Source organism: Patiria miniata, unplaced genomic scaffold, assembly GCF_015706575.1.
Source record: "Patiria miniata isolate m_02_andy unplaced genomic scaffold, ASM1570657v1 HiC_scaffold_18, whole genome shotgun sequence".
NCBI classification, from domain to species: Eukaryota; Metazoa; Echinodermata; class Asteroidea; order Valvatida; family Asterinidae; genus Patiria; species Patiria miniata.
This window is the reverse complement of record NW_024037056.1, coordinates 759047-825340: the sequence shown is the minus strand read 5'-3', so window position 1 is coordinate 825340 and position 66294 is coordinate 759047. Positions and strand designations below refer to the sequence as shown.

General features: G+C 38.7%; 1 long non-coding RNA gene across 1 annotated transcript; it reads left to right on the top strand.

Moving 5' to 3' along the window:
• Positions 1-51990: 51990 nt before the first annotated feature.
• Positions 51991-60521, top strand: LOC119724120. The gene is made up of 3 exons (XR_005270612.1): positions 51991-52336; positions 53078-53232; positions 60462-60521. It is a non-coding gene; the product is annotated as an uncharacterized LOC119724120 (long non-coding RNA).
• Positions 60522-66294: the final 5773 nt, after the last annotated feature.

The window sequence follows — 66294 nt, the reverse complement described above, 5'->3', positions numbered from 1 at the left end:
ACTTCCTACAAATTCCAACATCTTCCTACAAATTCCTGCACATTCCTACAACTTCCTTCAACTTCCATTCAACTTCCATTCAACTTCCTACAACTTCCTACAACTTCCATTCAACTTCCTACAACTTCCATTCAACTTCCATTCAACTTCCTACAACTTCCTACAACTTCCATTCAACTTCCATTCAACTTCCTACAACTTCCTACAACTTCCTTCAACTTCCCACAACTTCCCACAACTTCATCCAACTTCCTACAACTTCCTACAAATTCCTTCAACCTCCTACAACTTCCTACAACTTCCTACAAATTCCAACATCTTCCTACAACTTCCTACAACTTCCTACAACTTCATTCAACTTCCCACAACTTCCCACTACTTCATTCAACTTCCTTCAACTTCCTACAAATTCCTTCAAATTCCTACAAATTCCTACAAATTCCAACAACTTCCTACAACTTCCTACAAATTCCTACAACTTCCTTCAACTTCCCACAACTTCCCACAATTTCCTACAAATTCCTACAAATTCCTACAAATTCCAACAACTTCCTACAACTTCCTACAACTTCCATTCAACTTCCATTCAACTTCCTACAACTTCCTACAACTTCCTTCAACTTCCCACAACTTCCCACAACTTCATCCAACTTCCTACATTTTCCTACAAATTCCTTCAACCTCCTACAACTTCCTACAACTTCCTACAAATTCCAACATCTTCCTACAACTTCCTACAAATTCCTACAACTTCCTACAACTTCCATTCAACTTCCATTCAACTTCCCACAACTTCCTACAACTTCCATTCAACTTCAATTCAACTTCCTACAACTTCCTACAACTTCATTCAACTTCCCACAACTTCCCACAACTTCATTCAACTTCCTTCAACTTCCTACAAATTCCTTCAAATTCCTACCAATTCCTACAAATTCCAACAACTTCCTACAACTTCCTACAAATTCCTACAAATTCCAACAACTTCCTACAACTTCCTACAACTTCCATTCAACTTCCATTCAACTTCCTACAACTTCCTACAACTTCCTTCAACTTCCCACAACTTCCCACAACTTCATCCAGCTTCCTACAACTTCCTACAAATTCCTACAACTTCCAATCAACTGCCTACAAATTCCAACAACTTCCTACAACTTCCTACAAATTCCAACAACTTCCTACAACTTCCTACAAATTCCTACAACTTCCATTCAACTTCCATTCAACTTCCGACAACTTCCTACAACTTCCATTCAACTTCCATTCAACTTCCGACAACTTCCCTCAACTTCCTTCAACTTCCCACAACTTCCCACAATTTCCTACAAATTCCTACAAATTCCTACAAATTCCAACAACTTCCTACAACTTCCTACAAATTCCTACAACTTCCATTCAACTTCCTACAACTTCCTACAAATTCCTACAACTTCCATTCAACTTCCTACAAATTCCTACAAATTCCATTCAACTTCTATTCAACTTCCTACAACTTCCTTCAAATTCCTACAAATTCCATTCAACTTCCGACAACTTCCTTCAACTTCCTTCAACTTCCCACAACTTCCCACGATTTCCTACAAATTCCTACAAATTCCTACAAATTCCAACAACTTCCTACAATTTCCTACAAATTCCTACAAATTCCTACAAATTCCAACAACTTCCTACAACTTCCTACAAATTCCTACAACTTCCATTCAACTTCCTACAAATTCCTACAACTTCCATTCAACTTCTATTCAACTTCCTACAACTTCCTTCAAATTCCCACAACTTCCCACAACTTCATTCAACTTCCTACAACTTCCTACAAATTCCTTCAACTTCCTACAACTTCCTTCAACTTCCTACAAATTCCAACATCTTCCTACAACTTCCTACAAATTCCTACAACTTCCTACAACTTCCATTCAACTTCCATTCAACTTCCTACAACTTCCATTCAACTTCCATTCAACTTCTTACAACTTCCTACAACTTCCATTCAACTTCTATTCAACTTCCTACAACTTCCTACAACTTCCATTCAACTTCCTACAACTTCCTACAACTTCCTTCAAATTCCCACAACTTCCATTCAACTTCCTACAAATTCCTACAACTTCCATTCAACTTCTATTCAACTTCCTACAACTTCCTTCAAATTCCTACAAATTCCTACAAATTCCAACAACTTCCTACAACTTCCTACAAATTCCTACAAATTCCTACAACTTCCTACAACTTCCTACCAATTCCTACAACTTCCATTCAACTTCTATTCAACTTCCTACAACTTCCTACAAATTCCTACAAATTCCTACAACTTCCTACAACTTCCTACAAATTCCAACATCTTCCTACAAATTCCTGCACATTCCTACAACTTCCTTCAACTTCCATTCAACTTCCATTCAACTTCCTACAACTTCCTACAACTTCCATTCAACTTCCTACAACTTCCATTCAACTTCCATTCAACTTCCTACAACTTCCTACAACTTCCATTCAACTTCCATTCAACTTCCTACAACTTCCTACAACTTCCTTCAACTTCCCACAACTTCCCACAACTTCATCCAACTTCCTACAACTTCCTACAAATTCCTTCAACCTCCTACAACTTCCTACAACTTCCTACAAATTCCAACATCTTCCTACAACTTCCTACAAATTCCTACAACTTCCTACAACTTCCATTCAACTTCCATTCAACTTCCCACAACTTCCTACAACTTCCATTCAACTTCCATTCAACTTCCTACAACTTCCTACAACTTCATTCAACTTCCCACAACTTCCCACAACTTCATTCAACTTCCTTCAACTTCCTACAAATTCCTTCAAATTCCTACAAATTCCTACAAATTCCAACAACTTCCTACAACTTCCTACAAATTCCAACATCTTCCTACAAATTCCTGCACATTCCTACAACTTCCTTCAACTTCCATTCAACTTCCATTCAACTTCCTACAACTTCCTACAACTTCCATTCAACTTCCTACAACTTCCTACAACTTCCATTCAACTTCCATTCAACTTCCTACAACTTCATTCAACTTCCCACAACTTCCCACAACTTCCCACTTCATTCAACTTCCTTCAACTTCCTACAAATTCATTCAACTTCCTACAACTTCCTACAACTTCCTACAAATTCCAACATCTTCCTACAACTTCCTACAAATTCCTACAATTTCCTACAACTTCCATTCAACTTCCATTCAACTTCCTACAACTTCCTACAACTTCCATTCAACTTCCATTCAACTTCCATTCAACTTCCTACAACTTCCCACAACTTCCCACAACTTCCTACAACTTCCTACAACTTCCTACAACTTCCTACAGCTCCCTACAACTTTTTACAACTTCCTACAAATTCCTACAAGTCCCTACAACTCCCTACAACTTCCTACAACTTCCTACAACTTCCTACAACTCCCTACAACTTCCTACAACTTCCTACAAATTCCTACAACTTCCATTCAACTTCCATTCAACTTCCTACAACTTCCTACAACTTCCTACAACTTCCTACAACTTCCAACAACTTCATACAACTTTCTACAACTTTTAACAAAAAGCTAACAACTAACAACTTCCTACAACTTCCAACTTCCTACAAATTCCAACAAATTACAACAAATTCCGACAACTTCCTGCAACTTCCAACAACTTCCATTAAATTCAAACAACTCCCTACAACTTCCAAAAATTTTCTACAACTTTTAACAAATTCCAACAACGTTTAACAAATTCCAACAACTTCCTACAACTTCCAACAACTTCCTACAAATTCCTACAACTTCCTACAACTTCCTAAAACTTCCTACACCTTCCAACAACTTCCTACAACTTCCAAAAGCTTCCAATCAATTCAAACAACTTCCTACAACTTCCTACAACTTCCAACAACTTCCTACAACTTCCAACAACTTCCTACAAATTCCCACAACTTCCCACTACTTCATTCAACTTCCTTCAACTTCCTACAAATTCCTTCAAATTCCTACAAATTCCTACAAATTCCAACAACTTCCTACAACTTCCTACAAATTCCTACAACTTCCATTCAACTTCTATTCAACTTCCTACAACTTCCTACAACTTCCATTCAACTGCCTACAACTTCCTACAACTTCCTTCAAATTCCCACAACTTCCATTCAACTTCCTACAAATTCCTACAACTTCCATTCAACTTCTATTCAACTTCCTACAACTTCCTTCAAATTCCTACAAATTCCTACAAATTCCAACAACTTCCTACAACTTCCTACAAATTCCTACAAATTCCTACAACTTCCTACAACTTCCTACAAATTCCTACAACTTCCATTCAACTTCTATTCAACTTCCTACAACTTCCTTCAAATTCCTACACATTCCTACAACTTCCTACAACTTCCTACAAATTCCTACAAATTCCTACAACTTCCATTCAACTTCTATTCAACTTCCTACAACTTCCTACAACTTCCATTCAACTGCCTACAACTTCCTACAACTTCCTTCAAATTCCCACAACTTCCATTCAACTTCCTACAAATTCCTACAACTTCCATTCAACTTCTATTCAACTTCCTACAACTTCCTTCAAATTCCTACAAATTCCTACAAATTCCAACAACTTCCTACAACTTCCTACAAATTCCTACAAATTCCTACAACTTCCTACAACTTCCTACAAATTCCTACAACTTCCATTCAACTTCTATTCAACTTCCTACAACTTCCTTCAAATTCCTACACATTCCTACAACTTCCTACAACTTCCTACAAATTCCTACAAATTCCTACAACTTCCTACAACTTCCTACAAATTCCAACATCTTCCTACAAATTCCTGCACATTCCTACAACTTCCTTCAACTTCCATTCAACTTCCATTCAACTTCCTACAACTTCCTACAACTTCCATTCAACTTCCTACAACTTCCATTCAACTTCCATTCAACTTCCTACAACTTCCTACAACTTCCATTCAACTTCCATTCAACTTCCTACAACTTCCTACAACTTCCTTCAACTTCCCACAACTTCCCACAACTTCATCCAACTTCCTACAACTTCCTACAAATTCCTTCAACCTCCTACAACTTCCTACAACTTCCTACAAATTCCAACATCTTCCTACAACTTCCTACAACTTCCTACAACTTCATTCAACTTCCCACAACTTCCCACTACTTCATTCAACTTCCTTCAACTTCCTACAAATTCCTTCAAATTCCTACAAATTCCTACAAATTCCAACAACTTCCTACAACTTCCTACAAATTCCTACAACTTCCTTCAACTTCCCACAACTTCCCACAATTTCCTACAAATTCCTACAAATTCCTACAAATTCCAACAACTTCCTACAACTTCCTACAACTTCCATTCAACTTCCATTCAACTTCCTACAACTTCCTACAACTTCCTTCAACTTCCCACAACTTCCCACAACTTCATCCAACTTCCTACATTTTCCTACAAATTCCTTCAACCTCCTACAACTTCCTACAACTTCCTACAAATTCCAACATCTTCCTACAACTTCCTACAAATTCCTACAACTTCCTACAACTTCCATTCAACTTCCATTCAACTTCCCACAACTTCCTACAACTTCCATTCAACTTCAATTCAACTTCCTACAACTTCCTACAACTTCATTCAACTTCCCACAACTTCCCACAACTTCATTCAACTTCCTTCAACTTCCTACAAATTCCTTCAAATTCCTACCAATTCCTACAAATTCCAACAACTTCCTACAACTTCCTACAAATTCCTACAAATTCCAACAACTTCCTACAACTTCCTACAACTTCCATTCAACTTCCATTCAACTTCCTACAACTTCCTACAACTTCCTTCAACTTCCCACAACTTCCCACAACTTCATCCAGCTTCCTACAACTTCCTACAAATTCCTACAACTTCCAATCAACTGCCTACAAATTCCAACAACTTCCTACAACTTCCTACAAATTCCAACAACTTCCTACAACTTCCTACAAATTCCTACAACTTCCATTCAACTTCCATTCAACTTCCGACAACTTCCTACAACTTCCATTCAACTTCCATTCAACTTCCGACAACTTCCCTCAACTTCCTTCAACTTCCCACAACTTCCCACAATTTCCTACAAATTCCTACAAATTCCTACAAATTCCAACAACTTCCTACAACTTCCTACAAATTCCTACAACTTCCATTCAACTTCCTACAACTTCCTACAAATTCCTACAACTTCCATTCAACTTCCTACAAATTCCTACAAATTCCATTCAACTTCTATTCAACTTCCTACAACTTCCTTCAAATTCCTACAAATTCCATTCAACTTCCGACAACTTCCTTCAACTTCCTTCAACTTCCCACAACTTCCCACGATTTCCTACAAATTCCTACAAATTCCTACAAATTCCAACAACTTCCTACAATTTCCTACAAATTCCTACAAATTCCTACAAATTCCAACAACTTCCTACAACTTCCTACAAATTCCTACAACTTCCATTCAACTTCCTACAAATTCCTACAACTTCCATTCAACTTCTATTCAACTTCCTACAACTTCCTTCAAATTCCCACAACTTCCCACAACTTCATTCAACTTCCTACAACTTCCTACAAATTCCTTCAACTTCCTACAACTTCCTTCAACTTCCTACAAATTCCAACATCTTCCTACAACTTCCTACAAATTCCTACAACTTCCTACAACTTCCATTCAACTTCCATTCAACTTCCTACAACTTCCATTCAACTTCCATTCAACTTCTTACAACTTCCTACAACTTCCATTCAACTTCTATTCAACTTCCTACAACTTCCTACAACTTCCATTCAACTTCCTACAACTTCCTACAACTTCCTTCAAATTCCCACAACTTCCATTCAACTTCCTACAAATTCCTACAACTTCCATTCAACTTCTATTCAACTTCCTACAACTTCCTTCAAATTCCTACAAATTCCTACAAATTCCAACAACTTCCTACAACTTCCTACAAATTCCTACAAATTCCTACAACTTCCTACAACTTCCTACCAATTCCTACAACTTCCATTCAACTTCTATTCAACTTCCTACAACTTCCTACAAATTCCTACAAATTCCTACAACTTCCTACAACTTCCTACAAATTCCAACATCTTCCTACAAATTCCTGCACATTCCTACAACTTCCTTCAACTTCCATTCAACTTCCATTCAACTTCCTACAACTTCCTACAACTTCCATTCAACTTCCTACAACTTCCATTCAACTTCCATTCAACTTCCTACAACTTCCTACAACTTCCATTCAACTTCCATTCAACTTCCTACAACTTCCTACAACTTCCTTCAACTTCCCACAACTTCCCACAACTTCATCCAACTTCCTACAACTTCCTACAAATTCCTTCAACCTCCTACAACTTCCTACAACTTCCTACAAATTCCAACATCTTCCTACAACTTCCTACAAATTCCTACAACTTCCTACAACTTCCATTCAACTTCCATTCAACTTCCCACAACTTCCTACAACTTCCATTCAACTTCCATTCAACTTCCTACAACTTCCTACAACTTCATTCAACTTCCCACAACTTCCCACAACTTCATTCAACTTCCTTCAACTTCCTACAAATTCCTTCAAATTCCTACAAATTCCTACAAATTCCAACAACTTCCTACAACTTCCTACAAATTCCTACAAATTCCTACAACTTCCTACAACTTCCTACAAATTCCAACATCTTCCTACAAATTCCTGCACATTCCTACAACTTCCTTCAACTTCCATTCAACTTCCATTCAACTTCCTACAACTTCCTACAACTTCCATTCAACTTCCTACAACTTCCTACAACTTCCATTCAACTTCCATTCAACTTCCTACAACTTCATTCAACTTCCCACAACTTCCCACAACTTCCCACTTCATTCAACTTCCTTCAACTTCCTACAAATTCATTCAACTTCCTACAACTTCCTACAACTTCCTACAAATTCCAACATCTTCCTACAACTTCCTACAAATTCCTACAATTTCCTACAACTTCCATTCAACTTCCATTCAACTTCCTACAACTTCCTACAACTTCCATTCAACTTCCATTCAACTTCCATTCAACTTCCTACAACTTCCCACAACTTCCCACAACTTCCTACAACTTCCTACAACTTCCTACAACTTCCTACAGCTCCCTACAACTTTTTACAACTTCCTACAAATTCCTACAAGTCCCTACAACTCCCTACAACTTCCTACAACTTCCTACAACTTCCTACAACTCCCTACAACTTCCTACAACTTCCTACAAATTCCTACAACTTCCATTCAACTTCCATTCAACTTCCTACAACTTCCTACAACTTCCTACAACTTCCTACAACTTCCAACAACTTCATACAACTTTCTACAACTTTTAACAAAAAGCTAACAACTAACAACTTCCTACAACTTCCAACTTCCTACAAATTCCAACAAATTACAACAAATTCCGACAACTTCCTGCAACTTCCAACAACTTCCATTAAATTCAAACAACTCCCTACAACTTCCAAAAATTTTCTACAACTTTTAACAAATTCCAACAACGTTTAACAAATTCCAACAACTTCCTACAACTTCCAACAACTTCCTACAAATTCCTACAACTTCCTACAACTTCCTAAAACTTCCTACACCTTCCAACAACTTCCTACAACTTCCAAAAGCTTCCAATCAATTCAAACAACTTCCTACAACTTCCTACAACTTCCAACAACTTCCTACAACTTCCAACAACTTCCTACAAATTCCCACAACTTCCCACTACTTCATTCAACTTCCTTCAACTTCCTACAAATTCCTTCAAATTCCTACAAATTCCTACAAATTCCAACAACTTCCTACAACTTCCTACAAATTCCTACAACTTCCTTCAACTTCCCACAACTTCCCACAATTTCCTACAAATTCCAACAACTTCCTACAACTTCCTACAACTTCCATTCAACTTCCATTCAACTTCCTACAACTTCCTACAACTTCCTTCAACTTCCCACAACTTCCCACAACTTCATCCAACTTCCTACATTTTCCTACAAATTCCTTCAACCTCCTACAACTTCCTACAACTTCCTACAAATTCCAACATCTTCGTACAACTTCCTACAAATTCCTACAACTTCCTACAACTTCCATTCAACTTCCATTCAACTTCCCACAACTTCCTACAACTTCCATTCAACTTCCATTCAACTTCCTACAACTTCCTACAACTTCATTCAACTTCCCACAACTTCCCACAACTTCATTCAACTTCCTTCAACTTCCTACAAATTCCTTCAAATTCCTACAAATTCCTACAAATTCCAACAACTTCCTACAACTTCCTACAAATTCCTACAAATTCCTACAACTTCCTACAACTTCCTACAAATTCCAACATCTTCCTACAAATTCCTGCACATTCCTACAACTTCCTTCAACTTCCATTCAACTTCCATTCAACTTCCTACAACTTCCTACAACTTCCATTCAACTTCCTACAACTTCCATTCAACTTCCATTCAACTTCCTACAACTTCCTACAACTTCCATTCAACTTCCATTCAACTTCCTACAACTTCCTACAACTTCCTTCAACTTCCCACAACTTCCCACAACTTCATCCAGCTTCCTACAACTTCCTACAAATTCCTACAACTTCCATTCAACTGCCTACGAATTCCAACAACTTCCTACAACTTCCTACAAATTCCAACAACTTCCTACAACTTCCTACAAATTCCTACAACTTCCATTCAACTTCCATTCAACTTCCGACAACTTCCTACAACTTCCATTCAACTTCCATTCAACTTCCGACAACTTCCCTCAACTTCCTTCAACTTCCCACAACTTCCCACAATTTCCTACAAATTCCTACAAATTCCTACAAATTCCAACAACTTCCTACAACTTCCTACAGATTCCTACAACTTTTATTCAACTTCCTACAAATTCCTACAACTTCCATTCAACTTCTATTCAACTTCCTACAACTTCCTACAAATTCCTACAACTTCCATTCAACTTCCGACAACTTCCTACAACTTCCATTCAACTTCCATTCAACTTCCGACAACTTCCCTCAACTTCCTTCAACTTCCCACAACTTCCCACAATTTCCTACAAATTCCTACAAATTCCTACAAATTTTAACAACTTCCTACAACTTCCTACAAATTCCTACAACTTCCATTCAACTTCCTACAACTTCCTACAAATTCCTACAACTTCCATTCAACTTCCTACAAATTCCTACAAATTCCATTCAACTTCTATTCAACTTCCTACAACTTCCTTCAAATTCCTACAAATTCCATTCAACTTCCGACAACTTCCTTCAACTTCCTTCAACTTCCCACAACTTCCCACAATTTCCTACAAATTCCTACAACTTCCTACAAATTCCAACAACTTCCTACAACTTCCTACAAATTCCTACAAATTCTTCCTACAAATTCCAACATCTTCCTACAACTTCCTACAAATTCCTACAACTTCCTACAACTTCCATTCAACTTCCATTCAACTTCCTACAACTTCCATTCAACTTCCATTCAACTTCCTACAACTTCCTACAACTTCCATTCAACTTCTATTCAACTTCCTACAACTTCCTACAACTTCCATTCAACTGCCTACAACTTCCTACAACTTCCTTCAAATTCCCACAACTTCCATTCAACTTCCTACAAATTCCTACAACTTCCATTCAACTTCTATTCAACTTCCTACAACTTCCTTCAAATTCCTACAAATTCCTACAAATTCCAACAACTTCCTACAACTTCCTACAAATTCCTACAAATTCCTACAACTTCCTACAACTTCCTACAAATTCCTACAACTTCCATTCAACTTCTATTCAACTTCCTACAACTTCCTTCAAATTCCTACACATTCCTACAACTTCCTACAACTTCCTACAAATTCCTACAAATTCCTACAACTTCCTACAACTTCCTACAAATTCCAACATCTTCCTACAAATTCCTGCACATTCCTACAACTTCCTTCAACTTCCATTCAACTTCCATTCAACTTCCTACAACTTCCTACAACTTCCATTCAACTTCCTACAACTTCCATTCAACTTCCATTCAACTTCCTACAACTTCCTACAACTTCCATTCAACTTCCATTCAACTTCCTACAACTTCCTACAACTTCCTTCAACTTCCCACAACTTCCCACAACTTCATCCAACTTCCTACAACTTCCTACAAATTCCTTCAACCTCCTACAACTTCCTACAACTTCCTACAATTTCCAACATCTTCCTACAACTTCCTACAACTTCCTACAACTTCATTCAACTTCCCACAACTTCCCACTACTTCATTCAACTTCCTTCAACTTCCTACAAATTCCTACAACTTCCTTCAACTTCCCACAACTTCCCACAATTTCCTACAAATTCCTACAAATTCCTACAAATTCCAACAACTTCCTACAACTTCCTACAAATTCCTACAACTTCCTTCAACTTCCCACAACTTCCCACAATTTCCTACAAATTCCTACAAATTCCTACAAATTCCAACAACTTCCTACAACTTCCTACAACTTCCATTCAACTTCCATTCAACTTCCTACAACTTCCTACAACTTCCTTCAACTTCCCACAACTTCCCACAACTTCATCCAACTTCCTACATTTTCCTACAAATTCCTTCAACCTCCTACAACTTCCTACAACTTCCTACAAATTCCAACATCTTCCTACAACTTCCTACAAATTCCTACAACTTCCTACAACTTCCATTCAACTTCCATTCAACTTCCCACAACTTCCTACAACTTCCATTCAACTTCAATTCAACTTCCTACAACTTCCTACAACTTCATTCAACTTCCCACAACTTCCCACAACTTCATTCAACTTCCTTCAACTTCCTACAAATTCCTTCAAATTCCTACCAATTCCTACAAATTCCAACAACTTCCTACAACTTCCTACAAATTCCTACAAATTCCAACAACTTCCTACAACTTCCTACAACTTCCATTCAACTTCCATTCAACTTCCTACAACTTCCTACAACTTCCTTCAACTTCCCACAACTTCCCACAACTTCATCCAGCTTCCTACAACTTCCTACAAATTCCTACAACTTCCAATCAACTGCCTACAAATTCCAACAACTTCCTACAACTTCCTACAAATTCCAACAACTTCCTACAACTTCCTACAAATTCCTACAACTTCCATTCAACTTCCATTCAACTTCCGACAACTTCCTACAACTTCCATTCAACTTCCATTCAACTTCCGACAACTTCCCTCAACTTCCTTCAACTTCCCACAACTTCCCACAATTTCCTACAAATTCCTACAAATTCCTACAAATTCCAACAACTTCCTACAACTTCCTACAAATTCCTACAACTTCCATTCAACTTCCTACAACTTCCTACAAATTCCTACAACTTCCATTCAACTTCCTACAAATTCCTACAAATTCCATTCAACTTCTATTCAACTTCCTACAACTTCCTTCAAATTCCTACAAATTCCATTCAACTTCCGACAACTTCCTTCAACTTCCTTCAACTTCCCACAACTTCCCACAATTTCCTACAAATTCCTACAAATTCCTACAAATTCCAACAACTTCCTACAATTTCCTACAAATTCCTACAAATTCCTACAAATTCCAACAACTTCCTACAACTTCCTACAAATTCCTACAACTTCCATTCAACTTCCTACAAATTCCTACAACTTCCATTCAACTTCTATTCAACTTCCTACAACTTCCTTCAAATTCCCACAACTTCCCACAACTTCATTCAACTTCCTACAACTTCCTACAAATTCCTTCAACTTCCTACAACTTCCTTCAACTTCCTACAAATTCCAACATCTTCCTACAACTTCCTACAAATTCCTACAACTTCCTACAACTTCCATTCAACTTCCATTCAACTTCCTACAACTTCCATTCAACTTCCATTCAACTTCTTACAACTTCCTACAACTTCCATTCAACTTCCATTCAACTTCCTACAACTTCCATTCAACTTCCATTCAACTTCTTACAACTTCCTACAACTTCCATTCAACTTCTATTCAACTTCCTACAACTTCCTACAACTTCCATTCAACTTCCTACAACTTCCATTCAACTTCCATTCAACTTCCTACAACTTCCTACAACTTCCATTCAACTTCCATTCAACTTCCTACAACTTCCTACAACTTCCTTCAACTTCCCACAACTTCCCACAACTTCATCCAACTTCCTACAACTTCCTACAAATTCCTTCAACCTCCTACAACTTCCTACAACTTCCTACAATTTCCAACATCTTCCTACAACTTCCTACAACTTCCTACAACTTCCTTCAACTTCCCACAACTTCCCACTACTTCATTCAACTTCCTTCAACTTCCTACAAATTCCTACAACTTCCTTCAACTTCCCACAACTTCCCACAATTTCCTACAAATTCCTACAAATTCCTACAAATTCCAACAACTTCCTACAACTTCCTACAAATTCCTACAACTTCCTTCAACTTCCCACAACTTCCCACAATTTCCTACAAATTCCTACAAATTCCTACAAATTCCAACAACTTCCTACAACTTCCTACAACTTCCATTCAACTTCCATTCAACTTCCTACAACTTCCTACAACTTCCTTCAACTTCCCACAACTTCCCACAACTTCATCCAACTTCCTACATTTTCCTACAAATTCCTTCAACCTCCTACAACTTCCTACAACTTCCTACAAATTCCAACATCTTCCTACAACTTCCTACAAATTCCTACAACTTCCTACAACTTCCATTCAACTTCCATTCAACTTCCCACAACTTCCTACAACTTCCATTCAACTTCAATTCAACTTCCTACAACTTCCTACAACTTCATTCAACTTCCCACAACTTCCCACAACTTCATTCAACTTCCTTCAACTTCCTACAAATTCCTTCAAATTCCTACCAATTCCTACAAATTCCAACAACTTCCTACAACTTCCTACAAATTCCTACAAATTCCAACAACTTCCTACAACTTCCTACAACTTCCATTCAACTTCCATTCAACTTCCTACAACTTCCTACAACTTCCTTCAACTTCCCACAACTTCCCACAACTTCATCCAGCTTCCTACAACTTCCTACAAATTCCTACAACTTCCAATCAACTGCCTACAAATTCCAACAACTTCCTACAACTTCCTACAAATTCCAACAACTTCCTACAACTTCCTACAAATTCCTACAACTTCCATTCAACTTCCATTCAACTTCCGACAACTTCCTACAACTTCCATTCAACTTCCATTCAACTTCCGACAACTTCCCTCAACTTCCTTCAACTTCCCACAACTTCCCACAATTTCCTACAAATTCCTACAAATTCCTACAAATTCCAACAACTTCCTACAACTTCCTACAAATTCCTACAACTTCCATTCAACTTCCTACAACTTCCTACAAATTCCTACAACTTCCATTCAACTTCCTACAAATTCCTACAAATTCCATTCAACTTCTATTCAACTTCCTACAACTTCCTTCAAATTCCTACAAATTCCATTCAACTTCCGACAACTTCCTTCAACTTCCTTCAACTTCCCACAACTTCCCACAATTTCCTACAAATTCCTACAAATTCCTACAAATTCCAACAACTTCCTACAATTTCCTACAAATTCCTACAAATTCCTACAAATTCCAACAACTTCCTACAACTTCCTACAAATTCCTACAACTTCCATTCAACTTCCTACAAATTCCTACAACTTCCATTCAACTTCTATTCAACTTCCTACAACTTCCTTCAAATTCCCACAACTTCCCACAACTTCATTCAACTTCCTACAACTTCCTACAAATTCCTTCAACTTCCTACAACTTCCTTCAACTTCCTACAAATTCCAACATCTTCCTACAACTTCCTACAAATTCCTACAACTTCCTACAACTTCCATTCAACTTCCATTCAACTTCCTACAACTTCCATTCAACTTCCATTCAACTTCTTACAACTTCCTACAACTTCCATTCAACTTCCATTCAACTTCCTACAACTTCCATTCAACTTCCATTCAACTTCTTACAACTTCCTACAACTTCCATTCAACTTCTATTCAACTTCCTACAACTTCCTACAACTTCCATTCAACTTCCTACAACTTCCTACAACTTCCTTCAAATTCCCACAACTTCCATTCAACTTCCTACAAATTCCTACAACTTCCATTCAACTTCTATTCAACTTCCTACAACTTCCTTCAAATTCCTACAAATTCCTACAAATTCCAACAACTTCCTACAACTTCCTACAAATTCCTACAAATTCCTACAACTTCCTACAACTTCCTACCAATTCCTACAACTTCCATTCAACTTCTATTCAACTTCCTACAACTTCCTACAAATTCCTACAAATTCCTACAACTTCCTACAACTTCCTACAAATTCCAACATCTTCCTACAAATTCCTGCACATTCCTACAACTTCCTTCAACTTCCATTCAACTTCCATTCAACTTCCTACAACTTCCATTCAACTTCCTACAACTTCCATTCAACTTCCATTCAACTTCCTACAACTTCCTACAACTTCCATTCAACTTCCATTCAACTTCCTACAACTTCCTACAACTTCCTTCAACTTCCCACAACTTCCCACAACTTCATCCAACTTCCTACAACTTCCTACAAATTCCTTCAACCTCCTACAACTTCCTACAACTTCCTACAAATTCCAACATCTTCCTACAACTTCCTACAAATTCCTACAACTTCCTACAACTTCCATTCAACTTCCATTCAACTTCCCACAACTTCCTACAACTTCCATTCAACTTCCATTCAACTTCCTACAACTTCCTACAACTTCATTCAACTTCCCACAACTTCCCACAACTTCATTCAACTTCCTTCAACTTCCTACAAATTCCTTCAAATTCCTACAAATTCCTACAAATTCCAACAACTTCCTACAACTTCCTACAAATTCCTACAAATTCCTACAACTTCCTACAACTTCCTACAAATTCCAACATCTTCCTACAAATTCCTGCACATTCCTACAACTTCCTTCAACTTCCATTCAACTTCCATTCAACTTCCTACAACTTCCTACAACTTCCATTCAACTTCCTACAACTTCCTACAACTTCCATTCAACTTCCATTCAACTTCCTACAACTTCATTCAACTTCCCACAACTTCCCACAACTTCCCACTTCATTCAACTTCCTTCAACTTCCTACAAATTCATTCAACTTCCTACAACTTCCTACAACTTCCTACAAATTCCAACATCTTCCTACAACTTCCTACAAATTCCTACAATTTCCTACAACTTCCATTCAACTTCCATTCAACTTCCTACAACTTCCTACAACTTCCATTCAACTTCCATTCAACTTCCATTCAACTTCCTACAACTTCCCACAACTTCCCACAACTTCCTACAACTTCCTACAACTTCCTACAACTTCCTACAGCTCCCTACAACTTTTTACAACTTCCTACAAATTCCTACAAGTCCCTACAACTCCCTACAACTTCCTACAACTTCCTACAACTTCCTACAACTCCCTACAACTTCCTACAACTTCCTACAAATTCCTACAACTCCCTACAACTTCCATTCAACTTCCATTCAACTTCCTACAACTTCCTACAACTTCCTACAACTTCCTACAACTTCCAACAACTTCATACAACTTTCTACAACTTTTAACAAAAGCTAACAACTTACAACTTCCTACAACTTCCAACTTCCTACAAATTCCAACAAATTACAACAAATTCCGACAACTTCCTGCAACTTCCAACAACTTCCATTAAATTCAAACAACTCCCTACAACTTCCAAAAATTTTCTACAACTTTTAACAAATTCCAACAACGTTTAACAAATTCCAACAACTTCCTACAACTTCCAACAACTTCCTACAAATTCCTACAACTTCCTACAACTTCCTAAAACTTCCTACACCTTCCAACAACTTCCTACAACTTCCAAAAGCTTCCAATCAATTCAAACAACTTCCTACAACTTCCTACAACTTCCAACAACTTCCTACAACTTCCAACAACTTCCTACAAATTCCCACAACTTCCCACTACTTCATTCAACTTCCTTCAACTTCCTACAAATTCCTTCAAATTCCTACAAATTCCTACAAATTCCAACAACTTCCTACAACTTCCTACAAATTCCTACAACTTCCTTCAACTTCCCACAACTTCCCACAATTTCCTACAAATTCCAACAACTTCCTACAACTTCCTACAACTTCCATTCAACTTCCATTCAACTTCCTACAACTTCCTACAACTTCCTTCAACTTCCCACAACTTCCCACAACTTCATCCAACTTCCTACATTTTCCTACAAATTCCTTCAACCTCCTACAACTTCCTACAACTTCCTACAAATTCCAACATCTTCGTACAACTTCCTACAAATTCCTACAACTTCCTACAACTTCCATTCAACTTCCATTCAACTTCCCACAACTTCCTACAACTTCCATTCAACTTCCATTCAACTTCCTACAACTTCCTACAACTTCATTCAACTTCCCACAACTTCCCACAACTTCATTCAACTTCCTTCAACTTCCTACAAATTCCTTCAAATTCCTACAAATTCCTACAAATTCCAACAACTTCCTACAACTTCCTACAAATTCCTACAAATTCCTACAACTTCCTACAACTTCCTACAAATTCCAACATCTTCCTACAAATTCCTGCACATTCCTACAACTTCCTTCAACTTCCATTCAACTTCCATTCAACTTCCTACAACTTCCTACAACTTCCATTCAACTTCCTACAACTTCCATTCAACTTCCATTCAACTTCCTACAACTTCCTACAACTTCCATTCAACTTCCATTCAACTTCCTACAACTTCCTACAACTTCCTTCAACTTCCCACAACTTCCCACAACTTCATCCAGCTTCCTACAACTTCCTACAAATTCCTACAACTTCCATTCAACTGCCTACGAATTCCAACAACTTCCTACAACTTCCTACAAATTCCAACAACTTCCTACAACTTCCTACAAATTCCTACAACTTCCATTCAACTTCCATTCAACTTCCGACAACTTCCTACAACTTCCATTCAACTTCCATTCAACTTCCGACAACTTCCCTCAACTTCCTTCAACTTCCCACAACTTCCCACAATTTCCTACAAATTCCTACAAATTCCTACAAATTCCAACAACTTCCTACAACTTCCTACAAATTCCTACAACTTCCATTCAACTTCCTACAACTTCCTACAAATTCCTACAACTTCCATTCAACTTCCTACAAATTCCTACAAATTCCATTCAACTTCTATTCAACTTCCTACAACTTCCTTCAAATTCCTACAAATTCCATTCAACTTCCGACAACTTCCTTCAACTTCCTTCAACTTCCCACAACTTCCCACAATTTCCTACAAATTCCTACAAATTCCTACAAATTCCAACAACTTCCTACAATTTCCTACAAATTCCTACAAATTCCTACAAATTCCAACAACTTCCTACAACTTCCTACAAATTCCTACAACTTCCATTCAACTTCCTACAAATTCCTACAACTTCCATTCAACTTCTATTCAACTTCCTACAACTTCCTTCAAATTCCCACAACTTCCCACAACTTCATTCAACTTCCTACAACCTCCTACAAATTCCTTCAACTTCCTACAACTTCCTTCAACTTCCTACAAATTCCAACATCTTCCTACAACTTCCTACAAATTCCTACAACTTCCTACAACTTCCATTCAACTTCCATTCAACTTCCTACAACTTCCATTCAACTTCCATTCAACTTCTTACAACTTCCTACAACTTCCATTCAACTTCTATTCAACTTCCTACAACTTCCTACAACTTCCATTCAACTTCCTACAACTTCCTACAACTTCCTTCAAATTCCCACAACTTCCATTCAACTTCCTACAAATTCCTACAACTTCCATTCAACTTCTATTCAACTTCCTACAACTTCCTTCAAATTCCTACAAATTCCTACAAATTCCAACAACTTCCTACAACTTCCTACAAATTCCTACAAATTCCTACAACTTCCTACAACTTCCTACCAATTCCTACAACTTCCATTCAACTTCTATTCAACTTCCTACAACTTCCTTCAAATTCCTACAAATTCCTACAACTTCCTACAACTTCCTACAAATTCCAACATCTTCCTACAAATTCCTGCACATTCCTACAACTTCCTTCAACTTCCATTCAACTTCCATTCAACTTCCTACAACTTCCTACAACTTCCATTCAACTTCCTACAACTTCCATTCAACTTCCATTCAACTTCCTACAACTTCCTACAACTTCCATTCAACTTCCATTCAACTTCCTACAACTTCCTACAACTTCCTTCAACTTCCCACAACTTCCCACAACTTCATCCAACTTCCTACAACTTCCTACAAATTCCTTCAACCTCCTACAACTTCCTACAACTTCCTACAAATTCCAACATCTTCCTACAACTTCCTACAAATTCCTACAACTTCCTACAACTTCCATTCAACTTCCATTCAACTTCCCACAACTTCCTACAACTTCCATTCAACTTCCATTCAACTTCCTACAACTTCCTACAACTTCATTCAACTTCCCACAACTTCCCACAACTTCATTCAACTTCCTTCAACTTCCTACAAATTCCTTCAAATTCCTACAAATTCCTTCAAATTCCAACAACTTCCTACAACTTCCTACAAATTCCTACAAATTCCTACAACTTCCTACAACTTCCTACAAATTCCAACATCTTCCTACAAATTCCTGCACATTCCTACAACTTCCTTCAACTTCCATTCAACTCCCATTCAACTTCCTACAACTTCCTACAACTTCCATTCAACTTCCTACAACTTCCATTCAACTTCCATTCAACTTCCTACAACTTCCTACAACTTCCATTCAACTTCCATTCAACTTCCTACAACTTCCTACAACTTCCTTCAACTTCCCACAACTTCCCACAACTTCATCCAGCTTCCTACAACTTCCTACAAATTCCTTCAACCTCCTACAACTTCCTACAACTTCCTACAAATTCCAACATCTTCCTACAACTTCCTACAAATTCCTACAACTTCCTACAACTTCCATTCAACTTCCATTCAACTTCCTACAACTTCCTACAACTTCCATTCAACTTCCATTCAACTTCCTACAACTTCATTCAACTTCCCACAACTTCCCACACTTTCCCACTTCATTCAACTTCCTTCAACTTCCTACAAATTCATTCAACTTCCTACAACTTCCTACAACTTCCTACAAATTCCAACATCTTCCTACAACTTCCTACAAATTCCTACAATTTCCTACAACTTCCATTCAACTTCCATTCAACTTCCTACAACTTCCTACAACTTCCATTCAACTTCCATTCAACTTCCATTCAACTTCCTACAACTTCCCACAACTTCCCACAACTTCCTACAACTTCCTACAACTTCCTACAACTTCCTACAGCTCCCTACAACTTTTTACAACTTCCTACAAATTCCTACAAGTCCCTACAACTCCCTACAACTTCCTACAACTTCCTACAACTCCCTACAACTTCCTACAACTTCCTACAAATTCCTACAACTCCCTACAACTTCCATTCAACTTCCATTCAACTTCCTACAACTTCCTACAACTTCCTACAACTTCCTACAACTTCCAACAACTTCCTACAACTTCATACAACTTTCTACAACTTTTAACAAATTCCAACAACTTACAACTTCCTACAACTTCCAACTTCCTACAAATTCCAACAAATTACAACAAATTCCGACAACTTCCTGCAACTTCCAACAACTTCCATTAAATTCAAACAACTCCCTACAACTTCCAAAAATTTTCTACAACTTTTAACAAATTCCAACAACGTTTAACAAATTCCAACAACTTCCTACAACTTCCAACAACTTCCTACAAATTCCTACAACTTCCTACAACTTCCTAAAACTTCCTACACCTTCCAACAACTTCCTACAACTTCCAAAAGCTTCCAATCAATTCAAACAACTTCGTACAACTTCCTACAACTTCCAACAACTTCCTACAACTTCCAACAACTTCCTACAAATTCCAGCAACTTCCAACAACTTCCTACAACTTCCAACAGCTTCCTACAAATTCCAACAACTTCCTACATCTTCCTACAACTTCCAACAAATTCCAACCAATTCCAACAACTTACAACAGCTTCCTACGAATTCCAACAACTTCCAACAACTTCCTACAACTTCCAACAAATTCCAACAAATTCCAACAACTTCCTACAACTTCCAATAAATTCCAACAACTTCCTACAACTTCCAACAACTTCCAACAAATTCCTACAACTTCCTACAACTTCCAACAAATTCCTACAATTTCCAACAACTTCCAATGAATTCCAACAACTTCTTACAACTTCCTACAACTTTCTACAACTTTTAACAAATTCCAACAAATTCCAACAACTTACAACAACTTCCTACAACTTCCAACTTCCTACAAATTCCAACAAATTCCGACAACTTCCTGCAACTTCCAACAACTTCCAATCAATTCAAACAACTTCCTACAACTTCCAAAATTTTCTACAACTTTTAACAAATTCCAACAACTTTTAACAAATTCCAACAACTTCGTACAACTTCCAACAACTTCCTACAACTTCCTACAACTTCCTACAACTTCCTACAACTTCCAACTTCCTACAACTTCTAAAAGCTTCCAATCAATTCAAACAACTTCCTACAACTTCCTACAACTTCCTACAACTTCCTACAACTTCCTACACATTCAAGCAACTTCCAACAACTTCCTACAACTTCCAACAACTTCCTACAACTTCCTACAACTTCCAACAACTTCCTACAACTTCCAACTTCCTACAACTTCCAAAAGCTTCCAATCAATTCAAACAACTTCCTACAACTTCCTACAACTTCCTACAACTTCCTACAACTTCCTACACATTCAAGCAACTTCCAACAACTTCCTACAACTTCCAACAACTTCCTACAAATTCCAGCAACTTCCAACAACTTCCTACAACTTCCAACAACTTCCTACAACTTCCAACAACTTCCAATCAATTCAAACAACTTCCTACAACTTCCAAAAACTTTCTACAACTTTTAACAAATTCCAACAACTTACAACTTCCTACAACTTCCAACAACTTCCTACAACTTCCAACAAATTCCAACAAATTTCGACAACTTCCTACCACTTCCAACAACTTCCAATTAATTCAAGCAACTTCCTACATCTTCCAAAAATGTTCTACAACTTTTAACAAATTCCAACAACTTCCTACAACTTCCAACAACTTTCTACAACTTCCTACAACTTCAAACAAATTCCAACAAATTCCGACAACTTCCTACAACTTCCTACAACTTCCTACAACTTCCAACAACTTCCAACAACTTCCTACAACTTTCTACAACTTCCTACAACTTCCTACAAATTCCTACAACTTCCTACAACTTCCTACAACTTCCTACAACTTCCTACAACTTCCAAAAATTTTCTACAACTTTTAACAAATTCCAACTTCATACAACTTCCAACAACTTTCTACAACTTCCTACAACTTCCTACAAATTCCTACAACTTCCTACAACTTCCTACAACTTCCTACAACTTCCAAAAGCTTCCAATCAATTCCAACAACTTCCTACAACTTCCAACAAATTCCAACGAATTCGGACAACTTCCTACAACTTCCAGTTAATTCCAACAACTTCCTACAACTTCCAAAAATTTTCTACAACTTTTAACAAATTCCAACAACTTCCTACAACTTCCAACAACTTTCTACAACTTCCTACAACTTCCTACAAATTCCTACAACTTCCTACAACTTCCTACAATTTCCTACAACTTCCTACAACTTCCAACAACTTCCTACAACTTCCAACAAATTCCAACGAATTCGGACAACTTCCTACAACTTCCAGTTAATTCCAACAACTTCCTACAACTTCCAAAAATTTTCTACAACTTTTAACAAATTCCAACAACTTCCTACAACTTCCAACAACTTTCTACAACTTCCTACAACTTCCTACAAATTCCTACAACTTCCTACAACTTCCTACAATTTCCTACAACTTCCTACAACTTCCAACATCTTCCTACAACTTCCAAAAGCTTCCAATAAATTCCAACAACTTCCTACAACTTCCTACAACTTCCTACAACTTCCTACAACTTCCAACAAATTCCAGCAACTTCCAACAACTTCCTACAACTTCCAACAACTTCCTACAACTTCCAACAACTTCCAATCAATTCAAACAACTTCCTACAACTTCCAAAAACTTTCTACAACTTTTAACAAATTCCTACAACTTCCAACAATTTCCTACAACTTCCTACAACTTTCAACAACTTCCTACAACTTCCAACAACTTCCAATGAATTCAAACAACTTCCTACAACTTTCAAAAACTTTCTACAACTTTTAACAAATTCCAACAAATTCCAACAACTTACAACAACTTCCTACAACTTCCAACAACTTCCTACAACTTCCAACAAATTCCAACAAATTCCAACATCTTCCTACAACTTCCTACAACTTCCAACAACTTCCAATAAATTCAAACAACTTCTACAACTTCCAAAAACTTTCTACAACTTTTAACAAATTCCTACAACTTCCAACAATTTCCTACAACTTCCTACAACTTTCAACAACTTCCTACAACTTCCAACAACTTCCAATGAATTCAAACAACTTCCTACAACTTTCAAAAACTTTCTACAACTTTTAACAAATTCCAACAAATTCCAACAACTTACAACAACTTCCTACAACTTCCAACAACTTCCTACAACTTCCAACAAATTCCAACAAATTCCAACATCTTCCTACAACTTCCTACAACTTCCAACAACTTCCAATAAATTCAAACAACTTCCTACAACTTCCAAAAACTTTCTACAACTTTTAACAAATTCCACCAACTTCCTTCAGCTTCCAACAACTTTATACAACTTCCTACAACTTCCTACAAATTCCTACAACTTGCTACAACTTTTTACAACTTCCTACAACTTCCTACAACTTCCAACAACTTCCAATAAAATTCAAACAACTTCCTACAACTTCCAAAAACTTTCTACAACTTTTAACAAATTCCAACAACTTCCTACAGCTTCCAACAACTTTAAACAACTTCCTACAACTTCCTACAACTTCCTACAACTTCCTACAACTTTCAACAACTTTCAACAACTTCCTACAACTTCCTACAACTTCCTACAACTTCCGACAACTTTCAACAACTTTCAACAACTTCCTACAACTTCCTACAACTTCCTACAACTTCCGACAACTTCCGACAACTTCCGACAACAACCTACAACTTCCTACAACTTCCTACAACAACCCACAACAACCCACAACAACCCACAACAACCCACAACAACCCAACAACCCACAACCCCACAACAACCCACAACAACCCACAACAACCCACAACAACCCACAACAACCCACAACAACCCACAACAACCCACAACAACCCACAACAACCCACAACAACCCACAACAACCCACAACAACCCACAACAACCCACAACAACCCACAACAACCCACAACAACCCACAACAACCCACAACAACCCACAACAACCCACAACAACCCACAACAACCCACAACAACCCACAACAACCCACAACAACAACCCACAACAACCCACAACAACCCACAACAACCCACAACAACCCACAACAACCCACAACAACCCACAACAACCCACAACAACCCACAACAACCCACAACAACCCACAACAACCCACAACAACCCACAACAACCCACTGCTTCCCTGGACTGCTTCCCTGGACTGCTTCCCTGGACTGCTTCCCTGGACTGCTTCCCTGGACTGCTTCCCTGGACTGCTTCCCTGGACTGCTTCCCTGGACTGCTTCCCTGGACTGCTTCCCTGGACTGCTTCCCTGGACTGCTTCCCTGGACTGCTTCCCTGGACTGCTTCCCTGGACTGCTTCCCTGGACTGCTTCCCTGGACTGCTTCCCTGGACTGCTTCCCTGGACTGCTTCCCTGGACTGCTTCCCTGGACTGCTTCCCTGGACTGCTTCCCTGGACTGCTTCCCTGGACTGCTTCCCTGGACTGCTTCCCTGGACTGCTTCCCTGGACTGCTTCCCTGGACTGCTTCCCTGGACTGCTTCCCTGGACTGCTTCCCTGGACTGCTTCCCTGGACTGCTTCCCTGGACTGCTTAATTCCCCCTTCTCGTTCGCCCCACCCACCCACCCACCCCATGTCAAGTTCATATATATATGCCCCTTTTTTTCCTGTTCTCAAATCACTGTTTGCCATTTTTTTTCAATAGACACTAGCTTTTATTCTACAACTGCGCATGCTCGGTGACATTGTTAATATTCATTACCTATTTCAATTTCAACTCCCACTTTGATCAACAAGTCCCTATCCTTCTTACCCTTCTTAGGCTATAACTCGACAATATCCGTCTTGTTAATACTGTGCTATATTCTACCATTTATTGAACAACAGTTTCAAAAGTACACTAGCTTGTCATCTTTCGTCACAATAGCATCAATTCTTGCATTTAAAACAGACTGAGTATTCTTCATCTACTGACAAACATTTTCCTCATAACTCTTTCACAAAACCACCAAACGTGTACTTTCCATTTCCAAGCACAATAATGAGCATTTGCGTAAACATTACACAAGCAGAGTATCATCCAGCCATTATCTTTGTTTGGCCAAAATAGTGTACCAAATGCAATTGATGACAAAATATGGTACCGAGAAAAAACGTGCACTTTTGTATACGTGTGAGTTTAGTGTCAACCACAACTTGCACGTATACAAAAGTGCAACTGTTTTCGGTATCATTTGTCAGAAATTGCATGAATTCGTACACATCATCACTCTTTTGGGCATAAGAAAGTATGGCTGGAATGATCAGGAATGTCTGTACTGATTAGTCGTTAGTTGAGCGAGAGGTGCTCAGTAGTTTTTGAGTTAAAAAAGGATTGAAAGGCGGGGACTTTCTAGTTACATTTACAGTTCTGATGGAGAGAAAACAAATTATCAGGGAAGATTGGGCTTGGAAGAGTGACTGTCCTCGCAACAAAATCTTAACAAAGTACTGTATTTCAACCAAAGTGTTGCCCGTTGGGAAGTTTTTAAGAAGCTAAAGCAGTTTCATCCCCTCCCGCCAAAATAATTAATGGAACAACACATAATTAATTACGCTAGATATTATTTTTGGCACTCTACCCAAACAAGCCAAAATTCTCAACGCTTTAAGGAAGTCACAGTCCAGAAAATAATCATTTACAGACTTCAAAACGTCTCAGGTCAGTTATTATAGACATGATCAGTGAATGGTAGGAATTTGTATTGTGATGCTTTCGTGGGTGCTTTGTGTTAGGATCCATATAAATACGCTCCAATTTTCGAACCAGTCATCCGCTTGAAAACAGCAACAGCGGCGCCGGGTGCCTTCAGTTCACAGCTATTGCAGTGCTACTCTCGTCATGTTGACTACGACTTCCTGTGCTAAAGGGCGAACCTGTTGTAAAGACCGTAAGTTCCCTCTTGCACTTTGGGACTCTTTTGTTTGTCATTAACTCGGTGACAAAAAGTTAACATTTTGTGATGATGACGGAATTATTTTTCTTCTATTTCGAGCTCAATGGTTATGACCTTAATTGGGCATGTCAGGGTCGGCATTGACGATTACATTTGATGGTGGTAACATAGACTAGTTTTTATTCTCGCAATGTTTTTTGTTTGCCACGGTTTCCTTAAATATATTACACTCTTTTTATGTTATGATATTATGATCCAATATTGGAATGTGTTTTCTTCATTCATTGTCTCCCATTAAAAGTGACTTTCATTCGAATCGGAATTTTAATCAATACACTTTTTTGCACACCTCCTGGATTGTCCTAGATCATTTGCAACACCAGTGGTGACGTGTCAGGGTGCACACCTGTTAATAGGCCTAAACCCATCCGCCGAGCTCATGAAAAGCAGTTATACCCTCAAAATATTCTATATTAGAGAGTTCTGAGGGCCGTAAAATTGGGGAATTAAAAAAAATATAGCAATGAACCACTGGCCCAGACTTGGGACTTCCAATTCTGAGCACTTTGGATGCAATGGAGCTCGAAAGTGGCGCTATTTTTTTCATGATGTAGAGGGATCGTTTTTCAAGATGGCTCCTTTTTTTTCCGCTTTGGGAAAAATAGGGGTCGTCTTCTTTGGGTAAGAATTTCACGAAAAGACAGTAACGGGTCAACCCACCAAAAATTGAAAAGAAAAGAAAACTGAGTTGACATTTCGATCACCATTTCTGTGTGCAGCTTAAATACATGTGAGAGTTCTGAGTATTTTTAAAGAGTTTAGAAGTATGGGCATTTAGCGGTAGTGTCTATGGGAATTTTAATACACTGTTGCACCCGTAGGGACACTCCGTATTTTCTCGTCATGTCAACACAGTTATTGTGAAATTGGGAACTCAAGATATACACATTGTATTGCAATGACATTTCCTGTAATATTTTGCCATGGTATTTGACACCAAACTCTAGAATCTTGACAGGAACTGCCGAAAAATGAATGTAATATAATACATCGTGAAAACTAATTGCACCAAATTTCAATTTAATCCATTTTGTATTTCTTGAGTGGTTCATCGGAAACGAGGTTGTTCATTTTGTTCAGTTGTGCAGCATCTGTGTTGATGCGTTGTTGAGACCACTATTTATGTGGCGCGCCCTCTATTATAGTGGTCTCGATCTCCACAACCAAACTCGATTTGGGGCCAACAATTCAAGAAATACACATTACATTAAACTGAATTTTTGCACACTCATTTTGCATGATGTTTGACATCAAAAGATTTAATTTCATAAAAAAAGTCAAATAATCAAGATATTATGACCGTAACACTGTTGGGTTTTATTTGCGACAAGTACAATCCTAATGCAAGTCAACATGGATTTTTAACGTTTAAAACACTAGATTGTTACGATCATATTATATTCATAGCTCCACGGTTTCTCACGCCATTCAAACTACTTATGCTACACATCGTGAAAACTAATTGCACCAAATTTTAATTGAATCCATTTTGTTTTTCTTGAGTAGTTCATCGGAAACGAGGTTGTGCTTTTTGTTCAGTTGTGCAGCATCTGTGTTGATGCGTTGTTGAGACCACTATTTATGTGGCGCGCCCTCTATTATAGTGGTCTCGATCTCCACAACCAAACTCGAGTTGGGGCCAACAATTCAAGAAATACACATTACATTAAACTGAATTTTCGCACACTCATTTTTCATGATGTTTGACATCACAAGATTTAATTTCATAAAAAAATCGTCCAATAATCAAGATATGATGACCGTAACACTGCTGGGTTTTATTTGCGACAAGTACAATCCTAATGCAAGTCAACATGGATTTTAAACGTTTAAAACACTTGATTGTTACGATCATATTATATTTATAGCTCCACGGTTTCTCACGCCATTCAAACTACTCATGCTACACATCGTGAAAACTAATTGCACCAAATTTCAATTTAATCCATTTTGTATTTCTTGAGTAGTTCATCGGAAACGAGGTTGTTCTTTTTTGTTCAGTTGTGCAGCATCTGTGTTGATGCGTTCTTGAGACCACTATTTATGTGGCGCGCCCTCTATTATAGTGGTCTCGATCTCCACCACCAAACTCGAGTTGGGGCCAACAACTCTTGAAATACACATTACATTAAACTGAATTTTTTGCACACTCACTTATCATGATGTTTGACATCAAAAGATTTAATTTCATTAAAAAAACGTCAAATAATCAAGATATTATGACCGTAACAATACAGGGTTTTATTTGCGACAAGTGCAATCCTAATGGAAGTCAAAATGGATTTTTAACGTTTAAAACACTAGATTGTTACGATCATATTATATTTATAGCTCCATGGTTTCTCACGCCATTCAAACTACTTATGCTACACATCGTGAAAACTAATTGCACCAAATTTCAATTTAATCCATTTTGTATTTCTTGAGTAGTTCATCGGAAACGAGGTTGTTCTTTTTTTTTCAGTTGTGCAGCATCTGTGTTGATGCGTTCTTGAGACCACTATTTATGTGGCGCGCCCTCTCATTATAGTGGTCTCGATCTCCACCACCAAACTAGATTGGGGGCCAACAATTCAAGAAATACACGTTACATTAAACTGAATTTTCGCACACTCATTTTACATAATGTTTGACATCAAAAGATTTAATTTCATAAAAAAACGTCAAATAATCAAGATATTATGATCGTAACAATACAGGGTTTTATTTGCGACAAGTACAATCCTAATGGAAGTCAACATGGATTTTTAACGTTTAAAACACTAGACTGTTACGATCATTACTATATTTATAGCTCCACGGTTTCTCACGCCATTCAAACTACTTATGCTACACATCGTGAAAACTAATTGCACCAAATTTCAATTTAATCCATTTTGTATTTCTTGAGCTAGTAGTTCATCGGAAACGAGGTTGTTCTTTTTGTTCAGTTGTGCAGCATCCGTGTTGATGCGTTCTTGAGACCACTATTTATTCGGCGCGCCCTCTCATTATAGTGGTCTCAATCTCCACCACTAAACTAGATTGGGGCAAACAATTCAAGAAATACACGTTACATTAAACTGAATTTTCGCACACTCATTTGTCATGATGTTTGACATCAAAAGATTTAATTTCATTTAAAAAAACGTCAAATAATCAAGAAATGATGACCGTAACAATACAGGGTTTTATTTGCGACAAGTACAATCCTAATGGAAGTCAACATGGATTTTTAACGTTTAAAACACTGGATTGTTACGATCATATTATATTCATAGCACCACGGTTTCTCACGCCATTCAAACTACTTATGCTACACATCGTGAAAACTAATTGCACCAAATTTCAATTTAATCCATTTTGTATTTCTTGAGTAGTTCATCGGAAACGAGGTTGTTCTTTTTTTTCAGTTGTGCAGCATCTGTGTTGATGCGTTCTTGAGACCACTATTTATGTGGCGCGCCCTCTCATTATAGTGGTCTCGATCTCCACCACCAAACTAGATTGGGGGCCAACAATTCAAGAAATACACGTTACATTAAACTGAATTTTCGCACACTCATTTTACATAATGTTTGACATCAAAAGATTTAATTTCATAAAAAAAACGTCAAATAATCAAGATATTATGATCGTAACAATACAGGGTTTTATTTGCGACAAGTACAATCCTAATGGAAGTCAACATGGATTTTTAACGTTTAAAACACTAGACTGTTACGATCATTACTATATTTATAGCTCCACGGTTTCTCACGCCATTCAAACTACTTATGCTACACATCGTGAAAACTAATTGCACCAAATTTCAATTTAATCCATTTTGTATTTCTTGAGCTAGTAGTTCATCGGAAACGAGGTTGTTCTTTTTGTTCAGTTGTGCAGCATCCGTGTTGATGCGTTCTTGAGACCACTATTTATTCGGCGCGCCCTCTCATTATAGTGGTCTCAATCTCCACCACTAAACTAGATTGGGGCAAACAATTCAAGAAATACACGTTACATTAAACTGAATTTTCGCACACTCATTTGTCATGATGTTTGACATCAAAAGATTTAATTTCATTTAAAAAAACGTCAAATAATCAAGAAATGATGACCGTAACAATACAGGGTTTTATTTGCGACAAGTACAATCCTAATGGAAGTCAACATGGATTTTTAACGTTTAAAACACTGGATTGTTACGATCATATTATATTCATAGCACCACGGTTTCTCACGCCATTCAAACTACTTATGCTACACATCGTGAAAACTAATTGCACCAAATTTCAATTTAATCCATTTTGTATTTCTTGAGTAGTTCATCGGAAACGAGGTTGTTCTTTTTTTTCAGTTGTGCAGCACCTGTGTTGATGCGTTCTTGAGACCACTATTTATGTGGCGCGCCCTCTCATTATAGTGGTCTCGATCTCCACCACCAAACTAGATTGGGGGCCAACAATTCAAGAAATACACGTTACATTAAACTGAATTTTCGCACACTCATTTTACATAATGTTTGACATCAAAAGATTTAATTTCATAAAAAAACGGCAAATAATCAAGATATTATGATCGTAACAATACAGGGTTTTATTTGCGACAAGTACAATCCTAATGGAAGTCAACATGGATTTTTAACGTTTAAAACACTAGACTGTTACGATCATTACTATATTTATAGCTCCACGGTTTCTCACGCCATTCAAACTACTTATGCTACACATCGTGAAAACTAATTGCACCAAATTTCAATTTAATCCATTTTGTATTTCTTGAGCTAGTAGTTCATCGGAAACGAGGTTGTTCTTTTTGTTCAGTTGTGCAGCATCCGTGTTGATGCGTTCTTGAGACCACTATTTATTCGGCGCGCCCTCTCATTATAGTGGTCTCAATCTCCACCACTAAACTAGATTGGGGCAAACAATTCAAGAAATACACGTTACATTAAACTGAATTTTCGCACACTCATTTGTCATGATGTTTGACATCAAAAGATTTAATTTCATTTAAAAAAACGTCAAATAATCAAGAAATGATGACCGTAACAATACAGGGTTTTATTTGCGACAAGTACAATCCTAATGGAAGTCAACATGGATTTTTAACGTTTAAAACACTGGATTGTTACGATCATATTATATTCATAGCACCACGGTTTCTCACGCCATTCAAACTACTTATGCTACACATCGTGAAAACTAATTGCACCAAATTTCAATTTAATCCATTTTGTATTTCTTGAGTAGTTCATCGGAAACGAGGTTGTTCTTTTTTTTCAGTTGTGCAGCATCTGTGTTGATGCGTTCTTGAGACCACTATTTATGTGGCGCGCCCTCTCATTATAGTGGTCTCGATCTCCACCACCAAACTAGATTGGGGGCCAACAATTCAAGAAATACACGTTACATTAAACTGAATTTTCGCACACTCATTTTACATAATGTTTGACATCAAAAGATTTAATTTCATAAAAAAAACGTCAAATAATCAAGATATTATGATCGTAACAATACAGGGTTTTATTTGCGACAAGTACAATCCTAATGGAAGTCAACATGGATTTTTAACGTTTAAAACACTAGACTGTTACGATCATTACTATATTTATAGCTCCACGGTTTCTCACGCCATTCAAACTACTTATGCTACACATCGTGAAAACTAATTGCACCAAATTTCAATTTAATCCATTTTGTATTTCTTGAGCTAGTAGTTCATCGGAAACGAGGTTGTTCTTTTTGTTCAGTTGTGCAGCATCTGTGTTGATGCGTTGTTGAGACCACTATTTATGTGGCGCGCCCTCTATTATAGTGGTCTCGATCTCCACCACCAAACTCGATTTGGGGCCAACAATTCAAGATATACACGTTAAATTAAACTGAATTTTCGCACACTCATTTTACATAATGTTTGACATCAAAAGATTTAATTTCATTAAAAAAACGTCAAATAATCAAGATATTATGATCGTAACAATACAGGGTTTTATTTGCGACAAGTACAATCCTAATGGAAGTCAACATGGATTTTTAACGTTTAAAACACTGGATTGTTACGATCATATTATATTTATAGCTCCACTGTGTTGATGCGTTGTTGAGACCACTATTTATGTGGCGCGCCCTCTATTATAGTGGTCTCGATCTCCACCACCAAACTCGATTTGGGGCCAACAACTCAAGATATACACGTTACATTAAACTGAATTTTCGCACACTCACTTGTCATGATGTTTGACATCAAAAGATTTAATTTCATTAAAAAAACGTCAAAATAATCAAGATATTATGACCGTAACAATATAGGGTTTTATTTGCGACAAGTACAATCCTAATGGAAGTCAACATGGATTTTTAACGTTTAAAACATTAGATTGTTACGATCATATTATATTTATAGCTCCACGGTTTCTCACGCCATTCAAACTACATATGCTACACATCGTGAAAACTAATTGCACCAAATTTCAATTTAATCCATTTTGTATTTCTTGAGTAGTTCATCGGAAACGAGGTTGTTCTTTTTGTTCAGTTGTGCAGCATCCGTAACAATATGATCCTCCGAATTCATTTATTCTTGAAAATTGTAGCAAAAGCAAAGGTTGTATAATTTCCTTTAACCCTAAAGGGTCGGGTTAGTTTGACCACCTCTCAGCCGGGGGTTTGGTGGATTCTGCACCCCCCCCCCCCCCCCCTCCGCCCTAAAAACTCGACCTTCGAGCGACGAAAAATTGTAAAACAACTTATCATAAACATACCCAAGAAATTTCATAACTATTGGTCAAAGGGTTTTTGGATTGATGGGTAATTAATTATTCATATGCACAAATGGTAATTTTGCTCTGTGTACACGACGAATATGGGGAAATTCAGTTTTTAAGGCGAGTAGCGCCGGACGGCAACCCGTGGTCCGATTTTTATGTTTTTGGTATCAAAAGATGCGCAAGGCTCGGGGCTAAAAAGTCATAACAGTTCGTTTGGCGGAAAGGCTATCGCAGAAAAAGTCGAGGCGGCGGATTCCGCCCCGGCCCCTTTAGGGTTAAACAAAGAAGAATTCTAAGGTGGGGACTTTCTTTTTAGTCGAATGTAGTTACTTTTATACGGAAGCCGGATAGTGCCAGTCCCTAAGGCATGAATATATATTTTGCAAACACGTCAGAATTTTTTTGTACATCGCCGCCACTTAATATGCGGCGGCCGCAACTTAATATGTGGCGGCCGCAACTTATTATGTGGCGGCCGCAACTTATTATGTCGCGGCCGCAACTTATTATGTGGCGGCCGCAACTTATTATGTGGCGGCCGCAACTTATTATGTGGCGGCCGCAACTTATTATGTGGCGGCCGCAACTTATTATGTCGCGGCCGCAACTTATTATGTGGCGGCCGCAACTTATTATGTCGTGGCCGCAACTTAATATGTGGCGGCCGCAACTTATTATGTGGCGGCCGCAACTTAATATGTGGCGGCCGCAACTTAATAACTGGCGGCCGCAACTTAATATGTGGCGGCCGCAACTTATTATGTGGCGGCCGCAACTTATTATGTCGCGGCCGCAACTTATTATGTGGCGGCCGCAACTTATTATGTCGCGGCCGCAACTTATTATGTGGCGGCCGCGACATAATGTCGCGGCCGCAACTTAATATGTGGCGGCCGCAACTTATTATGTGGCGGCCGCAACTTAATATGTGGCGGCCGCAACTTAATAACTGGCGGCCGCAACTTAATATGTGGCGGCCGCAACTTATTATGTGGCGGCCGCAACTTATTATGTCGCGGCCGCAACTTATTATGTGGCGGCCGCAACTTATTATGTCGCGGCCGCAACTTAATATGTGGCGGCCGCAACTTATTAACTGGCGGCCGCAACTTAATATGTGGCGGCCGCAACTTAATAACTGGCGGCCGCAACTTATTATGTCGCGGCCGCAACTTATTATGTGGCGGCCGCAACTTATTATGTCGCGGCCGCAACTTAATATGTGGCGGCCGCAACTTATTAACTGGCGGCCGCAACTTAATATGTGGCGGCCGCAACTTAATAACTGGCGGCCGCAACTTAATATGTGGCGGCCGCAACTTATTATGTGGCGGCCGCAACTTATTATGTGGCGGCCGCAACTTATTATGTGGCGGCCGCAACTTATTATGTCGCGGCCGCAACTTAATATGTGGCGGCCGCAACTTATTATGTGGCGGCCGCAACTTATTATGTCGCGGCCGCAACTTATTATGTTGCGGCCGCAACTTATTATGTCGCGGCCCGCAACTTATTATGTGGCGGCCCGCAACTTAATATCTCGTGTTCACCACGTGGTCTCGACAGCCAGCGGGGACCGGGCGTGCACGGTCTTGTCTGTCAGTCCGATCGATCGTATTGATGCTACCACTTGTATGTAAAGGCGACACTGGGGACGCGTACATTTGCACTTGGTAGCAAGCCTCGTCAGGTGAGATCAAGCCCATACTGTATGTTACTAACATTAACATCTTAAATTCGTTTTGTACCAGGCATTTTGGATGTGCCTTGTAAATGTACGTGTCATCAGTCAAATTGAGGCACTTGGCCTAGGTAGCTGTAGGCCTTCATTGCACATTGTTTTGCTCTTGTAATTATTGACAGCTAGGTTTCCTTTTTCTTTACCAAGTTTAAGTTGTTAACCTCTTTCGGCTTCCGGCCCTTATTTTGATTTTCATGACCTGAAATTTGTATCCTAGTGGAGACCCGGGTATAATATGGAACAAAAGATTGTAAAGTCGACACAAGGAAATTTCTAAAGGTGACTAGGTATCCACCAGGATTTCACGAAATAGATTATTTGATTTTACTCACAAACTAGGAATTTTCAAGTGTGTTGATCCGTCGCAAATTGAAGTATTTTATATATTAAAGGGACATTGGGTCGAAGTTTCAACCCAGGAGAGTGATTCTGGTTAGAACAGGAGCATTTTGAAATTCGATTTCCACACTATTTTCTATTTGTACACGAGAACAAACAAAGCAATGTCTCCACAAGGATACAAATTTGAGAATGCGAGTTTGCAAAATTAATTTTGTTTGCACATTTCAGCATGTCTGAGCGGCTGTGGGGTGTACTTAAAGCCCGAGGTGTGCAGCGTGACACATTGGAAGGTAAGGGTGCTCAGCAGAATTCCTGGAGGGACCTAATCCAATTATCCAAGCGGTATAGATTTTACTTTAATACCTCCACTTTATTTCCTTATAACAAAAGTGAAATTCTAATGAGAAATCATGATATCAACGTGGAAAATATGTTACGTTTCTTAGGAAAACCTTTTTAGACGATATCCATAGGGTTTTTGTATATGGTCCTAAAAATGTGTGTGTGTGTGTGGGGGGGGGGGGGCATTAATTTCATTCAAATATACAGGGTGTCCCAAAATAAATGGTGCAAGTGCCAGCAGTTCACACATGGGTGATTTCTTCTCATGTGTGAACTACTGGCAGCGTTTGGGCTTAGAAGCATTCATACTCTAAAAGTGGCACAAACTTGATTTTAGGTGTTTGTGGTTAATCAAACATATCTCTACATGAACTAAAGCAAATACGATGAAAGAAGCGGCATTTCGAAGCTAATGAAGTAATCATGAAGATGATATAAACATCTGTAGCAAATATTGAATGGTTATTGGGTAACGTGGCGCGTTTCACTTGCACCATTTTTTTGGGACACCCTGTATGTTGTTTAATTGAGTCTTGATAAAAAAAAAAGACGTTTCTTTTCCTCAACGGTGGCTCTTGAGAATTTTCTTAAAGCTGTCCTGACCGTTCTTCTTAATTCGTAAAGTGATCGGGTACGACCCGGTCGCAATTTTGAATGCCAATTCATATTAATTGTTGTCTAGGTTAAGGTCAAAGTTGGTCAACTATACTGTTTATGGTTGAAGTGAATTTCCACACATAAAAGTGTGACATTTTACATTTGGAATAACATCAAAGGATATTATATACCTGGCAGTTAAGACCGCCCAATCAGAAAAGTAAACCACCAGAGACCCTTTGCGCAAACTTTGACTATGACCTGACCTCAATTTAGTCCACCAAAACCTGACACCCAACTGCTGTCGATTATTTTGGACTCACAGCACACAATTTGTGCTTGAATTCCGCATGTCACATTTTTTTTCTTAAGTCACGGGACTAAGTCTTCCTTGTCAGTCCTTCTAGTCGGAGTATATCAATGCCTAGAAAAGATTCTTGTTTTTACTTTTTGTTTGTTTGTTTGTTTGTATGTTTCAGATTGACGAGGATGTCATTATTGAAATGACGGATGAAGAACTCAGCGAGTACATTCCTCGTAAGGGTGACCGAGTTGTCGTTAAGGCTTTCGTCCGGAAGGAGAACAGTGAAACTCAAACTCAGAAGAGGAAGTTTACACTGCTCGAGAGCTTGAGGTCCCGAATGGCAGGAAAGTCAGGGAAAAAAACAGCCAGACTTGTAAGTGACAGCGAGGAAGAATATGAGAGTTCTGCCCCCGGGCCAAGTGACGGCGGTCAGTCAAACAGCACGCAGAAATCAGCAGAAACAAAGAGGGGCCCGAGAGGCTAGAAAGCGAAAGAGGCATCAACAAGTTCAAGGTCCCTAATAGTCGGGTTCTCTATTTACGAGGCTACAGAGTCCAGGTACAAGCAGGTACGCGCCCCCATGGGTGGGGGGATACGTCACATTACTGTCGACAAAAATACACCCAAAAGAAAATTGCTACATACCCTTTGCCCCTTGTTTTTTCAAGATGGAAAAAAACTGTCATGGTTCGCTCGGGGACTTCCAGTTAGATGTCTCCACAGATGTGCATGGTAGCCAACCCGTTCACGAGAACGAGACTATTCAACATTTGATCGACAGACTTGGTCTAAAACACGTACGATGCTATCTCCTGGCCAAATCAGTAGACCTGGATGAAGATAAGTCAGCAAGTGACCCTGCAGAAGACAGCCTGGAAGATCTACCAGATATGTTTGCTCACAGACGTCGGAGAGGAGAGGAAAACCTCATGCCAACAGCCATTGATTCGAGCCAAGAGGAGGTACCGAGCACAAGTGACGGCCACCACATTTCTCATGGGCAACCTAACTCGGAGCGATACCGTCCGTTGAATCAAGGTGATGAGATGACAGTTGACAATGAAGTCATCGTGCAGACTGCTGATGACTCATCGCCCTCCAACAACCCACTGTTGTCCGAAGCTGCTGAAGACCGCGTTGAATTAGATGTCCAGTCAGTATTTGCTGCAACGTTGGACTCGGATGCTGTGAATCTCACTCCACCAACCTATAACATTCCTGACGAATTCATTCAAGAGGACCAACTGGCTCGATTAAACGACGACGACTCCGGTATCATTCAGTTTGGCCCCTTCCCAGCAGCAGTGGAACTGGACTTAAATGCAACACAGCCATTGGTAAAAGAAATAAAAGTGCACCGTGGCAACGTTTGTCAAGAAATGGTAACATTTTTCTCGAAAGAGGAGAACGTCAACCTGAGAGGAACAACCTTCGAAGTGAAGATGCTGAAGTCAGATGGAAGCACAGAGATGGCTGAAGACAACGGAGAAGTCTTGAGGGATGCACTTACTGAGTTTTTCGTCAGCTTTTATTTGCAGTACACAATCGGCAACTCGGTAGCCGTACCGGTATTACGCCATGACATGACCAAGGTCCATTGGTCGGCAGTGGGAGAAGTAATCCGCTTAGCATTCAGACAGGAGGGAATTTTGCCGGTCAGGCTTGCTCTGCCTTTCATGCAACTGGCATTTTTTGGGACACCCGATGACCCACTAGACGCGTTCATGCAGTTGCTCCCGGATGTCGACCGATTGCTGCTTGAAGATGCAATGAGGAGTGTTTCATCTGTCGATGCAGATGACTTGATGGATTTCATGGAACGACACGATGCCAGACGAAACCTTACAGACGAGAACATCGAGAAATCACTTACCGAGATGGCAAATAAGGAGATGCTTCAAGTACCACTATTTGTGGCGCTGTGTTGGCGACCAAAGCTGAAATCTCTCGGCCTCTCACGACTCCAGCTCCGTCAGATTTATGACAACCTGAAGCCATCAACCAGGAAGGTATTGAACATATTGGAATTTCCCAAACCAATGAACACAGAAGAAGGCGCCTTGAGTTCCTCACTTAAGAGACTGGTGAGGGAGATGGATCAGAATCTGCTCGGCCTGTTCTTGCGATTTTGCACGGGGTCCGACCTCGCGGTCAGAGAGAAGATCACCACCAGGTTCACCGAGTCAGAGATTCGCTGCCCCACAGCACACACATGTGGGTGTGTTCTGAACATTCCGCGCTCGTATGCGGCACTGCCTTATATCACATTGAAGTCAGAATTCACCACCCTCCTTCGCAACAGATACTGGCAAATGGACATCATCTAAAAGCCGTGTCACCCTTCTTCTATTTCATTAACAGACAACCTATATCAATCCCATACATGCACTCTTGTTTCACTGCAGTAGTAGTTAATTAGGTGATTTGGAAGTGTGCTTTATGTTATACATGATTTGTATATTGTATTATGTACGTGCTTGAAACGAAAAGTCATTTTGTTCTTTTTGTATCATCATGAGGAGAAGTAACCTTCAGTATAACCTTCAGTAACAGTTGCATTGCCATAATTTTTGTTCATGATCTATTATGATGAGAAGTATCCATCAGTAACAGTTGTATTTTTTTCATTTGCGCTGCCATTTTGGTTGAGGAGAAGTAACCTTCAGTATAACCTTCAGTAACAGTTGCATTGCATTAATTTTTGTTCATGATCTATTATGATGAGAAGTATCCATCAGTAACAGATGTATTTTTTTCATTTGCGCTGCCATTTTGGTTGAGGAGAAGTAACCTTCAGTATAACCTTCAAACCTTCAGTCAGAGTTGTATTGCCATAATTTTGGTTCTTTTTTAAGTAGGCCTATCCTTCAGTAACAGTTATATTTTTCATTTGCATTGCCCTTTTGTTCTTTTATGTTTTAAGAGAAATATCCTTCAGTAACAGTTGTATTTTTCATTTGCATTGCCATTTTGTTCTTTTATGTTTTAAGAGAAATATCCTTCAGTAACAGTTGTATTTTTCATTTGCATTGCCATTTTGTTCTTTTATGTTTTAAGAGAAATATCCTTCAGTAACAGTTGTATTTTTCAATTGCGTTGCCATTTTGTTCTTTATGCGTTTTAACGAGGACAAGTATTCTTCATAAACAGTGACATTTCCCATTTGTATTGTAGTGAAATAACCTTTTTAAATCCCAATTCTGTTCATGGGATATACATTCTTTTATGTGGTGTTCTGTAGTTGTAGTATTTTGAAATGATTTTTTTGTTACTGTATAAGATTCGCTAATCCCAAAGGCTGGCACTACTGTTATATTTTTTTTCCTTTTTTCTCCATCCCACAAAACATATTTTGTTGATATTGCTTCTTTCCTACGATGCAAAGGTTTCCTTTGAATGATGTGTCCCTCATAAATAAGTTCATACGAGATTTAGTTGTAGATTTTACATACGTCACAAAATCCTAATTATAAAGCACTTTAATTTGGCGATGCATATTCCGCGTCCTGTACAAATTGTGCAAAGGTAACTCGCCCAAAATGTAAATTAGTTCCGTTGAAATACAAATTCAACAGGAAAAGCAAATCGTACCTTTTCGATTTTCCAAAGACGTTTTGCTCACACATTTATATTATATTTGTCCCAAATTTCATTGCATAATTATATTGGTGACTGAGGTGTTACATTTGCAGGCAGTTGCTCGTGTTAGATATTGTTGAAGTTTTGATATAGCGTTTTGGTTTTGCTCGTTGAAATTATAAAAAAAGTGAAGTATTTATTTAATCGTTTTTAATTAAAAAGTGACGTGGATTGTAATAAAAGTAGTTTTTGCCAGGCAATTAAACTGGGAATCACAGAAAATTTCCGTTAGAAATGTTGGTTTCACTCTGTATATTCATTTGTGGTTAGTTTGAACATTCTTTGAACAATGCAGTTTTCCAAAAGTGCTGCAATCAAATATATAAAAAAAAAACCTGGAAATAGACTTATACATAAACAAAACTAAGAAATAGGTAAGAATGTAATTAGTAGTGTAATCTACATAGATTTGTCTGTACGTCATTCATGGCATTCGAGTCTATGTTCTAAGAATGGGTCCATGGGTGCAGACATGGTGTACTTCGCCTTATTTGCTGGGGTTGCTCAGCAGAAGGTCCCTCACCCCCACCAACACACATGAAACCTGTTGCTTGATATTTTAATAACGTCTGGCTGGGCTGAGTGGGATATCGGCTATTTTTTTTTGACGTTGGCTGTTTATCCTTGACGTTGGCTGTTTATCCTACTCAATTACTTCAATAATTCCATGCACTTGATTTCAGAAAACTGACAACTTAGTACACCAATTTCAACTTTAAGAGGTTCATTAATGGCCTTTTTGTAATTGATGTCTACTTCGTGACATGTGCTTCTTTTTTACAAATTGGAGGTTTTCATATAACATCAATAATTCATCTCATTACTGATCCACAAGTCGTTTCTGGGCAGCACGTATCACCGACACTGACAGTATTGTGAGAAACTATATAGGTCTATATATTACTGTTCCAGATCCTGTCGAATGGCATCACGCAGCGCGTGGTAAAGCTGCAGTGCCTGCTCTACATTGCCAGGATGTTCCAAAGAATGTTCAGTCATGTAAATAATGAAGAGTTCAAATAACTCCTCGTCACACGGAAGGCCATCCCTGAAGGTACACTCGGTGCAGCAGGCTTCGATATGTTCCTGGTCAACTGGCTTCAAGTAGTCACGTCGGCCAAACAATTCTGGCATGGAGAAGAGAACTACAGGTCTTCCGTTGGGAACGTTCTGATTCTTTGAACGTCGTATGCGATGGCAGTTCCAGACAGACGACATCCTATCAAGATCATTCTATTACAAAAAAATGACAAATAAGAAATTTAGGCTATATCACATCTTTTACTCACATTCGGTATGTTCGAGCATCATAACTTTTGATTGAATTATACATTAGAATTAGAATTATAAAGTAGTCAAAATTGCAGCAGCCATACACATACTTAAGACTTTCACAATGACAATCAATAATTTTGGAACTCCATTTAGTGGTATTAAGTGGGTTTTCTATATTTATTTTCCTTTTTGAGAGAGAGAGAGGGATATCCAGTCATATGGAAAGGGTAAAGTGCACGGCATTACTTTACACCGTCCTCACAGTTAAGACAGGCTTTGCACCATATTAGATTTTTCCACATTGACCTAATTTCGGCATACATGCATGAGGATGACGAACAGCAAATTGAAATAATTCAACACACCTAAACCAAACTCATAAAGCAGAATTGGACAAGACCTGTGTCTAGAGAGTCTCCTGTGAAATCGCCAACATCCTTCAATGTCTTCAGAGCATCAATCCAAAATTGTGTGCATCCTTTACGCAGCATACGCCAAAAAGCCTCTATCCGCTGATTGTGAGTACTTTTCCCATATATGAAGCTATTCTGCTCCGACAAGAACTCTTGCATCATCGCCACACCCTCGTTCTCGGTTCCCATGTCTCCTCTGATCATACTTGGACATCCCTCCATAGCGCTCACTGCTTCCATGTAATATCCAGCAATTACCTTAGGATCGCTGCTCGTGCGATATACGTTTAGCCAAACTATCTGACGCGAAAACCCATCAATGCACCCATTGATGCGCAACCCATACGTCTTAAGTTTGTCATAGGAGTCCAGGTGCCACAAGTAGTTGGGTCCCCTTGCGAAGTATTCCCTTCTTATGAGCCTGCCTCTTCTCCGAAGTTGCAGACCATCAGGATCTAGGATCTTCATAACGGCATAAACCGTGTCTCGTTGAACGACTTTGCCAGCTTGCAGACATTTCAAATGCATCCATCTGTATCCATGCATAATTCCACTTTCATTGATCTGATCAAAAATGAAGTCAGCGACTTCCAGAATGTCAGTGAAGTGTTTGCGTCGAAACAGACGTTGCTGACGCAAGCGTCTTTTCAGTGTCCTAAGACTTATGACGATTCGGTGGTTTAGAGCAAGCGCATACAAAATGTCCGTGTAGCTGAGACCCAAATGGAAATACGTGGCTATAATATCTTGATCCATAGCTTATCTGTGTGAGCAAAATAATACAACATGTATACTACATACACATTTTGAACACCATACCGTGAAAATATTAGTATTTAGTAGCAAAAATCAGCCGCTTTGTCATAATCACAGGCAGAGTCGAGACAATCAGGGGCCTCATGCATTATGCATGATAACACTACGGTACTAAAGGCTATTAAAAGCAATACATCTCATCTGCCAAAAGCTTTGGCAATATTGGCCTACAGGGAGGGATTTTTCATTACCTGGCGTTATTAGAACTAAGCAAACCAAAAATTAAAGCGGGAACAGCGAGCTCAGCTGTGAAGATTTCCTTCTCCAAAGCTTCGAATCTTTGGTCTGACTGATAGCGTCAGATAATTCAGATGATTAAGTGGCGGCTGCGAGATATTAAGTTGCGACCGCCAGTTATTAAGTTGCGGCCGCCACATAATAAGTTGCGGCCGCGACATAATAAGTTGCGGCCGCGACATAATAAGTTGCGGCCGCCACATAATAAGTTGCGGCCGCGACATAATAAGTTGCGGCCGCGACATAATAAGTTGCGGCCGCCACATAATAAGTTGCGGCCGCCACATAATAAGTTGCGGCCGCCACATATTAAGTTGCGGCCGCCACATAATAAGTTGCGGCCGCCACATAATAAGTTGCGGCCGCCACATAATAAGTTGCGGCCGCCACATAATAAGTTGCGGCCGCCACATAATAAGTTGCGGCCGCCACATAATAAGTTGCGGCCGCCACATATTAAGTTGCGGCCGCCACATAATAAGTTGCGGCCGCCACATAATAAGTTGCGGCCGCCGCATATTAAGTGGCGGCGATGTACAAAAAAATTCTGACGTGTTTGCAAAATATATATTCATCCCTTAGAGACCTGGCACTATCCGGCTTCCGTACTTTTACAGTTCTGTTGGGGAGACTAAATAAATGATCAGGGAAGATTGGGCTTGAAGGGTGACTGTCCTAACAAAATTCTAACAAAGTACTGCATTTCAACCAAAATATTACCCGTTGGGAAGTGTTTATAAAGTTAAAGCAGTTTCGCCAAAAAAATTAATGGAACAGTACAGAATTAATTACCCAAGATATTATTTTTGGCACTCTAACCAAACAAACCAAATTTCTCAACGCTTTAAGGGTATTACAGTCGAGAAAATAAATCCTTTTCAGACTTCAAAACGTCTAAGGTTAGTTACAGGCATGGTCAGTGAATGGTAGGAATTTGCATTGTAATGCTCTAGTGGGTGCTTTGTGTTTAGAATCTATACAAATACGCTCATTACCGAACCTGTCATCTGCTTGACAACAACAACAGAAACGCCACGTGCCTTCAGTTCACAGCTATTGCAGTGTCACCCTCGTCGTGTTGACTAAGACTCCCTTTGCTAAAGGGCGAACCTGTTGTACAGACCGTAAGTTCCTTCTTGTAATTTTGGACTCTTTCGTTTGTCATAACTCGGGGACATAAAATAACAGTTCACATTTTGTGATTATGACTGAGAATTGTTTTTCTTCTATTTCGAGCTCAATTGTTATGATCATAAATGGGCATGTCAGGGTCGGCATTGACGATTACATTGATGGTGGGAACATAGTCTAGTTTTTATTGTCGCAATGTTTTTGGTTTACCACGGTATCTGTAAATTTGTTACAATCTTTTTATGTTATAATATCATGATCAAATATTGGAATGTGTTTTCTTCATTCATTTTCTGCAATTAAAAGTGACTTTCCTTTGAATCGGACTTTTCGCAATTAATACACTATTTTGCACACCTCCTGGATTGTCCTAGATCATTTGCAACGACACCAGTGGTGATTCTGCATTCCTTCAGAAGCTTTAAGCCAGCACGGGCTTCAGCTTGGTGTCCAGCGCTGCATGGACATTTGGGGACGCCAAGTCAACTGTAGCAAATTCTGAAAGTGAGTATTATTTTGGATGGCGTTTAAATGTTACCTTCTCGTATATACAAAACTGAAGAAAATCGCTCAAAAAGTTAATTCCTCGTGTACATCATCTACAATTTTAGTTTGAATCCATAGGAAAACAACATAATTATTATGGATCTAAAGTGGGACCTTTTTACACTTAGTAGTGCACCCTCTGTTGGAAGAAATAGATGACAGCAAAAAAACGGAGTTTGCTTACACGTTGTAGTTTTTATTGTGGCTTTTTTTTTTTTAAGGTTCCTGTCATTTTTTTTCTTCAAAACTGTTTTGTTATACATCATGAATAATTATTGGACGAAATATCAATTCAATTCAACGCGCTTTCCTTTAGGTATCGGAACCATTAACAAAGAGTGGATATTTTTTGTTCGAGATTTCAGTCGATTTTTTTTCTTCAAATCTTTACATTGCGACTAAATATTCAACAAAATTTCCTTCAAAAGTAATTCCAATTAACAAAGTTTTTTTCACGATAAAAATACTGCTTTCTTCAATCATATAAGAATAAAATTTTCCCAAGATTCCCTTAAATTTTCAATCATGTTGCGTCACATATCACGGCCAGTAATGCGACGCAATTTTAATCATATGGGATGCGTTATTCTGCAATATTATCTCCACAGAGAGTGTGGTATTTTTGTCAAATGGGTACATCGTGACACACATTGACGGACGTCTTCGTTTTTTGCAAGAAATTGAAGGAAGCAATCATGGTGTACGTATACAGGGTGTTTCAAAAAAAGGAAACCCAATTTCAAAGAATGAGTATGGACTTACGATATGTTTACTGGCTATAAAACTGGTATCATCTGAAAGCGTAATCTCTATGCTTTTCAATGATACCGTGTTTAGGTTTTCTGAGTCATGCATCACTGAGCATCATTGTCTTGAAAACTGAATGCAAAAATGCACTTGGTTCACTTTCATAAAAAAAAACACCACTGGGTACGGTGTGCCTATTGTTACGGAAATGTCTTTGAAATGGCTTGAATGTCAATTCTCGGGAAAATGGCAGATTGTTTTGAACGTGGCTTGGTCAAAACGAGAATTAATGACAAACAAAATCCAGTTTTGAAACCAACCCGACTTGTTTTTTTATTTCTTTTGATGCACCCGTGTTATCTTCTTGAATACTTATTCCCATGCACACCATGCCTATTGTGTTTGACATGAAAGTGAACCAACTGCAATTTTGCATCCAGTTTTGAAGATAATGATGCTCAGTGATGCAAGGCCCTGGAAATGTAAACAAGGTATCATTGAAAAGCATAGAGATTACGCTTTTATATGAAAGCGGTTTCACAGCCAGTAAACATTTAGTCTGTCCATACTTGTTCTTCAAAGTTGGGTTTCCTTTTTATTGAAACACCCTGTATAGCGTCGACACTTTTTTGCTTTATTGTCGTGTATTTTTTTCCGACGAGGTTTCCGTCCAGGTATTTTTTATGTCATTACGTGACGACTAATTATCGACTATTATGTTCAAATATCTATTATTCTGGAGTAATTGTATCCATAGGTAGCATGTTACTTTCATTCAATTATTATAAAGTTACTTTAATTCCCAATTAATTGTTTTTTGCGATTAAAACACTAAATTGTCATTAAATGACATTACATTATTTTATTCTTCTTCTGTTCCTGTCAAGTTTCTTACTTTCTGTGTCAAAAAAGCGATGAGCTATTTTGCAATAATTGTCTCTAGAAAGAGTGATTTATTTTTGTTCAATAAAAAGTGACTTTCGTTATGAATTTTTCATGATTTTTATAAATCATATTAAATTTTTTCCGCAATGGCTTTCATCAATTTTCAAACTTGTGTAAAATATAATGGACAATAATAGGACGCAATTTTCATTAAATGCGATGTGTTCTGCAGTCATTATGTCTTAAAAAACATGTTTTATTGTTCGCAGATTGTCATCTGCATTATACAAAAATCTTAAAGGTGCTGACCAGTGTTTGTGTAGGACGCCCTCTTTTGGAAGAAATCGACGGTAGCAAAAGCTACGTACGGAGCGTCCAAACAATTGTTTTATTGTCTTTTATTGTTTCTTCCCAGGTTTCCGTCGGGGTTTTTGTGTGTGTCAGTACATCATGACTAATTATTGTCAAGTTTTCATATCAATACAATTTATTTGGGTGGGGGATTATTGTCTCTATAAATAGTGTTTTACGTTTTTCAATTCAATGTGTCTTAAATTTGCAATCAATTTTTGGGGGTTTGAATTTTTCCACGGTTCTTGTCAATTTAAGTTGCTTAGTGGGTTTGAGGATTCATTGTGGCTTATTACAAAAGAAATTGACGGCTGATCCCATTCCCAGTAGTTAAGTCAACTTTACTGTAACATAAACAACAACCTTGATTTACAGACAATAACTCAAGATATATCCGTTACATTAAATTGATATTTCATACGCTTATTAAACATGATTTGTGACCCCTTTCTGTTGAATTTGAACATTTTGAAGAAGAATCGTCGAATAGTTAAATAATAAAACATTGCAATGTACTGTATTAAGCGCGTAAAATACCAGGCGATTCTGGAATGCAGATTATAAAGCACGTAAAATACCAAGCGAATTCAAGTGAACTTTACTATAACAAAACAACATACATGTACTTGGTTTCCAGACAAAAACTCAAGAAATACATTTTGCAATGAATTGCAATTTCGTATATTGATAAAACGTGATATCTAATACAATTCTGTTGAAATTGTAGACAAATTGTCATCAAAAAAAACCATTATAAACAAAGCAATGTGGTGAAATAAGCGGGTAAAAATACCAGTCGATTTTCGGTAAACTTTACTATTTCCAGACAATGAATCAAAAAGTATTCGTCGCATTAAATTGACATATCACACGCTTAATAAACATGATATGTGACTCCTTTCTGTTGAATTTGAAGAGGAATCGATCAACAGTTAAAATAATATCAGAGCAATGTAGGATTGCTAAGCGCGTAAACTACCAGGCGATTTGAAGTCAACTTTTCTGTAACATTAACAACCAACTTGATTTCCAGACAATAACTCAAGATTTATCCCGTACCTTAAAATGACATTGAATCCACTTATTAAACATGATATACGACCCCTTACTGTTGAATTTCAAGAATAATCGTCAAATAGTTAAAATAATATTAACCAGTGACGCACCCAGGATTTGGTTTTAGGGCGGGGGGGGGGGGGCTCAAAATATGTCTATTTACAAAATACAGTTTTGTTTGTTTTTGTTTTCAAAAATTTTGCCCAAATTTTTTGGCCGCATACAAAAATGGTTTTTTTTTTTAGGGGCGGCCTATTTTGACGTTAGTGGCGCCACTTACACCCCTATTAAACTACTCGAAAACAGACCACATTAATAATCTCCAAGGCCAAAATCGTGGGACTAAAGAGTTCTGAGTATTTTAAAAAGATTTTATAACAATTATTTCTTTTCAAAGAGCGGGCGCGCTACACAAATACTGCTCACCACGCTCCGACGTCTGGCCATTCGAGATGTAAACACAGTTATTGTGCAAAAAGGGAACTCAAGATGAACACATTGTATTGCATTGAAATTTCATGTAATGTTTTGCAATGGTATTTGACACGAAAATCTAGAAAATTGACACGAACCTCCGAAGGTGGAATGTAATATAATTAAAGGAAATTGCAGTATGAAGGACACTTCGTATTTTATCCTCATGCAAGAATTTCGAACAAAAGAGGGCGCGCTACACAAACACTGCTCACCGCGTTCCGACAAAATATTTTGATTTACAAATTTGTTAGGGCCGGCCTATTTTGACGCCAGCCAATCGTGGGACTAACAACAAAAATGACAACCTCTTGGGGGGGGGGGGGCTCAAAAGGAAATTGCAGTATGAAGGACACTCTGTATTTTCTCGTCATGTCAACACAGTTATTGTGAAATTGGGAACTCGAGATAAAAACATTGTATTGCAATGACATTTCCTGTATTATTTTGTCATGGTATTTGACACGAAACTCTAGAAACTTGACGGAAACCGCCGAAGAATAATGTAATACAATTTAAGGGAATTGCAGTACGAAGAACACTCCGTATGTTATCGTCATGCAACAATTTCTTACAAAAGAGGGTGCTGCACAAACACTGCTCACCGCACTCCGACGTCTTAAGTTGCCACCGACGTCTTACTGTAAAAGCAAGTAAATATATACTAAATAAATTTTACTGCAGGAATACGGAACGCTTTTTTGCTGGCAGCAAAATTTCCGGAAAAGTTTTTTCGTTTCGTAAAATAAACAGACCATTAACATGAGTTTGGACATGTGTACATGGTACACTTGGATTACTATAATGTGTAGGTGTTTGGGCCGATGTGGTTGATTGTAATCATGATAATAAGCATAATTAATATCTGCAATTACGCAAAGTCCGTAAAATTACGGCGAAATTTACGGACATGAAGAAGAATAGTCAAACAGTTATGAACAAAGCAGTGTAGATTGTAAAGCGCGTAAAATACTAGGCGAATTTAAGTCAACTTTACTATTGCAGAACAACATACTTGGTTTGCAGACAAAACCTCAAGAAATACCTTTTGCACTTAATTACAATTTCGTTAATTACAATTAAACGTGATATTTGATACAAGTTTGTTGAATTTGTAGACGAATCGTTATAAATGAAAAAATAATAAACAACACAATTTAGTGTAGTGCGCGCGCAAAATACCAGGTGATTGTTGGTAAACTTTACTATAACAACAACAACACACTTAGTTTCCAGACAATAAATCAAGAAACATTCGTCGCATCAAATTGACATATCATTCGCTTGTTAAACATGATATTTGACCTCATTCTGTTGAATTTGAAGGAATATCATCCAACACTTTAAATAATATAAACAAAGAAATCATGGGCGTCGCCAGGATTTTTTCTAGAGGGGGGCAAAACAATCTTTTTTGCCAAACAATGCTTGTATTTCTCAACACAATCTCGATTTGTCAGTTTTAGAGGGGGACAGGGACATTTTGCCCCCCCCCCCCAACTCATTAAATTTACACCACTTTGTCTTCGTGCCTCTTTTTTCACTTTTTTTTTTTTTTTTTCTTTTTTCTTTTTTGCTTTTCCAGGGGGTGGGAGCAAGTGCCCCCCTTGCCCCCCCCCCTCGCGACGCCTATGAAAGAAATGTAGGATTGTAAAACGTGTAAAATACCAGCCGATTTGAAAACAACTATACTGTAATAAAAACAACACACTTGGCTTCCAGGCAATAACTCAAACAATTACTTTTTGCATTGAATTGCAGGTTTTTTATGTTGATAAAACGTGATATATATAAAACAAGTCTGTTAATTTGTAGATGAATCCTCAAACAATAAAAAAAAATAATAAACAAATCAATGTTGTGTATTAAGAGCGTAAAATACTAGGCGATTTTAAGTCAACTTTACTATAACAAAAACAACACAATTGGTTTCCAAACAATAACTCAATAAATATTTGTTGAATGAAAGTGAAATTCCATACGCTCATTAAAGATGATAAGTGACCCCTCTCTGTCTAATTTAAACAAGAATTGTCAAACAAACAAAAATAATGTAAACAAAGCAATTTAGTGTATTAAATGCGTAAAATACCAGGCACTTTTAAGTCAACTTTCCCAGAATAAAACCACACACTCGGTTTCCAGACAATAACTCAAAAAATATTTGTTGCATTAAATTGACATTTCATACACTTTCTAAACATTGTATGTGACCGATTTCTGTTGAATTTAAAGAAGAATCGTCAAACAATAAAAAAAATAATGTAGACAAAGCAATGTAGATTGTAATAGCGCTTAAAATACCAGGTGAATTGAAGTCAACTTTCCCAGAACATAAACAACACACTTTCCGGACAATAACTCAAGAAATACTTGCTGTATTAAGTTGACATTTAGTGTGTTTGTTCAATATAATATGACATAACTCTCTTTAATTTGAAGAAAAATCGTCAAACAATAACATTTATTTAAACAAAGCAACGTAGTGTGCTCAAATGGCGTAAAACACCATGCGATTTTAAGTGGACAACACACACGGATCCAGACACTAACTCTTAGAAATACATTATTTAACACGATATGTGACACAATTATCACGTGTAAATATCACTCTATGGGGCCGATTGAAAGGTCTGAAGCCATCGAAATTCAAAATGGCGGCGCGCCCTGTGCATGCGGTTTTTTATATGTCGCGACAGTGTGTTTTTTTTTTCAAAATGAAAACATTTTTGTTTTTGTTTTTATGTGACGTCGCAATTAAGGCAGGCAGGCACTGAGTACACCACCATCTTTTCCTCCTAAAACGTTGGCGTTGGCTAAAGTGGTCAGAAATTCCCTCAGATCGCACCAAAGAGCATCTAGAATCCAAAAGTTTTTCGGGGCCCTTAAAGGGAATGTACATCATTGGCTTTTGCTGTTATTTTTTAAAAATGAACTATTTGAGGGGTTAGTATAATAGATCAAATATTGTTACACAGACATGTTTGAAGTTTTGTGTTCGAAAATGCTGAAAAAGCCAAGAAAACAAAAACGTTCAAGTAGTCTGGTTCCCTGACTCCACTAAAGATGAAATGGATCAATTTATAGATGCCGGAAAATTGTTAGGTCAGGGAACCAGTCTAGCTGGGCTGCACCCGTTCATGAACATGTAACCAATAGCAAACACAATTTTGACTGAACAAAATGGTAAATTTGGAGCAGTAGTTGAAAAATAGTTAGGTTTTCCAACGGTGGTCGGCCGACCACCGTTGGAAATTTATACAAAAATACAATTTTCTTGAAAATGACTTCACACCAAGTGCCATAATTTTACAGGATGCTTTAGACTGTCATTAACCAAGATCCTAGTGAGGTATTTCGTAAAAACTTGGTGTTTGCAAATGTTGTATATTCCAAACGCCGTAATTTTTGGAATCACTTTTTGTGGGACCAATTTTTTTTTCGCCCAGCCCAAAAAAATGTGTTCTGGATCCACTCTTGGGGAAGCACAGGTACATGTTTTCTACACAGCTTGCTTTTTTTGCGTTTATGTCTTTGGTGGTTTGTGCCATTGATCTCAGACTGTGTACACAATGGTTTGGTGCAGTCAATGAAACGTGTTTGGCGCCCTCAATATTGAGGGCGCCAAACACAGTTTAATTTCCAAACACGCAGCTGTCTTGCTTGGTGTGTACATGTAGTTTGTTTAATTACCTTTCTGCGTTTGTGATTATGGGTCTTTGGTTGAGACCCTCCCACTCCAGTTTCATGCTCTTATTTCATTATCATATTTCTAATATTCATAGGACTGCAGACATGGTGTACAACCTCTGTCTCTCCGTTCCTTTGGAATATTGAGGAGTCTTTGGATGAACTCGCGTTTACTTCTGGCATGTGTAGCTAGCAAACCTTCACGTGCATGACGTGGGGGTGATCATCGATGTTGTTGTTGGATGAGCCATAGCCAATGTCATCGCCGATCGCATCATTTCGGATGTCATGACGACGGTGCAGGGGGGAAGTCAACCAACTTTCCCAAGGTAGACAAATTCCCTTGATGTCAGTGTTTGCCTTACTGGAAAAAATGTTGCATCCTGAGCTGACGACACTTGTACAGGCATGGGTGTACAGGCATTACATTCACTGTGTGGACTTCTGAACAAAAGATGTCCACATAAACCAGGTAGAGGAGCAAGGTGCGGACTTGGGCAAGTCCACACAGTGTTTCCCCATTTCTGGAAAACAGGTTTAGAGGCATTTTTGGGTTAGGTTTATCCGTAGCAGAATGAAGAGAAACACTAAAGGGAATCATAGAAAAAAAATGGGTTGAAAGAGTTATCACAGTTTAAGAAAAATGAGTTTTTTCACTGGTTTTTCTCAACTACACGAAAGCAATGGAAAGTCCACACTTGGTATGTAACGTAAACTTGGGTGTGTGTGTGTGTGTGTATAAAGGTCTTTGGACACGAATGAGAGTCAAGAAAAAAATGCTGTAAGTTATTTTCCTAACACAATTGGGAATGTTAATTCTCAGTGCATGCAGTCCCAGATTTATGTTGTTAGTATCACTCAGTATCATCATTTTGGCGATCATGTATAGTGTAGGGCCCCTGTTTTGTTTTGATCAAATTCGAATCAATTTTTTTTTTATGGCTAAAAAATGTTGTCAACCTAAAGCAGACTTCTCTCAACTAGTAATGCCTTCAAGAGAGAACTGCACAAAGACAGAAAATGTCTCATTTTCCTATGATTACTGATTACTGTTATTTTTTGCTCAACAGCTGATAAAAATCAACCAACCAGTTCTCTTGGTTGGGGAGTTATTTGGGTGGTAACGAAGCAGTGGACGAGGCAATCAATCGAGCACACCATTGAGACATGGATCAACCTCCACTCATTGACGGAGTTGTGCTGACTTAGATCATTGATGATTAAAGTAAGTAGCAAGTTTGAGTCCTGTACATGGGTTTGACCTTGGTTCGATTCCTCTTTTGTTCCAAGGTGTAGCCTTAGTTACCCTTGAATGAATTGAAAAGTTTTTGGTTCAGATCCTACTGCTTCTTTGGTTTGATTCCTTTTAATTTCAAGTTGTAATCTCAGTTATCCTAGTATGAATTGAGTACTCCTAGAAAATCGACTGCTATCATTCTGCGCGCGTGCACGTTTCAAGTGTCAGGTTGGCTCAGTGCGGAAAGGGCATATTTTTCATCATTTTTGCCCTAAAAACCGACAGAATCCACCGATGTTTGTTTGGTGCACATAACGTGAGTATGTCATGAGGTATTGTACGGAGTTTAGGGGCAAACTGTGCAGCGGTTCTGTGGGAAAATGCTTGCTTGGGATGGACGTTTTTGTACTAAGTTGGTGTTTTGTATAGCAAACGGTTTAGCGGGGTAATCTGCCTATGAGGCTCCACTACGTGGCGCCTCATAGTTCTAGGAGTATGAATTGAGGAGTCCTTGGTTCATGCCTAGTCCAAAAATTGGGGACTCTACATGTACGGGGCATTCATCCAACATGAGACAGAATTAAGCACAGGCCGTTTGGCCAACAACAAAATAATAATGGGTCTCTGGTCAGACCAAAGTTCTTGAATTGATGTAGTGATGCATTAAAAAAAATATTCTTTGTCTGTACCATCCAAGCTTGGGAAAAAAATAGCAAAGTGGTAGGCCTACTGCTTTGTTTGTTTGAGTTCTCATATGGTGTTACATCATTTGACTTGGTGCCCTTTCATTTGCCTTGGTGCCCTTGTGCTCCTTAGTGCTAAATATTTGAGGCGGTGCAGCACTAAAGGGCACTGTTGTGGCTACAGAAAACTTTAAAGAAAAAAAGAAATTGACTCAACGGATCAAAATTGACGCACAACAATTTTTTATGGCTGAATGGACAATAATGCAAGTGGGGGATTTTTGTTTTCTTTATATTTTCAGATTGAGTGATATTAATAACCTTTGATAGTCACTACTTATGTTTTAAGGAAATTGTATAAAAAATATGGAGTAAGGTCTAAGGCATGTTTAAAGTAAAACCAATGGGCTTGTTTCATTGTTTTTGTCATGTAATGCTGCGGCCGGGTGAGGTGGAGTAGAGGGCGCTATTCAGGACATTCTTCTGTCACCTTGCAAGATGTAATGATTGCCAAGTCACTATAAATTTATATTTCCCGGATTGTTTGTATCAAAGATATACAGGTATCACAAGTCCTAAGTTCCCCCCAACATTATTCTTAATTAATGAAATAGAAAAGCACAATTTCAACAATATCCCAAATGCAAATGACAGGGGACACTCTCCTGCCCATCTTGTGAGAAAATGAGGGAAATCCAATCACGCATACCAACACGGAAGCTCATTTGAATGAAAAAAGTGCCAATAAAAAAAGTTGCAGTAAATAGCATTGCTCCAATGTACTGGTTTGATCATGCTTTAAAAGATAGAATGTTAATCCCTTTCGTATCTAATCTAAAAGAAATAGGATTACACAGCATTTTCTTTGTCACCTTTGCATTAAAAGGTCTGTCATTATCTGTTAGATTACCAAGATTGTGTCTTGTTTAGTTAAACATCCTTTTAAACAAGGAAACTTTTGTAAGGTAAAGTTATTAATTAATGAAAGTCTACCCTGCCTTGCAGGATCACTCAAACCAGTACGGTACATTGGAGCAATGCTATGTACTGAGACTTTTTTTATTGGCACTTTTTTCATTCAAATGAGCTTCGTGTTGGTATGCGTGATTGGATTTCTATCATTTTCTCACAAGATCGGCAGAAGAGTGTCCTCTGTCATTTGCATTTGTTATATTGTTGAAATCATGCATTTCTATTTCATTAATTAAGAATAATGTTGGGGGGAACTTAGGACTTGTGATACCTGTATAACCAGGCATCCTATCCTACATGTATCTACAAGGATGGGACTAATACGGGAGCAAAGACACTTCTTCTTCAGTGAAACAATAATTTATTCTTAAAAACTCCAAGAGTTCTCTGAACCAATTTGACGATCTGTATGCATAGGACTCAGCTATCATTGCTTGTTCATCTGTCATCCGCTACGAATACCGCAAAATCTTTGTTTGTATACACGTTATCCGACGCAAACTGGTTAACCTATTTTGTTTTAACCTTGTTCCACTCGAATTTGCAGGATAGCTAATAATGAATACAAGTAAATGTCTCAATCAGTATTGTGGCGAAACGAGCTATAGGCCTACACCCTTTGTGGCGGGAATAACTAGGTGACCCGACAGTCTGACCTGATTGAAGGATGGAATTGGACCTGGCCTTAACCCACAAAAATATTTATTAACCTCGCACAAGGATGAGCGGTTACCCTGACGCAAGGGGGGATATAGTTAAAGAACGGCGGACTAAGCCTAGGGGCTGTTCGTTTGGCGGAAATGTACCACCGATCTGCGATTAAGTACTTGACTTTATTGACAGAAGAGGGGACTAACTTACTCAGATCTATCCAACAGAGAGCGGGACTACATAAGCTTCACAGTAACCAGTTATTCCAAGACGTTAATCAGTTAGTTTATTCCTTTAGCACACTTCAATTATAATGTCAATGCGTCACCATTCAATAATTTATACAATGATAAACCTCACAGTTCTGATGAATCCAGGTAAACCTCGGACGGTGTTCGAATTAACACTGATAAACCTCATTCTTAAAACAATCACTAGTTAACCTTGCTGTGATAATGAACACTAGTAAACCTCGCTGATAGAATAAGCACTAGTAAACCTCGCTGTGATAATGAACACTAGTAAACCTCGCTGTTAGAATAAGCACTACATGTAGTAAACCTCGCTGTTAGAATAAGCACTAGGAAACCTCGCTGTGATAATGGACACTAGTAAACCTCGTTGTTAGAATAAGCACTAGTAAACCTCGCTGTTAGAATAAGCACTAGTAAACCTCGCTGTTAGAATAAGCACTAGTAAACCTCGCTGCGATAATGAACACTAGTAAACCTCGCTGTTAGAATAAGCACTAGTAAACCTCGCTGTGATAATGAACACTAGTAAACCTCGTTGTTAGAATAAGCACTAGTAAACCTCGCTGTGATAATGAACACTAGTAAACCTCGTTGTTAGAATAAGCACTAGTAAACCTCGCTGTTAGAATAAGCACTAGTAAACCTCGCTGTTAGAATAAGCACTAGTAAACCTCGCTGCGATAATGAACACTAGTAAACCTCGCTGTTAGAATAAGCACTAGTAAACCTCGCTGTGATAATGAACACTAGTAAACCTCGTTGTTAGAATAAGCACTAGTAAACCTCGCTCTTAGCTGAGGGGTCAACTGCACCCCTTGTCATTAGCTTATACAATTATAACCTTCGTACAGCTCTTGGGTCAACTGCACCCTTTAGCTTGGGTGCAATTCCATGCCAAAGTTGACATGACCCTCAAAATTTCAAATGGAACTTATTCAAATTGTTTCACTTTTGCAGGTGAGGGGGATACCTAAACCTTATGAATATGTACTAATATTGCCTAGATTTGTTCGTTTTCATTTTTTTTCAACGTCTGAATATGTATCCATGGTAACTTGTTAAATTTCAAAAATTTGGGGAAAAAGATTGAAAAATGTTAACATTTAATAGCTTAACAAAGATGAAAACATTTTTGGAATTTATTATATTTGAAATAGTCATCAGGGAACCTTCTCCAAAAAATTAGGGAAAAAAATGTGATTTGTATTTGCATAAGTACACTATGAATAATCATATTTACGTGGTTTTTTTTCCGCGGCAACCTTAACGTCCGTAACGTTTTGAACATTTTTTTCCTATACAGTCGTATCCAGTGAAGTGATTTTTTCCAAACCACAAATTTAAAGCTAGTTTCTGAAGGGTTACCTTGTGCAGTATGAAACTTGAAATTCCAATAATTAGATCTAGGCTAACGAGCGTTACGGACGTTACAAAATTTTGTTACGGATGTTACGTTACGGACGTTACACATTATACTTGCATATATACGTTACGGATGTTACACATTGTACTGCATACAAATGAACCTTTCATGCACCCTCCACTATGCACCTTATTCTCATCTCTCTTTTAAAATATGAAATGACCCCATGTGCACATACATGTAATCTAGGTCATTTGTAAAAATGTTCTGCCTCCTGGCCTGAATGTTATAATTACATAAGAGCCATATATATATACGTGTATCTCAGGCACGTGTACCGGTACATACAGCTGAAGTTTGAAACTGACAAGCACACATGCAAAGTACATGTAAGTGAATTTTGATTAATACTTTTTCAGAAGTTTTTATCTGGACTTAAGTGTCAGTGGGCTCCTTGCACCAGCAAAAGAGGGCGCCCTTTTACCTAGCAACAACGTCCCATGGGCGGGACATTTAGCTGGTTGGCGCGCACCGTTCCTTGTACTTAGTGTGTGACGCACGTTACTGTACACAGGGGATTTGTACTACATACACGCAGTGGTATGGTACAGCCGCGCATCACGGCAAAATTGCAGTCAGGCAAGATGGCGTCGGTCGGTCACCCCCAACTGTACTCTCTTTGCCGGTGAGGGGGTATTTGTGAACGGAGTGGATAGCTTTGTTTAGCTGAGCCATTTCACTAAATTTTATAACTTATGATACAAACAACAGTTACTGTATTTTTCAGTACGGTAGAGCAAATTTGGAAGATTTCCACAATGTTTCTAAATGTGTTTGTTCACAATTCTTACAGACTGTTATAATGGAAGCATAATTTGGCTGAACCTCCAGATTGCAGTAGGCAGTACATTCAACTCCGGCTAAACCGACATCGTACAACTCGTCAAATCGCTCAAGTCGGCCGTCTGACTAAAGTCCCGATTGTCCGTAATGCATTTCCATTGAATTTTTTGGTTAAAAACATTAGCAACTGATCTTTTATTGAAATAAATTCACACATTTCTCCTACAAGAATGCAAATTGTAAAATGTATTGAAATGTTTTCAAATTGGCACATGAACTGATTTAATGTACCGGTATGGGGATGTACCGGTAGGTATACCCTAACATTTAAATGACGGTGACCTGAATTGTTTCAGATGGAGGACACTCTTATTACTGCATTGCAAATACTATAGGATACATGGTCAATGTTAATTTGAAATGTGCTACTCTCTGAAGAAAGATTATCATTAAGTAAGCAATCACTGACATTTACAGGTATTTCAACAGGAAGTTTTATACCAAAACAATGATAAAAAGTGACATTTTGACGTAATTCCTCATCACCATCACTATCGTCATCACCATCATCACCATCATTTTCTTACAAGAAGGTTTCTAGTCACATGTGGTGCTGGTGGTACACCATAAAAAGGATGAAAAAAGATATTTACAGCTGAAAAAAAACATGACTGGTAATCTTGGAGCATCACGATTTCACACGCGTAACGTCCGTAACACTACAATGTAACGTCCGTAACGACAAACACTTGGGTTTTCTCCAACATCACAGTGGATTTTTCTAAGTGGTCATCCATGTTTGTAAAAAGTGAAGTGACAACTGCTAGTGCATAGTTATTTCAAAAAGCTTTGGCAAGAAACTTCACAGAGTTTCACCAATACACTCCAAATGTTGAAAAGCCTTTTCAAAACACGTAACGTCCGTAACGCTCATTAGCAACAATTATGTCTAATTAATTAATTAGGTTACCTCTTAGTTTACTATACCATGTTATACATTTGGGCCTAAGTCTGAAATGTGCCGAGTGAATAAAATTTGCTTTGACCCCAAATATGTTATTTTGGTTTGTCAAAGTTTCTAGTCGCCTCTGAATGTAACGTCCGTAACGGTGGAATTGCCCTTATACAATTATAAACATCTGGTTCAACAGGGGTCAACTGCACTCCCTTATGATTAACTTGCACAATTATAATTCACAGCTGAGCGGGGTTATTCACGTAAGGTAAACCTCACTTGGGTATACCTCACCTATACTTCTAGGGGTTCCTACATGTACATGTAATTTATAAAGTGGTCGTCTGCACCACTGACTTAAATAACGGGCTAGTGTTCTTTCACTTTGCACAAAATGACTCTAGACTAATGAGGTCTACAATAACAGAGTAGATGTATACACTACAACACAGTCCTTGCTACTTGCTTGACCAGCGAATTACACACACGGGGTAGTGTAGTAACGTTATAACCCACCCGATGATAATAATAGTCCCCTGACGTTAACCCAGTAAACCTTCGGGAAACTCAGGGTTCACAGACTTTACAGGGTCGCAATCAACCGTATCTACGCCAAAGTTGCACAGGACAACGGCATGCAATTCCCTCCACAAAGTCACATTAAGCGGGTTCCCCAGCAGGAAAAGCGAGCTCTCAGTTGTCCAAGTCTGCATCAACCGCAGCCACGCCAATGGGCATAGATCAACGGCAGACAGACCTTCCGAACAATCTTAGCTACACTATTTCCTCAATGGGAAAACAAGCCTACGGACTCACAGGGCAGCGATACCGCAGCTACGCCAAATGGCACAAACAACAGAAGACAATCCTTTAGTCTGAACTAAGCCTAACTGTTCCCCCAACCTTCAGATTTACTCCGAGTCCCACTAATATCTTAACTCAGGCCCTACATGTATACATGTGTATATAATATCTGAAATATCCGACTTCTTAACAACAATCCACCCCAAATCTTATCCGATAAGACCTTAAAATGCACAGGGGGATGTAAACAACGAAGTCCAGCTTTACTGACCGATCACACCAGGCACGCTGGGGCTTTCTCACGAGATTGCTCGATAATCGCTTGTTTCACAACGCGGTCTCTCCCAGTAGTTTACTCATTGAAGTCTCTCACAGCAGTCCCGATCCCACGCCAGGCCACGAGGCAATCGCCCCAGACCATGCCGGACGCACGCTGCTGATTGGTTGCCGTGCGCTATCATGCACTCAATCACGCAGTACACGCCTGCATAATTCATAGCCAGACATGCCCATCAGCCTAGTGTACATGCAGGACGCGCATGCTGATTGGTTGCCCCACAGTATCGCGCGCTTTAACGTGCGGGCTGACATGATGCTTCTGAGGCTAGACATGATATTAGTCACATACCCCTGTTTTGTTACAGTATCAAACATTTTTTCCCAAATTGACAATTTTTAAATTTCTTGACCAGGTGATGGCAGATCTACCAGCTCACTTCACATCAGAGAGCTCTCTTGAGAAGCACTATAGAAGCACTATAAGGCCCAGGAGAAGGACTGCTTCTCACGGCTAGAACAGACTCAGACCAGAGCTCCCTTGAGAAGCACTGTACGGCTTAGGAGAAGGACCGCATCAAGTACATCACTACCTTGCTGATGCTTCACAGGGATGGAACAGACTCAGACCAGAGCTCCCTTGAGAAGCACTATACGGCCCAGGAGAAGGACTGCATCAAGTACATCACTACCTTGCTGGTGCTTCACAGGGATGGAACAGACTCAGACCAGAGCTCCCTTGAGAAGCACTATTCAGCCCAGGAGAAGGACTGCATCAAGTACATCAATCACTACCTTGCTGGTGCTTCACAGGGATGGAACAGACTCAGACCAGAGCTCCCTTGAGAAGCACTATACGGCCCAGGAGAAGGACTGCATCAAGTACATCGATCACTACCTTGCTGGTGCTTCACAGGGATGGTACAGACTCAGACCAGAGCTCCCTTGAGAAGCACTATACGGCCCAGGAGAAGGACTGCATCAAGTACATCACTACCTTGCTGGTGCTTCACAGGGATGGAACAGACTCAGACCAGAGCTCCCTTGAGAAGCACTATTCAGCCCAGGAGAAGGACTGCATCAAGTACATCGATCACTACCTTGCTGGTGCTTCACAGGGATGGAACAGACTCAGACCAGAGCTCCCTTGAGAAGCACTATACAGCCCAGGAGAAGGACTGCATCAAGTACATCAATCACTACCTTGCTGGTGCTTCACAGGGATGGAACAGACTCAGACCAGAGCTCCCTTGAGAAGCACTATACGGCCCAGGAGGAGGACTGCATCAAGTACATCGATCACTACCTTGCTGGTGCTTCACAGGGATGGAACAGACTCAGACCAGAGCTCCCTTGAGAAGCACTATACAGCCCAGGAGAAGGACTGCATCAAGTACATCAATCACTACCTTGCTGGTGCTTCACAGGGATGGAACAGACTCAGACCAGAGCTCCCTTGAGAAGCACTATACGGCCCAGGAGGAGGACTGCATCAAGTACATCGATCACTACCTTGCTGGTGCTTCACAGGGATGGTACAGACTCAGACCAGAGCTCCCTTGAGAAGCACTATACGGCCCAGGAGAAGGACTGCATCAAGTACATCGATCACTACCTTGCTGGTGCTTCACAGGGATGGAACAGACTCAAAGTCCTTCAATGTAAGACTTTTTCATATTTGAAGAGAAAATGCTCTAACTGTACTTTAAAACGGTTGAGGGAGTAACAGCAAAAGATCTTTCTTGCCCGATTTTTATGCTCAGCACAATAAAACTAAGACAAAAAAAAGTGGAAAATCTGTCAACAGCAGGATTCATCACACTGAATGTTTGGGGACTTTTTGATCGGGTACGACCCGATCACCTTTTTGAAATGGTAATAATCATTCTTTTTTTTTTTTTTTTTGCTGGACAATAATTCTTTACGGGTTTTCTCCTACGTGAACTCGCTCGACCTTTACTTCCGGGTCTACTGGAAGGTCAAAGTTGGGTGAATTTAAATTACAGACAGAAGCCTCAAAATCAAAACGAACCACATCTTTTCCAAACAGTTCACGTGATGACGATAAAACCTAGATGGAATTTGAATCCTGGTCCGAAGATGTAAAAGAAATTGTGATGTCATCATGACATCACCTGGTATCAAATTACAAGCAGGTTAACATGAAAATTTGAGAGCTTACTTTTAATTAGGCTATAACTTTATAATGGAACAGTCTCATTTTTTTTGTTGTTTCAGACATTGCTACTGGCAATATTTTGTTCCAGCATGTCCAGGGCGCATACCATTTGACCTTTACTTCCAGTGTAACCGGAAGTGCAATGATAATAAATTTAACTTGAAGATGGAAGCATTTTGCTACAGTTATATAAATTATGCAAATATTTAGTGAGGAATGTCCAACACAAACATTGGCATGATGACATAATTACACAAAAGGGCACGTACCAGTACATTCACGCAATGCGTCTCTCCAACTAGGGCTCTCAAAAGTTGTCAAAAAGGGACAATCTACGTAATCTTTATAATCAGCCTAGATATACATGCACCTAGGGCATGTACAGGTAGGGCCTAGTACTTTTCAATTATATTCTCAAAGGTGGCTTCAGTTCAAAACGTAAAATGCACTCAAATTTGATCAAATTGTCTACTCAGATTGTTTATTTATTTATTTATTTCAACAGGATCCAACAGCGGCCAAATCACCAATTACACTCAAATTTGATCAAGTCACAAGTACATCACAAGTCCAGTCACAAGTACATCACAAGTCTAGTCACAAGTACATCACAAGTCCAGTCACAAGTCCAGTCACAAGTTCAGTCACAAGTACATCACAAGTCTAGTCACAAGTGCATCATCAGCCCAGTCACAAGTACATTACAAGTCTAGTCACAAGTCCAATCACAAGCACATTACAATTTCAGTCACAAGTACATTACAAGTCCAGTCACATGTCCAGTCACAAGTCCAGTCACAAGTACATCACAAGTCCCGTCACAAGTACATCACAAGTCCCGTCACAAGTACATCACAAGTACATCACAAGTACATCACAAGTACTGTACATCACAAGTCCAGGCACAAGTACATTACAAGTCCAGTCACAAGTCCAGTCACAAGTACATCATAAGTCAAGTCACAAATACATTACAAGTCCAGTCACAAGTAAATCACAAGTCCAGTCACAAGTATATCACAAGTCCAGTCACAAGTACATCACAAGTCTAGTCACAAGTACATCAGAAGTCCAGTCACAAGTACATCATAAGTCCAGTCACACATGCATCATAAGCCCAGTCACAAGTACATCACAAGTCTAGTCACAAGTACGTCACAAGTTTAGTCACAAGTACATCACAAGCCCAGCCCTAAGTACATTACAAGTCCAGTCACAAGAACATCACAAGTCCAGTCACAAGAACATCACAAGTCCAGTCACAAGAACATCACAAGTCTAGTCACAAGTACGTCACAAGTTTAGTCACAGGTACATCACAAGTCCAGCCACAAGTACATTACAAGTGTATAGTCACAAGTACATCACAAGTCCAGTCACAAGTACATCACAAGTCCAGTCACAAGAACATCACAAGTCTAATCACAAGTGCATCATAAGCCCAGTCACAAGTACATCACTAGTCTGTTCACAAGTACATCGCAAGTCTGGTGGCAAGTCTATCACAAGTCGAGTCCAAGTACATCACAAGTCCAGTCACAAGTCCAGTCACAAGTCCAGTCACAAGTATATCACAAGTCCAGTCACAAGTACATCACAAGTCCAGTCACAAGTAAATCACAAGTCCAGTCACAAGTATATCACAAGTCCAGTCACAAGTATATCACAGTTCTAGTCACAAGTACATGTACAACACAAGTCCAGTCACAAGTATTTCACAAGTCTAGTCACAAGTGCATCACAAGTCTAGTCACAAGTACATCACAGGTCCAGTCGCAAGCATATATCACAAGTCTAGTCACAAGTACATCACAAGTATTGTACTTTAATATAGCTCTTTGAGAACATCAGAGTCCAGCCGCAACTTAGGATCGATACAAAAAGAGGAAAATTACTATAAAAATAGAAAAACAACCCTTAGTACAGCTAGTCAGACTGTGAAATTATTCTCTCTGGCATTACATGTTGTCATTGTGAAGAACACAATAAAAGAAGGCCATTTCTAAATAGTGTGTCAAATGACACATTTTTTGGAAGGTTTCGTTAGTAGTTGGTTTGTGATCAGACTAATCTGTGAATGGGTGTGCACAAGCGTTGACATGACTCATTCAGCGGTTTAGTGTGCAACATTGCAAAGCTTCAATCAGCTGAATGAGAACAAACGTGTCTCAGGAACTTTTGAATAGAAATTGAGATCGTAGAATATTGTTTCCTCTGAAAACACAGCATTCACATATCTTTAACTTCATTTGGGGTAGTTGTTAAGCACCCATCTTTAGATTTTGAGAACTTTTGCTGCTTCAAATGGGAAAAAAATCACAAATGACAAATGATCTACCCTTCCTTCAATTTTCACTGCTGCAAATTCTCAAGTCCATCATATTTCAAAGGAAACATGAGATAACTGTTTCAATCAATCTCTTATCTTTTTCCTTTCTTTTATTTCAGGGCAAAGGTGAAAGTCTGACGTACAGTGTACTGGCTCGAGGGACATGATCCAAGCTACAAGATCGACCGAATCAAGCCACCCAAACAAAACTTGTAAACAACCAGAATATTATCCCAACATTATCTGCAATGCATTTGGATCAACAATTTTTTGTAAAGAGGTAAGAAGCATAATCAGCTATTATACTACAGCGTTTGTAGGTCTATTTGAAAAACCTAACAAATTCAAATTAACACACAATTGTGTGTTCACCAACAGATTTGTTGTTCGCGATTACAGCTTTCGTTTAGCAACTTTAAGAAAAAGATTCAGGAAAAAAAAGGTTTAGGCCTCATCACACTTGTACAATAACTAACTTTGATCAAGTCACCTATTTTTTTTTTTTAACAAAGACTGAAGTATTTTGTAGTCGCCTTTTAATCTACTACCATGTGGAAGTTGTAACAAAAATTCCGTCATCAAACAAACAGACTGTGAGTTCATAACTATACTGTTGAGAGTCACTAATTTGGTATTAAATTGTATTCAAACTAGTGATGCGTTTAAGAAAATATTCTTTGTCTGTACCATCCAAGCTTGGGAAAAAATAGCAAAGTGGTACTGCTTTGTTTGTTTGAGTTCTCATATGGTGTTACATCATTTGACTTGGTGCCCTATCATTTGCCTTGGTGCCCTTGTGCTCCTTAGTGCTTAATATTTGAGGCGGTGCAGCACTAAAGGGCACTGTTGTAGCTACAGAAAATTTTAAAGAAAAAAAGAAATTGACTCAACAGATCAAAATTGACGCACAACGATTTTTTATGGCTGAATGGACAATAATGCAAGTGGGGGATTTTTGTTTTCTTTATATTTTCAGATTGAGTGATATTAATAACCTTTGATAGTCACTACTTATGTTTTAAGGAAATTGTATAAAAAATATGGAGTAAGGTCTAAGGCATGTTTAAAGTAAAACCAATGGGCTTGTTTCATTGTTTTTGTCATGTAATGCTGCGGCCGGGTGAGGTGGAGTAGAGGGCGCTATTCAGGACTTTCTTCTGTCACCTTGCAAGATGGAATGATGCCCAGTCACTATAAATTTATATTTCCCGGATTCGTTTGTATCAAAGATATAACTAGGCATCCTATCCTATCTACAAGGATGGGACTAATAAGGGAGCAAAGACACTTCTTCTTCAGTGAAACAATAATTTATTCTTAAAAACTCCAAGATTTTTTTCAACCAATTTGACATCTGTATTGATAGGACTCGGCTATCATTGCTTGTTCATCTGTCAACTGCTATGAATACTGCAAAATCTTTGTTTGTATACACATTATCCGACGCAAACTGGTTAACCTATTTTTTATTTAACCTTGTTCCACTCGAATTTGCAGGATAGCTAATAATGAATACAAGTAAATGTCTCAATCAGTATCAAACATTTTTTCCCAAATTGACAATATTCAAATTTCTTGACCAGGTGATGGCAGATCTACCAGCTCACTTCACATCAGAGAGCTCTCTTGAGAAGCACTATAGAAGCACAGTATAAGGCCCAGGAGAAGGACTGCTTCTCACGGCTAGAACAGACTCAGACCAGAGCTCTCTTGAGAAGCACTATACGGCCCAGGAGAAAGA